This window comes from Amblyomma mixtum, chromosome 6, assembly GCF_055824585.1.
Source record: "Amblyomma mixtum isolate Tamu chromosome 6, ASM5582458v1, whole genome shotgun sequence".
Lineage (NCBI taxonomy): Eukaryota > Metazoa > Arthropoda > Arachnida > Ixodida > Ixodidae > Amblyomma > Amblyomma mixtum.
In genome coordinates, this window is record NC_143017.1 from 75,858,075 (window position 1) to 75,929,611 (window position 71,537).

The window sequence follows — 71,537 nt, forward strand, 5'->3', positions numbered from 1 at the left end:
TTCACCTCCCATCAACCCATTACGCGAAACGAAACTAAAGATCTACAACAAAAGGAGTGGGAAAAGGACGCAACTTGAGTGCGAGAAAACTGTTCATTACGTCACTCTGACATAACACGGCTCTTACATTACCCCCAGCCTTCCTTTTTTTGTTTCTATTACCCTTGTCTCCTATATTCTCCCCATGCAGTTAACGGACGAGAGAATACCAAGACTCACGCTTGGCGCGCCTATTAAAGAAGATATGAATAGAAGTGGGGGTGAGATGAACGAAGAGGGGAAGGAGGAAACGGAGGCTAGAATTTAGACGTCACGCGTAATAACGTCGTGCAGCCTTGCATTGCCTTCGAGAAGGAAAACGTGACGCCGAGGCTGCAGCGTACTGATTCCGCACAAACCCCCGAAAGCCGGATATAGCTGTGACTCGGGATTTATTTCTTTTTTTTTTTTTGCCGGTAGTCCAGTTTCTAAAGAGACCCGCAACGTTCGAATAGAGCCGTCATCATCCCTGCTTCCTCAGATACGAAACGCTCCTTCGTTTCTTACGCGCACCTTTTATGCGCTCGTCAGACGTACTACGAGCAATTATAGCGCGAGCGTGCGGCGAGTAAGTTGCACATCTCGCCAGTGGCTATTTGTTTTTCGCTTTCCACCCTAATTACACGACCCGCATGTCACGGCGAAGTGAGCGACGTAATCGGGATCGCCCAAATTGATAAAGAGCGGGGCGAATTAATAAGGCACACGAAGCGAGTGATAGTACGCACCTCCTTCCATGTATGCACGGCTATTCATAAAAGCAGAGTGGATGAAAGGGCCGTTCGTTGAGCAAGTTGGCAGCCGTTAGACAACGAGGAAACCTAGGCCCGTCATCTCGGAATGCGGCATGCGACAGCCTAGTGGCGTCATAATAATGGAGCACTCGTATCGCCGCGCGTGCCATTGTTGATGGCGACGACGAGGAGCCCTTTTCTCCGCCCTGTCTTCTCGCTGCATTCTCTTCCGTAGCGTGCAGCCCTGTAGGCCCCGCATGTAACCGTTTCTCGACGTGGCCCGTGTGCAGGCACGCAACAACAACGTGGCTGACACGCGGCGTGCGGCCCAAAATGCTTGTTCGCGCTGTCAGACCCGGTGGTTACAGGCTTGTCGACCTCGCTTTTCGAGGGGCGGGGCTTCTTTCTGTCGGGTGCTACGGAGCGCTTACGGCCTTTGGGAGAGCGGGGCTTCTCCCACGTGCCCACGTGTAAGTGCAGTCGCGCTGACCACCGCTTTTATACAACGGGCTTTGTTTCTCCACTGGCATGGCGCGTGGCGTGCCTGCAACGCTCTGATGAGTCCGGTAATTGGTTCTCTTACTTTATAGCGCGTGTCCATGCATATGCTAGTCTGAAGGGAGACCCGGCGCAGCGTTGGGCAGGGGCTGAGTAAACGTAACCTTGTTCGGAAATCTGCTCTTCGGGTTGCGTTGCGGCAGGTTTAGTTGAAGAAGAGTTTGTTGGGCGAGTTGGTTCACACTAAATGAAACAAGCTGCAGTGTGAACAGAAACATGGACGGAAGAAGGACACTACCAACTGAATTTATTTGGCGAAGTCTCCCCACTTGTATCGGCACTTCTATAGGCGCCTTGCACAACACAACAATTCAAACAATGCATGTTACTTTTATTTGAGATAGTATCCAGAATTCATCACGCTCCCAGGGCTTATCAAAGATCGGAACCGGTAAGGTGGCATTAAAAAAATCTCTATATGGTCAAAAAAAAAAAAAGGAGCGCATTTTTAACAGTTGATAGGATCAATGTGTGCGAAGTTTTCGAGGAAGGTAGATACTAATGAGTAAGTATTCCATTAATTAGCATCTACTTTGCTTTGGCGCATTCCTCAAAACAGAGGGAACGTTTCTTTTCCTTGATTGAAAACAATGGCGCAGAAAGTCGGTATCAACTTTTCTTATGGAATGCAGGCATCACGTAGTTTAGAACATCACATTACAAACATCAGCGATTACACTGCACCAGTTATTGTTCATGCACTAAAATAAATGTTGCTTGAAATTTTGGCGCTTGTAGGAGCGCCAAGAACTTTGTGTACTCCCTGCAAAAACGTAATTTATGCATCGGTGCTTCCACAGAACGACTTTTTTTGATCGGTGAACAATTGTATGAATAGAAAAGGTTGTCTATTCCATCTGCGCTCATCTCTTGGTGTCTCAAAAGCCAATTTCTCTAAAAGGTGACCAAGCAATCTGGTACAATTCATATTTCTTTAAAATGGCATCCGCATACTGACCCCAACGTCGTGGGATCGAACCCCGGCAGTACTGGCCGCACTTCGACGCTGGCGAAGTGCAAAATGCCGGAGCCCTCCACTATGATGGACCCTCCATAACCCATCTAACACTTTGCAACGTTAAACACCACATGCCAACTTACCTATTTCTTGGCTACCCCGGCGCAGGCGAGAAGGAAAAGAAATAGAGGAAGAGTAAAGGAAGACACGGAACGCTATAGAGATCGGGTAGTTTCACTGCAAATAGTTTCGCCGGTTCTGAGGCGTTACATTCTATTACGCGCTGTACAAATAATTTCGAGCGCTTGCTTCAGCGACACATAAGGGCAAACACTTAATGCCGCTCTTTACTTTTACCGTTCTCGGTGAAAATACACCACTTACACTAAGATAAAGAATTCTGCGGATCCCACCCCGTAATGCGAAAACGCCGGAGCCCTCCACTATGACGGACCCTCGATAACCCATTTAACGCTTCGGAACGTGAAACCCCACGTGCCTACCTACCTACCTCTTGACGACGCCGGCGCAGGTGAGAAGGAAAGAAATAGAGAGAGAGTAGAGGAAGACACGGAAAGCGATAGAGGTCGAGTAATTTCACTGCAAATAGGTGCGCCGGTTCTGAGGCGCTACATTCTATTATGCGCTGTATAAATAATTTCAAACGCTTGATTCATCAACACGTAAGAAAGCAAAGGAAGCTAAAACCACTCTTTATTATTTAACTTTCTCGGTGCGAAAACATCACTTACACTAAGATAAAGAATTCTGCACATTATGCTTGTTCCGAAACTTATGCTTGTTCCTCGAGAGATTATATACTCGCGTGTCCATCCACCGAAATTCCTAGCGGCTCGCTCCAAGTTTTCCTCGGCGAGGGCGAACTTTCCAAACTGTTCAACTCAGAAAGAAGAGAATCTCCAACTGGCGTGGACTTTCCTGTTGTGTAGCCCGCGGGTATTTGTTGCTTCAAGCGGCGTCGAAAAACAGCAACGCCAGAGCTCGCGTGAGTTACGCTGGCCTAGAAAAGCCGCGCTCAGTCGCCATTACACGCTCGTCGCCCTTTAAGTCCGCGCCGCAGAAGGTCAGAGCCGGCAACGGGTACTGTCCAGGCGCGGCGGCGAATACCGCGCGATGCTTGCGAAGAAGCGTGCGTTCTACTACGCTGCCTCTACGCCGAGTTGAACGGCCGAGGTGCCCGTTTTAGCGTGCTCGTTGTCGGTCTGCCACGAACAGCCGTGTACACCGGCGTGGCTGTTGTTTCGATTCAGGCCGTTATTTTTAAATCCGAACGCCACCACGGCGTTGGTATAATCGCGTGGAGGTCGTAATCGGTGCGGACACAGCGGTGGTGCTCGATGGAACCGTTGGAAAATACTTCTCTACGTTGCAATACTATACGTGCAGAGGGACGAACACGTCGCGCCAATCTTAGCCCCGAAGTCGGTACGACCTGGCCTCACGAGGGTACGACCTGGACACTTTTTCTCGCTGATTGACGTGAAAAGCCTGCGGGAGAACCGTGCAAGAAAGCTGTAATGCTAGAAGTTTTCGTCAATTCGAATCTTGCTCCCGTTGAGAGGGAGCGAGATACGCAAGGCGCCCACGAGGTCGGAAACTAAAGCGCGCCAAAAGTGGGAATGCGCTCATGATAAGTTCTATTACGCTATCTTGTGTGATATATTTCTGTTATTGGGAAAACTGTGGTTACATCTTACATATTGATACATGCATTCGAAGAAGAGACAGAAGTAGCGCATGCGCTAGAAGAGGAAGAAGTTAGTTGGCTCTCTCGCGCGCGCGACAGAGCCAACTAACTTCTTCCTCTTCTAGCGCATGCGCTACTTCTGTCTCTTCTTCGAATGCATGTATCACTGCCCCCCTCTTCTACCCCCCGAGAAATGCCATTTTGGCTTTGAGGAACTTCGCTTTCTTGGTCACGTTGTCAGCGCACAAGGTGTTCGCCCGGACCCTGACAAGACTGCTGCCGTCTCAGGTTTTCCACGCCCAACTGACAAGAAGGCCGTTCGCCGGTTTTTAGGCCTGTGCTCCTATTATAGGCGCTTTATTCAAGATTTCTCGAAAATCGCGGAACCGCTGAACGCACTGACCCGGGACGACACGCCCTTCCTCTGGGGGACCGACGAAGAGGCTGCATTTGTCGAGCTTCGCAGCCGTCTGCAAAGCACTCCGATACTCGGCCATTTCGACGAGCATGCTGCCACGGACATCCACACTGACGCCAGCAATGTTGGCCTTGGTGCAGTACTGATCCAGTGGCAAGACGGTGCAGAACGGGTCATCAGTTATGCTAGTCGGACACTTACGCGCTCCGAGACCAATTATTCAACGACGGAGAAAGAATGTCTTGCAGTGATATGGGCCATCTGCAAGTTCCGACCGTACCTCTACGGACGACCCTTCCGTGTGGTAAGCGACCACCACTCCTTATGCTGGCTGGCGAGCCTCAAAGACCCCTCAGGACGCTTGGCTAGATGGAGCTTACGCTTGCAAGAATACGACTTAACAGTAGTTTACAAGTCTGGCCGCAAGCATCAGGATGCGGATTGTCTGTCGCGCGCGCCTATCCCAATCAATACCGAAGAAACCACCGATGATTTTCCTTTCCTGGGCTCTGTTAGTACCACCCAAATGGCGCAGCTTCAGAGGGCGGACACGGAGTTGGCGCCGCTCATCGATTACCTCGAAGGCAGTGAAGCTCCCATTCCGCGTGTTTTTCTTCGAGGGCTTCACACCTTCACTTTACGGTCTGGTGTTCTCTACAAACGCAACTTTGCCAACAGCGAAGAAGTGTTCCTACTCGTCGTACCATCACAGCTGCGGTCTGAGATCTTGAGTGCCTGTCATGATGCACCATCCGCCGGCCACCTTGGAGTCAGCCGTACACTCGCGCGGATTAGACAAAAGTATTATTGGCCCAGGTTACTCCCATCGGTGCGGGCCTACGTCAAAACATGCCGTGAATGCCAACGTCGGAAGACTCCTCCATTGAAACCGGCCGGATTTCTTCACCCCGTCGATCCACCGAAGACCCCTTTCCATCAAGTGGGCATGGACCTCCTTGGCCCATTTCCGAAGTCTTCGTCTGGAAAGCGTTGGATAGTCGTTGCGACTGACTACCTCACACGGTACGCTGAGACCACGTCTCTTGCCAAGGGCACTGCTGCTGAAGTGGCGCAGTTCTTCGTCCACAACATTGTCTTGCGTCATGGAGCACCCGCCGTTGTTATTACTGACCGGGGAACTGCTTTCACGACCCGCTTAACCCAGTCCGTGATGACTCTGACGCACACGAGCCACCGACGTGCTACGGCGTATCACCCGCAGACAAACGGGTTGGTAGAGCGACTCAACCGCACACTAGCCGACATGCTATCAATGTACGTTGACGTCGAGCATCGAACTTGGGACGCCATTCTGCCGTACGTAACGTTTGCGTACAACACCGCCCTGCAGGAAACAACCCGACTGACCCCCTTTCAGCTTGTCTTCGGTCGCCAGGTGACCACTCCGTTGGATGCTATGTTGCCCGTCGACCCTTACTGCGACTCTGACGCTGACATCGACGTAGATACCTTCGTTCAGCGTGCTGAGGAAGCGCGTCAACTGGCCCGCCTGCGCATCCACCGTCAACAGGAGGCTGACGCCACTAAGTACAACTGTGGACGCCGTTTCGTCAGTTATGCTCCCGGCGACCTTGTGTGGATTTGGATACCTGTTCGTCGCCGCGGGCTCTCTGAAAAGCTGCTGCGCCGATACTTCGGCCCTTATGAAGTAGTGCGCCGTATCAGTGATGTGACTTATGCAGTAGCTCCCGCCCCGACAGCTTGTTCATCGCGCCGGTCGCACCGAACTGAAGTCGTACACGTTGTTCGCATGAAGCCTTACCACGACCGGCTACCTGACTGAACTGCGGTCCACTGCAGCTGTGTTCTACCCTTTCGCTGACTTTTCACTCCCAGCCGCATCGTGTCGATGCTGCAGAAGAGGGGGGCAGTGACACATGCATCCGAAGAAGAGACAGAAGTAGCGCATGCGCTAGAAGAGGAAGAAGTTAGTTGGCTCTCTCGCGCGCGCTCGAACCACTAGGGGACCGCCGCAGGTTTCTCGTCTCTGCGCGGGTGTTCTTTTTGGCGTTGCACGCTACAATATTATAGGTTACACATTATATAGACACTGCCTTGTAGTGGTTTTCTGGGACATGTCAAGCTGTAATTTACAATTTTTAGCCCAGAAGCACATCCAGACCACTCGAAAAATAAAAATGACAACTTTTCGCATGATAGATCGTTTTTGGGCCACAGAACTTGTGTAAGCGAACTTTTTGTGCAATATAAGCGCGGCAAAACACGAGTGAAACAAAAATTTGAGCAGCAATGTGTATTAGACAAATTAGAGAACAAAGATTTCTTGTGGTTTGGTTTCATGAACAGTGGACTTCACATGTAAAGCTTGTAAGTCTAAAGGTGGCCAGCAGAGTTAAATTTTGACAAGATAATTCAGTTCATGCTGTCTCGCTGAGGTAGAATATTTGGTGTCTTTCTTTTTATTGGATATTAACCTGCACTTTGGGGATTGAGCGAACTGGTAAAGAACCTAATAATACTGAGCATTATATTTTGAAGAAGACAATCCTGCGGGTTTTTTTTTCTCAATGTTTTCATGAAAAATTAGAGGACCAAGAACAGCTTTTTTCATTTAAATAGCGGATTTTCTTAAGGGGAGGCCAGTTATCCTAAGTACTGTTAGCAATCCCCAAAATAACTTTGCAATGGGCTTGACTCAAAAATTTTTTATATTATTTTAGACACCGGAAACACCCACCGCTAAAATTAAGAGCCAGACACAGAAAACAAACAGTGACATATCAAATGCCTGGCATTTTAAACAATTTTGAATCAAAATAGGTTTTGATTGTTAGTGCATTTAAGCCTGCACAATAGGCGAGACTTTCGTTTGAGCTAGTTGGTTGTAGCATGACATAATTTGTGCAAAAGCGTACTGGCGCGAAAAGACGGAGACAAACACACACAAGACAGGACGGGCGCCAACTTCCGACTGGAGTTGGAAGTCATGCTGCATGGTAGGGACTTATTAAGGTCCTTGTGCTGAGATATAATCGCAATAAGATCCTTGAGTTGAGATATAATCACAAACACTCGTCTAGAACAAACCATAGTAAAACACTTCGTCAACCAGTCAGCCGTGTAAATATCCACAAGTACTCCCTGTTTCCAGATGCTATATCATATTGGAATAAATTGCCTGAAGATGCGGTGAAGTGTACGTCCGTGGAACTATTTCGTAACTATATCGAAAAAATTGACTTTTCTGTTTAATTCTCTCCTAATCTTTTTGTGTTTGGGTCAGAGAACATCTCTGTATTTTTGAATTTTTGTTTTTACTCTGTTTGATCAATGATGCATTGTAAACACTCCTGCATGGGCCCGAAAAGGGCCTGCAGTATGTTCAAATAAATAATAAAATAAAATAAGAAATAAATTTCCACACCTGTTCTGTTTCTCAACTCCTTTCACTTTTCATGTTTTCGTTATTCCTTAAACAAGTGTCAGTAAAGAATGTGCTTATGCAAAACTGTTTTCATTATGCAAGTTTTCTTTATTCAATAGCGTCTAACGTGCATCATTTTAAATATTTTATGAGGTATCGTAAAACAGCTAGGAATTAATCACAGGCTTTAATAATATGATCGGTATTTTAAATTTCCCTTTTGTTTGAAATTGTGCATGAAACTTCGTTTCCCTTTTGCACGTGTGATTTTCATAAACGCATACATTTCTGCTTGTGAATGCAACAGTACTGTCGCGAACCACGCAGTGTCAAGGATCTCTTCATGAGTACTAAACCTCTGTCCCTGCTGCAGGCTTTGCACATAGTTTGGTTTTGAAATAATTAAGTTCTTCAAAAGCTCCCGGAACGGCCAACTTTAGTGTGCAGCGTGCATTGTCATTTATGTACCATCCATTCCAACCATTACCAGGTCGAGACGTTGGCCATTGTAGTGAGTACGTGGCCGTTGCTGCTCCCCAATTTTTCTATTAAGGATGTCGACGGGGAAGTCCGTAATTGTCCCAAGAGGTTGCTCGAACGATTAACGCTATGACCCACATGCACGACTTTCATTTGTCATCACGCTGGACATACTGGGCTAAACGTATTTTTCATTTACGAAATGCAGACTCAAGAGCTGAGAAATTTTTTTGCTGGTATTTGCACGTATGCCACTGCGTATAAACAGCACTGCAAGACTCTATAGGCTCTTTCAATGAATTTGATCTGTCCTGGATTTCTCTTTGAATGCGGAATTTCCGCGCGTAATGAATGACTAGCAGGGCCAGAGAGCAACAGTTATTGCATACGGTCCGAGAGAATGACAGCAGATCGCATAATACACTGACAATGCAAGACAAATTGATTCATGTCGTGCGAGACGAAATAATGAATTCACACCATGCACGCGCCGCTGTATACGCAACAGAGCCTATGATTTCCGAGGGGGTAGTGCGAAGCATCGTGACAGCCATTCACGTCACTCATCATTTAATTCGACCCACTCATCCAGTCCTTCTTCCGACAGCCGCCTCTGATAGGCGGGCCTGGCTATAATTGAACAAAGTGCGCTTTCGTTCTTCCCAAGCATGCGCGTGCAAGCGAAGAGAGCGTGCTCTCATCCAACGCGCTTAGACGTCAAAGTGTCAGACAAGGGCCAGTTCATAACTCGCGTAGGAAGGACGTCTAAGATGCTGCCTGTCTCGAAGCCGCTTAATGTGCAAATCAGGTTTGCTTTCGCCTCTTTCGCTTACTGTCACCGCGTGCCGCGTTTCTCCGATCGCAGCAGGCAACAATTCGTGACCGAGGCTGCTTTCTTGTTTCGTTATCGTATATAGCCTATGCGAGAAAGCATTTCCGGGGGCAGCGCGGAGCGCAGTCATTTACAGCTGTGTTGAAATTTTCCATTCCTTTTTTTTTTTAGTCTCGAGACTTGTACAGTGGAAGGTACAAAGCAAATGTAATGAAGAGGAGCAAGAGCACGAGAAAAAGAAAGAGTTTGGAGCGTTGCATTATGCTGCCATTGTCCCCAACATATGCAAATGTTCGTGTACGAACCGGCTCACATGCCTGTGACTGTTTATTCTTCTATTTATTTTCACGAACAATGTCATCAGAATTACCGCTCACAAACGATACTTCAACGCGTTTTGTCGGTGAAGCTTCAACAAAACCTACGAAATCTCATTCTAGCGACATAAACTGGTTTGGTTTATGGGGGTTTAACGTCCCAAAGCGACACAGGCTATGAGGGACGCCGTAGTGAAGGTCTGCGGAAATTTCGACCACCTGGGGTTCTTTAACGTGCACTGGCATCGCGCAGTAGACGGTACTCTATAGCATTTTGCCTCCAACGAAATTCGCCCGCCGCGGCCGGGATCGAACCCGCGTCTTTCGGGTCAGCAGCCGAGCGCCGTAACCACTGAGCCACCGCGGCGGCGACAAACACTACCAACACTTCTGCGGGCATTAACGGATATGATGGTTGCATTGTTTTGTACAAAAACAGAGGAAACAATAATGTGGCATGCGGTATTGTAAGTTCAAAGTTCTGAAGCTGCACATAGGATTGGCTAGCAGATGTGGCGTAGTGAATGGCTCCGGATTCATTTTGACCAAACAGAGTCCTTTATATAGTGTCTGTTCGCATCGCAAAGCACACAGGTGTCTTTATATTTCACCTCCATCGAAATGCGGCTGCCGCGGCTGAAACTCAAATCCGCGATTAGCCTGGGCTCAAAAGCTGTATCCCAAGCCACTGAGTGACAGAGGTGAATAAAGAAACATGAAACTTTGAAGGATTTAGCGCTGCACGCTTGCAGGGCGTGACACCATCCATAGCAGCGCAATTTACGAATGTATGCCTGCAGAGAGGCTCTGCCTGCAGAGATTTGTAAGATGGGCCCCTTCTTACTGGCTGTCCGCAGTCAGCGGCCGACGCCCCGGACCGCCACACGACCCAAATATCAAAGCATCCTCGACGACTGCGAGAGCTTGGATGCGATGATCCCCGGTGCAGTACACAGCCCAACTCGCCTGCCGTGCATACGACACAACGCCCGGGCAGCACTCGGACGACAGCTTCAGCGTTTCTCTGACAGGAGGAAGAGAGATTCATTCCCTTCTCCTTCGCGGGCGTCGGCCGGTGATCTAAGCGCTTCCCAGCAGCGCTTGATCAACTGTCAGCTGAGCGCCGCTAACGTCAAGGCAGACTCGGGTGGAGAAAGCCTAAGGCGCCGTGACGAGGTCGTTTGACGGTGACGTGAAACACCACCGCGGAATCGGGACTGGCACAAAAAAAAGAGCAAAAAAAAATGGGGGAAGGCTTATTACAGCCATGACGCGCCGGGCGGAAAATGCGGAAGGTTAAGGAAGAAAAGAAGAAAAAAATAAAGAAAACAAGCAGCGTGGCGCAAAGGTTCAACCGCATTCAGGAGCTGGGTCAGCCGGAAGAAACAGCGGGCGAGAGTGGGCGCGTGCGTGAGCTGCGGTTGATTGTTCGCCGCGTAAAATATGAAATCGCCGCCCGAACGAGCGCGCAGGATTACGTCCAAAAAAAAAAAAAATGCCCACCCGGTGAAACGCACATACAAAAAAGAAGCTTCTTCACCTAACACGAGCGAGGTACTCCGGCGCCAGGAACAGGCGCTGACACGTATATGAAATCTGACGTGGCATACATGTGGCAAGACTGAAGATTAACTTTTGAGCAGGAAAGTCAAAGGCGGAGAGGGAGGTGCACTCTGAAAAGCGTCAGCTATATTTGTACGGGGAGGCTTGTGTCTTTTCACCCGTCGCTCTTTCTACGACGAGAAAAAAAAAAAGAATGCGCAGGACACCAGAATGACTGCTAAGAACGGCCGTCCCTTGTTTGGGGAAAACAACCCACTTCCGGAAACTCACACAGCACGTTGCTGATCGTTTCCCGCGTTGTACACCGTGGCGTGACCCAGTACGTCGTTGCGTAAACGTTGTGACAAATCACTTGCTCGTTTTGAAATGTCGCTTCCTTGTTCGAATGCGCGCGCGGTAAAAAATAATTTTTTACGGTCAAAACACGGTCGCTGTTCACGGTACGAGTATGCCACCATTGCGTCGAAATCGTGGAGGGGGTCTGTGGTGACAGTTCCAGAGAAATGGGGCCGCTGTAGGCTTCAAGGAGCCTTGGGCATTCTCGCAAAGTCCCGGACCAGTCACGGAACGGAAGCAGTCTTTTCAGCATGTTTCCCTCTCTCTCATTACACGCCCACCGACGGAGCGTATCGGCTGTGAATATATCACCTCCTGAAGCCAATGTACGAGCCTGCGGTAAAAAAAAAAATAAAAAGAGAAAGGTGCAAATGTGCAAAACAACACTACTTCTTTATCTCCGCCTTTATCCGGTGTAAGTAATAACGCAACCTTAAAACGTGTTTGCCACGTAAGGAATGTTTTAATCAAGCCAAACAGTTTTGAAATAATAATGACAGACAGCACTCTTATGTAAGCATTCATTGCTAAATGGAGAACACATTCTACCTGTTTGGCGCGAATATTTACACACTCTATTATTTTCTTCCAGGGTCATAAAAGGATGACAGAAGTGGCCAGGTATGGATAGACGTCGCAAATGTCGTGAGTACCTTCACACACTTTTTACTTTTCTTTTTGCTTTCTAGAGTGCTAGCTCTGGTGCATCTGTAAAATTCCAAAATCAGCACCTCAGCCTTAGTTTAGGTTACGAAGAGCGCACGAACGGAAACAGAGAAGAGCGCTTTTATTCCGACGAGTTTTCGACGCAATACAAAGTGTTCACCTTCGTTTGATTACGTTGCTCTGAACAGGATGGCAGCATGCAACAACTGAAAGGTTTACTAGTGCAATGGCTCGCCAGAAAAAAATTATAGTACATAGAAAAAGTCGACGTAGTAAACAAATTCGTTATAGCGAATTTTCTCACAAGATTCGTTATATCCAACCGTCCGCACTCTACTACCTGACAGAGCGCGTTGTTTCTTTTCTTTTCTCACTGATGCAAGGCAGCGTTGTCGGCACGTGCGCCAGTCACACTACAATGCTAGTGGCGTACGACCTAGTGAGTAACGCACGCTCCAGGGGAAACAATAACGCTTCGCTCTCATACTGGACACAGAGCAGGTCGTTTCAAAGGCGCTTTCATGCATTCCTTGAACCAATTGGTTAACTCACGCAACCGTCAGAAATAGCAGCCGAAGAAAGGCGGGAGACCGCAAGAAAGCGCCCGCCTCGAGCTCAGAGAGAAAGAAGAAATTTTTTTATGACGTAACGCATAACAACAAGCGAGCGAGCATAAGCCGAAACGCGACCAAAACCGGCGGTTGTGTAGTGCCCCCTCGTCCGCTCCGCCGCCGGAGAGAAAACAGAACGAATGTTACGCGCCCCTTACGGCTGTCTTCTCGTTCCAAGTGCGGGAGCGCACTCCGGGCACCGAGGAGAGGCGACGTTTCGGGTGCATGTTCAGCAAGCAGAAGAAGAAGGGGGGCGGTGTCACGCTTGAGATGAACGACCTTGTTTCAGCGACAGAAAAAGCCCGCCCCCGACCGCCTCTTCCCCCCCACCCCGTTGTGGATGCACACGTTTCCGTCTTTCTGCATCACAGACCACAATGGCTTGCTTAACTTCGCGTGCGTGAGAAACAAACAAAAAATAATAATTTTTAAAAAAAAAGTGCGGCTCTGCTCCCTTGCAGAACGCGGCCGGACGAGCTACGGACTGACTCGGGGCAGACTTGCGTTGTGTCGAGCGTAGCATTTTTAAATTTCTATCCTCCCCCCCCCCCCTTCCCCCCCGAACGCACACACACGCAAAAATTAAGTAGTCAGCTTGCCGCAAACAAAGACAGATGAAAGTGTAGGAGTCTGCGCTGTTATTGCGATATTGCGAGGGTGATTGAAAGAATTCACTGTCCGTTACCTGATGTGTCCTTTCTGGCAGTTTCCTCTGGGATTGTCTTTATCCCTGAGTAAACCCAGCCATCAGGGCTTATGATAAAGGAACTGGTCTTCCACACTTTTGGACATCCCAGTAGGAATTATATTTCTCGTTTCCTTCATGATGATGTCCTGGGCTCGTATCAGATGGTATAGAGCGGTAACGACCCTATTCTAATGATTATGAAGCACCTGCGCGCGCAAGCAATGTGAGCATCAGGCGGATGAAAGTAGTTTACATTCAGAGCTTTAAACTTTTGCCTGTCTTTAACCTATCATGTGCCTTGGGATGTCCTTGGGACGTGCCTTGAGACGTCTAGTGCAGGTAAAGTCAGCAGCAAACGGAACAATGTTCTGCGATCAGAATGCGCAGAAGCGGAAGCGTGCAAGATTTGAGGTGACACTCATCTTGTTTGTCAACGTTTCCGAACTATGTTTGCGCTCCAGCGTATTACTAGCAAGAATTTCCAGTGCCCTCGAAGCTAGCACCATTAGATCACTACGCTCTGTTTCCCTTACTTTTCATTGCACCGGTACTTGCCACATGAAATGTTTTGTTCTTATCTAGTGGAATGTAATCAGTACCGAATGTAGTCAGTAACTTTCCCTATACCAATCTTCATTCGCGCTCAATTTTTGCGCAGCAATAGAATGTTATCTGCACAATAGAAAGAAGGAGGTGGAAGTAATGGCACGTGGCAAGAGCAAATATCTTTTCCGAAAACGTCCGAATCCGCAGCAGCGGCTTAAAGTTGCGAATATGATAGAAAGGGAACACAAGGATGCTGTACAGCCGTTGGCTGATGACCAGGCGGGGAACAAAACAGGTTTGGTCTGCTCATGTGCTAATGTAATTTCGAACTATCCAGACGGTAATGATGGCTTTCTACCATTACCTGATCTGACAGCGCTTAAGCGTGCATTTGCCGGCACCACTGCTCCACTTCGTGGACGGCTTTTTGAGTCGGTTTTCTCACAGTGCACTTTGCTCAGCCAGTACTATCATCGGCCTTCAAGTCGAACTGGCATAATAGAAATTTGAAAGTCCGCGCTGTACCACCACAGGAACCGCGTCGACAGCTATTAGGTGAACGCATGAACTAAGCTGGTGTTTCCTGCTTTAAAATTTGGCTGTTCTGCCATTAGGCTGGTCCCCCCCTGGACAAGAGGCGCTGACTCAGTGTGACTTGCCTCTCATCCTCGCCTTTCTATATCTATTTTACTGCTCTGAAAGTCATTTTAGATCTCTGCATGATGTGATCTGCGCAATAATGAGCGAACTCAGGCTGATGCAAAATGAAAGGCTCCTGCTCTTTCAATGCGTCAAAACTGAGAGGTGCTTTAGAAATCAGCACACTTCCTTAACCACATGTCTGTCGTTGATGGTGGACATAACTGAAAATTAACTGGCATAATTTCCGGTTTCCCAATTCATCATGTCAAATATATTTTTTTTTTAATGAAAGGAAGATACACCAGCTTTAAACCTGTCTATTCCCGTGAATTAAAGCCGTTACTCTGAGCTTTTCATTTGTTAATATTGCAAGATTAATATTGCAAGAAAAATGAAACCATGCGAACTTCCTGAAGCCTGTCGTGCAGCAGTGTCACGAGCTGGAACATCGTTCAGGGGCAAAAAGCCAAAGCAGTTCGAAGTTCTGTTCGCAGCTCAGCGTCCGACAGACCGTGAAAAAGAAGTGGTTCCCACCTACGTCAAAGAAAAGAAAAGATGAAAAATTCGCCTGACGACAAAGAAACACATTGTGTTAAGTGTGCGGCAGATGGTGCGATACGAGCTTTGTGCGGGCAGCGTGAAAAGCGCTCGAGAAGTACGCTTTTCAGAAAAAAAAAAAAAAACGTACTTCTCTAGAGTCTCTTTCGGTTGCGGGTCAGGCGTCCAAGTAGGTGACAAAAAAAAGTCAAATGGTCATTTAGACAAACAAAAGGAGTAAGGAGAATAGCCATTCCTTACGCTTGAGAGCACACTTAAGCGAAGTCAAGCATCTTGGCGTACAGGTAAACTAAGCTTCAAAGTTCCAGATGCTTCCAAATGGTGTCTGCTTCAGTAGACACCATTTAGAAGCATGCAGCCGACATTTTTAATGTTCTTGCTTTTATGAAACTCGTTATCTACGCTTCAATTTTACGAAAGCTGTCTGTCTATACCCACAGCTCCATAATAGATCGGCAGTGAAGGTAGGGTTTTGAGAAAGATAGGCGGAAAAGAAGGGGGGGGGGGGGGGGGGGGGGTATCAATTGCAATTTCCTAATCGCGCCGCGCTCGCCATCAAGATTTCATCCGTAGTGTCACTTCAATTGCTATTCGGAGCCCAACGCCTCTATAGTATAATGACTTTATTAGGTAACCCTGTGCGCGATGCATTCTGCAATGTTGCGAATGAAGAGCAGTTGCCTGATCACCCTCTGCGAATGCCGCACCCCACAGCTACTCACTTCTTTTTAACATTCGCCGTGTGTGTGGCGGCTTCCACCACGGGAAAACTGCGCAGTCCGTTAAAGCTCCGTAAACCGTTAAAGGTTACATTTGTCCAGGCGACATTCTACGGTTGCTCGGTGAGCATCGTGCACGACTCTAGATTAACGGCAAACGTGGCACAAACTGAACCTTCACTTCCAACGTTTCTGCGCAACGAAAGCGTTTATTGTTTTATCGCTCCCACTCCAGCGGAACGTTTAGCGAACCCTGGGATAACGTTTAGCAGCGCATGCGCACAACAGGGCAGCCAGAAGTATGAAGTCACGTGAACGCGTGAAGAACCCGGACACAGATAGCGGCGCGTCCGGAGGAGGCAGCGTCAAAAAAATCTGAACCACCGCCCCCTTCAGTTCGCTGGGCGGCTGTCAGTAGCGGCTTCGATGTCGGTGTAGTGCAGAACGGTGCGGGGCTTAAGGCTGCGACGCGAGAACGAATGCCTGGTCCCCTGGCTATTACGAGTGCGCAAGGTGAGTCCCTCTAATTCGCGTTGGTCCTTGTTGCCAGTCTGCCGCTGTTGAGTTGGTCATGTAATAAAGCGTGTAGAATGGCCAGCTGGGTGAAATTCGTTGCAGAGGGCGAATCAAATATTCACAGCGTCGCACATTAGCCTCATTGCGAAACTGTGGCCAGTGCGAATAGCACAGGTGCGGCAAAAAAAAAAAAATCGTGAGAATTTAGCGACGTTCGAACTTTTCTCATGTCTTCCGTAGAAAGAATGCGAAGACTACTTGGGATTACATGTGAGCGTGATATCCCTATTTGCTAGAGTATGTTATTAAGCACCTCCTAATCTTTGGTAGACAAGGCGTGAGAGGAGTTTGACCCCGAAAGCGTGCTCCGCGTTAACGCTACGACTGGGCGTGCTGGGCGAAGCCAGGAAATATTGTAGCACGCTGTGGAAAGCTAGTTGGGAGCAAAGCATTTATGCACGCTTGTGGACGATGCAGCGGTTTGTAAAATAACTTTAGCAGGCTTTTTGAGTTCCCCATTTCAATCTTAATTACGTGGACTGCGAACAGAGCATATGCTCTATACGGTGTACTACAAGTGCCAGCAAAAATAAATGCCAGAACTCGGACAGTAGTGTGAGTGCCAGCGTTGCTGCAGCAAGCAAGCTTTATCTTTGGCGAAGCGTGTGCAATCCTTATTCAGCATAAACGGAGCAATGACGAATTAAAGCTACTGTCGGCGTTTCTGACAACCGCACGCCTTGAGAAGACTGCGTCCGAAAATCGGTCCACAGCACTCTTCAATTTACTGGGCCGTGAAGGCTCATATCTAGATATGCAAGAAGGAATAACTTATTTCGCTCGGCAGCGACTGCAGATTTAGGTGAAACCAGCTCTATTTAAAAGCAAGCTAAGCTTATGGTCGCTCTTTTGTATTTTCCCATCGACAGCGTGAATTTTTGCGGAAGCTTTCGCATCGCATAGCACAATCAAGAGCACGTTTAACATGTCAGTTTTCCTAACTATAAACGTTTGCGTACGTCTAAAAATTTCTGACGTTATTTTCGCGAAGCTACGCAGCTTTAAAAATATCCACAATGCTGCGATTCTCAAGTTTTCAGCATTTTTCACGAATTTAACATATTTTTTTTTTCGAAATTCTGCTTCTCAACTGTCACAAGACACTGCCGTTCGTTTTTTTCACCGCTACAAGTCTCAAAACGCTGCAGCGGTTGCCAGTGAGATTGTTCTTCGTTTGCTCATGCATATACATAAACCGGAATTGTACCATAATTGTATTCTTATCAGTCATACCCGCCTTGTGTGACATTTCCTTGCTTTCAATATTGGCTCTTCACACCTTCCCGCCGGCGTAACTCAGCGTTCCTTTCACCTTGCTCGAAGACGATGCTATCGCTCTTTTTCTGCTTTCGTAGCAATTAAACGTGTGTAATTAGCGGGGTACAACACCAGCCTTAATTAGCCTTCTGTAGTGAAGCTCCTATGTGAGGCTGTGCTCTCAGCGCTGAGAATATAGCGAAAGTAATGAGTTGCTGCGACGGTCGACCGTCGGCCTTTGTTTCATCAGCGTGATGGAACGGCATTATTCTGAGCCCATACAGCGGCGGCTCGTCCATTTGTCTCGAGCGACCCGCTAATCCCCGACCGCACGGACGCCTCTCCGTAGAGCACGAGCGTCGCATCGATGCGTTGGCACCCCACTTCCTCGTCGCCATTGAGTGAACGAGAACTGGCGCTGATTACCAGCGTCCGAAAAGAAATAAAATACTCGCCCTCAAATATTTATCGCCTCCCGGGTAGCAGCATAGCGCACGCCAGGAAAACACAGCCACTTACTCGAGGAAGTGTGTGATGCACCGTACAGCCAGGGAGGCGGTGGCTCATCCGAGTAGTCGAGCGGGGAATTCGCCGGGGCCGGCCGGTGTCCCGTTAAAGCGCCCGGTGGCTCCGGAGTAACCTTGTCTAAAAACGGCATCACACGCGCAACCTCGGCGACCTTCTTTCCAGGTAAAGTTTGTAGGAAGAAGGGCGCAGCGATGACTCTCGAGAGGGCTTCCCGCCCGATGACGCTCCGTTCCCGATCCGATGCGTGATAGAGGTGCCTATGAACTGCGACGTTCACTCTTCACGTCCGCCTCTATTCAAGCGTGACCGTTCACTTTTCTTTTCTTTTTCTTTTTACTGAACCAACGCCAGTCGTCTAAGTCCTGCGCTGACGAACCAAGAAGAAATTCTTTTCATAACTCAGGAATACATGACAGGCAGTTTTCCTGCCAGATTCTCGCCAGTTTTCCTTCCTTTTTTTTTATTTCCTTGGTGTATAAGGGGTCGAAAAGGCATGTCACTGAGCGCCGGCGGCAGATTCGCGGGTGCGGAACTGATTCCGCCTGTCGTGCAGGAACATCCCCGCGCGTTGCTGAGCGGGAGAAAAAAATGGTACTAAAAACTTGTCCGGGTCCTGTAGAGAACGGGCACGCTCAGCGCGCTGTGGTTCCGCGTGCTCTCCCTGAAAGTGACAGTCAACGACCCGGCAGCGTCCGCGGGCTCAAACAAGCGTGCCGCTTTCGGAACTCACCGCCACGTCCTTACCACACGCACACAAAGCGGAGCCGTTGAAACGGTTCACCGAGTTACTAGATCGCGTGCCCCTCGCCGGGGGGATACGCGTCTATTGAAAGCGACTCCTTTCAAATCCGCCGCAGCGGGTAATTGGCGCTGTTTAGAGGTTACTGCGGGGGCTGACAGTCTATGTGCACACACACATACTGTCACGCTCTGTCCGCATAGCTGGCCACGAAAATATGTAAGAAAGAAAAAGAAAGGAAGGAAGCTGAGCATGGTTGAGTGCGTGGGCGGTGCCTCTGCGTTGGTGTATGTACGGATGTTCCCGTACCCGCGCGAGTGCGTACTTGTGTTGTCGATGCTGGTCGGCGTCTGATGCGATGATGGCTGGGGAGCTGTGTGCGCCGATGGGTCTCGTTTGTAGCTCATGACGATTCGTCCCAGGACTGCTGTTGCCCGGCCACTGGTTGCACGATGAACCTCCGAGCATTATGTTTGACCACGATTGTCCACGCTGCCTCCTTAGCCGGGGGTTACACCATCAACATCACCATCAACGCAGTTGACAGCACGCCAAGTGAGTACGAGCATTTACATGCCCAACAATTCTGGACGAAAGAATTTTTGAACGGAAATTGAGATTTCATGAGCGTAATTTTTCATATATTAAGCTATCAGTATAGCAGTCAATATAACCGCAGATCTTCCATAGGCATGCTTGAATATTTTGCTATTACCGTTTTTGCTATCGTCAAAAGAATTCCGCGTTGGTTTTCTATGGCAGTCTTCACTGCTCGATGCGAGCGACGGAAACACTAAAGATTTTGCTACATATCAGAAGGATGGGTCATTACATTCAATATTTATATGCTAGTACCTTCGTTTTCCAATATTCAAAATTTTTGCTCAAGAATATTGGACATGCGCATTCGCTGGTTCTTGGTCTAAGTACCTCAAGTATAGAGCTATGTAATTTTTGCCGCTAGTACAGGAGTTGTAGTCCACACTAGGATCTATGTCAAGGAAGAGGTTCAGGGTCAGCGAAAGCTCGACAGTCATTGACGGTCGCTTCCTCCTTCGAGCTGAAACTGTCGATGACGTCACTGCTCGCAGAGTAACGAATGTGTCCGCACTATGCTCTCCAATAGTTCTACGAGATGATGCAAATTTGCAGTGATGATATCGCGAGCGCAAGGAAAAGTTGATGATTGCAAATAGATTCCAGTGTCCGGTTGAGTCACCGGGAAAGGTATTGCATTCGTTTGGAAAAAGAGGGAGTCGACGAAGGCGTCGGCTTGCCTCAGGCAGTGATTACAGCGCTAGAAGAAACGCTAATAGCAATAGCACTGCTGAATTATAAAGCCTCTGTCTCTTGTGCTATTTTGCCTAGGCTGACGCTTGAACGTGAGAACTGTCCGCGCGCTGAAGAATTTCTTGCATGTGCTCACGCTTACCAAAGAAGTCGTTCGGACTTGATTCGCAGGTAACTTTTTAAAAGGGCATTCTGAATAAGTTTATTCCACGAGGTTTAGTAGGTGTGCCTTCAAGTAAGTTGGGTGTTTAATCTATTTGACTACATTACGTTTTCCATTGCTGGTCGGCTACGTGTGGACGAGCAAATCGAAATGGGTTATATGTACAGTTGAACCCCATCAAAAGAAAGTTGCAGGGGCCGGCGATTATTTCGTTATGGCCATAGCTTCGTTATAACCCGTGTTTAGATTACAAGGCGAATTGTCTTTCCTTCGTTATATCCATTATTTCGTTATAAACCGTTTCGTTATAGCGAGGTTCGACAGTAGTATGCTTTGTCAAAAACACGACAGATTGCTGGGACAACTTTGCTTTATGCGTGTACAGTGACCCTCGCGGCTGACCGCTTTGGTGTGGGTTCACGTGTGACGTTCCTCTACTCTTTCCAGGGTACATAGACTCGTATAACTCAGCGCCATTCGCCTATCGCCCCATGCTGTCCATCTGGCGGCCAAAGCCTCCTCCGCGGCCATACCACCACCATCGATCCTATCATCGCCCAAGGAGCCCTTACTCCTACAACTCGTATCGGCCTCGGCCAAAGACTCCTTACTATTACAAGCCACGCTACCCATCGCCGCCGCTTCGGTTGATACCGCGACCGTACCGGAGGCCCTACAGGCCGCCAGCATACAGGTGGGTCCTCCTCCAGCTTGTGAAGTGAAATTGAAACGAATAATGAACACTTTACCCTCTTTCTTATTGCTTTGAATGGGTGACTATTCATGGTGGTAATAATGAGCGACGTCTCTTTAAAAAAAGTCCACAACGCACAATTTTTTTTTTACTAAATATATTCTGTAGCTTTTTCTGGGTAGTAATGTTATTCCGGTAGCAATAGACGGTATTGCTGAGAAAATTCCATTAAGTTTTCCCGCTATACAACTCAAACTGTAGACATCCACACTGAAAAGGACTCCGTGATCAGACTTGAAGTAAATGGTGGTGTAGCCTGGACTCTGGGATCCGCACTTCATATTTGTGTAGACGCACCACAGCCTTTGCTTGATAAATCAGCCAGCAATGGAGCAGCTATTAGTCGGCCGTTGCTGGCTTCTGCGTTGTTGGCGCAACCAGTTGTCCACGTAGTTAAGCGAAACGCCACTTGGAAGGTGAGAGGTGGCACGGGAAGATTGCGGAATGTGGCTAGCAGCGCGACATACCACCTTCCACTACGCGTCTGCGTAGTCGGCGTGAACGCCACCTGGCGGGTCACATGTAGCAGGTGGTAGCACAGCGAAACGCCACCTGCTACGGCGAAAGCGGAGGTATGGACAGCTGAAAGGTGGCTGCCACGGGAAGATCCCGAATGGTGGCAAAACTCAAATACATGAAGAGCTGCGCTCAAAGTTCGCATTATACCGACTATCGCAATTGTTTGCAAATTTTTTGGCCTTTTCTAGTTCATCAGAGTGATCGGCAGATGCGAACTACCAAACTGAATCTTAAAATCTAGCGCCCTGATCTAGGCCCGTGCTAGTTTCTATTCTTTTCTTTAAACCAAAAAGTTCTCTTTTGAAACTGTTTTCTTCTAAGATCATTGGCTAGGTTCAAGTGGAAAACAGCTTTTTCTGGATTAGGTTTTCCAACTTAGGAATCGAATCCTTCCTGAAACCATTTCACTCGCGCATATTTTCGGCGCTCTTAGTCGTTAACCAACACCTCCAGCATAACGTTGGTCGGAAATATTAAAGCTTCCCCCTAAACGGAGATTTCTGATTCTCGCTGCATAAGAAAGTTTTCCCGCTTCATAGCTCTTCGCTCGATGCACCTCCATTTCGTGTAAGCGTCGCTTCCTCGGAGCCTAGAGGGATTGAGGTCTGCGTGTGAAATCACGCGTGCGATGGATTCTCCATCCGTGTTCTGCACGGCGCAGGCCACCGTACGAGACCCCACCCTTCGCGGCAAAGCCGGCTCCTCACCTGGAAGCAGCAGCGGCGGCGGCTGCCCATCCGAGACCACCACCACCACCACCACCACCACCACCCCCGGAGTCATCCCCGCCGGGGTCTCCCCCGTTGACGCACGAGACGACCGATGTGGTCGAGAGCGGCGGCGCTGCGGAGTCCTCCAGGCCCGCCTCCTACCAGCCGGCGGCCTCCTCGGGCGGCCTCACCAAGTTCCTCCGGCGGCCGCCCTTCGGTCGCCCCGGAAGAACGGGCAGCGGCGCGGACGCCTGCTTCGGCGGCTCCCGGTGCACGTTCTTCCTGCACTGCTGGATGGGCGGCGGGTCGCTGGGCTCCTCGTGCGGGCCGCTGCTCTCGTGCTGCATCACGCCGTCGGACGCGGTCATCAAGCCGCGCTACTACGGCCCCGTCAAGAACGACCCCTGTGAGAGGCTATATACGCATGCGTCACGTTCGCGCGCGCCACACTTGATGGTATAAGTTTGTGCTTCTTGGTGAAACACCAATGTGAAGACTTAATAGCTAGCTGAGGGTATCGCAGCGGCCCTCAAAAGCAAGAATTGATGGTAGTAAAGTTAGCAAAAACGAAAGTAGACGAGCATGGATTAGATAACAAGTGTGTGTTGGTGCTGCTTCACATAAACTGAGGAATAAGTGGAATCATATACCCGCGACAGGTAAACGAGCATCTCATTGAGCAAGACTGGAATGGCCTTCTCCACGACGTTGATGCCATCACCTGCCAATCAAGTTTTATTAACAATTTAAATATGCACTTCATAAATACCATGTAGGCAATCATATTCAATCTATATTTGTACTCCCACCCCTTATGTAATACCCCCAAAGTGGGGTCTTTAAGGTAATAAAGTGAAGTGAAGCGTGCATTTAAAGGCAACGAAAGCGTTGTTGCAGGAGACAGAGAATGGGGTAATTAGGTGAAATGGTGGTTGAGGATTTGCATATATGAAAGGCGACTGCGGCTGGCATAAAACATGAGCAAGTGTAGACGGATCGGAGAAGCCATGGTTTTGCAGGAGACTGCACTAGACTTTACTGGTGGTGATAACCAAAATGAATATAGTCTTTGGCTAGAAATAGTGCTACTGTTTCTACAGCTCGCGCTTTCCTTCTGCATCTGCTTCTTAGACGCCAGGAAACGCAGAAGGTATGAGACACGTGCACCTCAGAACCGTGGAACTGAGCGTCTTTGTCTGTAAGGGGTCAGGCAGGTTCATTGTATGGGCTCTAAACAAGTCCAATTTAGTGTAATTTGTCTGCTATCTCCTTGTAGCACAGCCCCACCGCAGCTATGGCAGAGACCTGTTTCCACATGGCCAGTGGGAAGGCGTTGAATACAGCTGCTGCAGACACTACTGCGTGTAACGCACGCGGGCCTCCAAAGTTTATCAGTTGGCGGTTTTTGAATGTCAGTCGCGAATGTCAAGGACATTGAAAATAACGCCTGTGAAAACATGAGGGAACGTAAGACTGCTGCGTCAATAGCCATTGGCAGAGACGACTGCTTGGTTCCAGTGTCCATGTATTCGGATGAGGCTTGAGAGAGAAGGCGCCTGAAAAGTGGGCGAACGAACATGTTTCTAAGCACATCCTTTCTTGAGTGATAAGCGTCCCATGAATTTAAATGTGAACGCCGGAAAGGCAATGCGAAAATAAGGTTTTGAATGCACGCCTTTCTGCAACCTGTCGTCTTGTGGCTTTTGTAGCCGTTCCTCTCACGTTGGCCTATTAAAAGTGACAGATGTATATAGCCGCCAAAAAAATCCCCCTGAATTTTCTGTACATCACCTATAAGAAGGACTTGTGCATTTCGCTTTGCCATTTGTCATTGTAGAATGCGCAATGCAATTGGTTACGTTGCTAATGTGAAGTATTGAAATCGTCTTTGCGATAGTTCTGGTGCCGTTTGAGGGTTGCAAGTGCATGGTACAACGGTCAGCGGCGGCAGGGAAAGCCAGAGCAGACAAAAACATTCCACTTTTTCTGTTTGCTTTTAAACTGCATTGCGCACGATAAGCGATTTAAAAAAGTCAAATACCCTAGAGATGCTGCTCTGCTGTGCTGATAAGCGCACAGGAGAAAACACCTCGCAATACAGGTGCGTTATTTACGTTGCGGCTTATCTCGCTGCTGCAATTGTCCAAAGCAGAGCTCGAAATGGGGCTGTTATTTCGTTGCTCCCTCCAGCTGTTCTGGGGTTGCAATTCGTTGATGTTCCGTGACAATGGGATGCGTTCAGTGGCACTCTGATATTAGAGCAGAAATTCAGACACCAGACTTCTACGAATTGGTGCAAGAAAATTATGTCTGCGTGAAGACTTTGTTAATTGTTTGTAAATGCTTATTGCACGACTTTTTTTTGTAATGTTATGCCCCGCCGCGGTGGCTCAATAGTGGGTGCGCTCGACTATCGATCCCGAGGACGCGGGTTCGATCCCCAACTCGCGGCAGCGGCTTGATGGAGGCGAAACGCAAGGCGCCCGTGTATTGTGCGGTGCGACCGTAGGCGTGCACAGAATGAAGAAAGTGGGACAGTAGTCCCCCTAATAGATATAGAGAATAGGGGCACAAATTCTGCATCTTATTGTTCCCTGCTACCCAGAAGACATGAACTGAACAGGCCGCCGCGGTGGCTCAGTGGTTATGGCACTCGTCTGCTGACCCGAAAGACTCGGGTTCGATCCCGGCCGTGGGGGTCGAATTTCGATTAAGGCGAAATTCTGGAGGCCCATGCACTGTGCGATGTCAGTGCACGTTAAAGAACCCCAGGTGGTCGAAATTTCTGGAGCTCTTCACTACGGCGTCCCTCGTAGCCTGAGTGCTACTGAAGCGGTTTTAGAATTCGATGAGTTTAAGGTTGCCAAATGTTCGAAACGTGCAGGTAAAGCCTGCGAAATCCTTTTGCTCTAGCATTTGAAATGGTGGCGTAATCGCCGAATAAGGTAATCGTCGGCGTTCAGGCTTCTCTGAAGTGCACAGCGACGGGCAGAGGCCCCGATAATGACGTCACGTATGACGGCACTTCGTTTCCAGCGAAGAAACGGTTATTCCATAGAAGGAAACCGACGCCATCGAAGGTGAAGCTCACGGTGCATTGTTTGGCACCATCTGACGACACACAGCAGCTTGCAGGCGTAAGCAGCGAACATCTGAAATTTCGGCAACAATGACGTCACTGCCGAGTTTCTCCGCACTCGTCCAACGTAGTGAGAAGCCTAAACATCGTCGTGGTTTTAATCGATGATTACGACACCATTTTAAATGCTACTGCAAAAATACTTTTCATGATTTATCTAGAAGCTTAATAGATTCGAATTCGTTAATAACCTCGAATTCTCAAAAAACCGTTTCAGCTTCCCTTTTGGGAAGTTAAACCCGAATAAACTAAACCTAAACCAGAAGACGCGAACAGGCACGACAGTGTACTTTGTCCCCACATTATGGAGAGACCTGCGCACGCCTATGTCATGTCAGTGCGCGTTAGATATCCCCAGAGCGTCGAAATTATTCCGGAGTCCTCCACTGCGGCGTCCCTTACAAGCCGTGCCACTCTGGGATGTTAAACTTGGTGTAGCATACCACATGCCAAACCCTTTCACTATTGTGGTTTCCGTGTCTAATACGCACGTGTCTCTTGCGTGGCTTGTTTCCGCGCGCAGACTGCGGTCGCAGTGGCGGTCGCATCAGCCGCATCGTGGGCGGAAAAGAGGCAGAGTTCGGCCAGTTTCCCTGGCAGGCGTTCATCCAGGTGGCCGGCAGCCGCTGCGGGGGCACCCTCGTCTCCCGGCAGCACGTCGTCACCGCCGGCCATTGCGTCGCCAAGTGAGCCTCAGAGCTGTTGCTTTCCTTTTCCTTCATTTTCTTTTTTTTTGTACTGCCGACACTGGCGTTGGCCTCCTGCTCCTTTCCTGTCAACGAGCTGGAGTAACCGTTCCTGCATCACAGTTACATGGATGTGAAACTACCACGTTTTGTTAGGCCGCCGCGAAAGCAGCCTTACTTTGTACACAGTGGTGCATCGCAGAGAAGTCGCCACAAGCGAATATTTCAAAACGATGTCTTACCTGTGCACTAGCATAGATTTGATAGAACGCAAAGGTGAAGGAAGGGTTAGATGCGAAGAACCTCGTGGTTGTTAAACTGGTATGCGAAGTCGTTTTCGGCAGGGAAAGCTTGCTCAGGAACGACATGTGTGTAGTGAAACAATGCTTGTAATACACGAGTTTATTTTTATTCAGTGCAGAAGAATGACACGAAATTCAGTTCACTACGCCTCTTGAACAACATTCACAAATACGCTACCGGGCGTACCGTCTTTGCTGAAAGCAACAAGACTGCATGCTTTGTTTCTCACTTGTGTAGAGTAGTATTACTGCCTTCCTAAAGATCAAAAGGCCTTCAGCGTTGAGGATAAGATTTAGCTTAGAGATTTACCTTACCTTAAAGAGACTTAGAGCTTTTTACTCACTACGCGATTTAGAAGTAAGCTAGGCTTTCTGACTTAATTCTTTCTGCAAAGACGGTGCGTACCTGACCAGGTACGTTTTGTTCAATGCGGATGAGCTGAATCGTGTTATTTAGAAAATTACAGCACGTTCAAGTGTTCAAGTAATTAATAAGTTCGTGTTCAGAAATGTTTGAGAGACATTCACAAGATCGTATCATTTTACCTCAGACCGCTGTTCTGTAGCTATTGTAGCTGTGTACGGTACAGCGGCAGCGACGAATGTTATTGCGTATTCAATGTGCCTTGCTTAGTAGTAACCGAACTGCGAGCCTAATATGAGAATCACCGCAGTTGCTGGTCTCGCAACTGCGCATGAGCAGAACGAGAAGTTGCGTAGCGAAGCATGCGTTCAGGGCAAGGGGCGAGGTAAGGAGGCACGAAGGCAGCGGTGGTTTACCTTGGGGGGAAAAAATGTCGAGTGTAACGCTCAGTTCAAAAGTTACCGCGGGCCTAATTAGCAACAGATATCGTACGGATGCATTGGTACACATATCACCAGAACCGCTGGAAAAAGATGCCTGTCCGCAGCGATGCGTTTTTAATCAGGGCCTCTTAAGACAGGGGGCATGCACGGTAACACGTATTATTCTCTCTTCAGTATGAGCCTTCTCACTGGTTCCTGAGCAAAAGCTTACACCGCAAAGTTAGCTATCGCGACTCAAGAAGTAAATGCATTGAGGAACATATTTCTATAAATGGCTGCCAGAGGAGACATCCATGCGGAAACACGCGAGGTGTAAGCGCTTCTGTCAACTGTTGTAGGACCATCGTTGCACAGTATCTGCAGAGCACGGACAAGCTTGTTCGCCACCTCCGCAGGTACCAGTACAACCCATCGAGCATTCGCGTGACGCTGGGCGACTACGTGCTCAACTCTGACGTGGAAAGCCTGCCGAGCGAGACCTTCGGCGTGCGGCAGATCCGCGTGCACCCGGACTTCCGGTTCACCCCGCAGGCGGACCGCTACGACGTGGCCGTGCTGGTCCTGGACCGGCCGGTCACGTACCGGGCCAACGTGCTGCCCATCTGCCTGCCGCCCAAGGACACCCAATACGTGGCCCGCGTCGCGGAGGCCGCCGGGTGGGGCGCCCTCGAGCCTGGCACGTACACCTTCCCTAGTGCCGTGCTCAGCTTTCTTGTGACGGTTTTTTTTTCTTTGACACAGCCTTTGAGAAATCTTCCAGGACGACGGCAGCGAAAGCTACATCTAAGCTAATGGCTCTTAATGTGGAGTTCGTGGGCCTTCTGGGGTCCCTGACATTTTAGGGTCCCCGAAGGCTGGAAGAGTATAGTTGGAGGCTCAGGAACTTTTTGAAGCAAATAAACTTATTCAATACGATAAAAGAGCTGCATTTCGCGGTTGAATTGCAATGGAACTACTTGGTGCAGTGATTTTACCAACTTTCTTTCTGCATCAGTAACAGATAACCCATATCTGAATCGGCCTTTCCTTCAGCACATTAAAGCTGCGCCACAGAGCCGCCCAGTACGCGCCACAGATGCTCAAATGATTGTGGATGCTATCCTGCTTGGAAGCTAGTGAGCTAAGCCATCGTACAGTCTCGACCGAAAGGCGATCCTCCAATGGACATCAGGTGCTAACGTAAAAAGACCACTCTTCGATGTTGAGAACGCAGTGTTACGCCTCAAGAAGACAGCATACTGGACATACTGGTACAACCTAGTCTGTCTTCCCATTATTTAGATGCTGTCCGAAAACACAAAGGAATAAGCTTTGGTCACGCATGAAAAATAAGCAGCAGGAAGAGATAATACTCCCACTACCGGACCTTCTCCTTTGGGGTGAAGTGAGTGATACTGTTCAGTTTCGTCACGTTCTGCCTCCTGGCTTTGAGCATGGCACAGAAAAGAACTCTGCTGTCACACCCTTTGAAACCTTGCGCCTTTCTAAGCTCAGTGGATTCCAACTGTAGGCAAGGTTGGACGTTTTTGATAGTAGGCAAACTGTTTTACCGTGTAACACTCTCGTCCAAGATCAGCGCAGACAGCTCGACGTTCCGCGCCCTGTTCACAGGTTCGAAGGTCCGGCCACGTGTCCTGCAGCACGTGCACGTTCCCGTGCTGCCTAACGAGGTGTGCGAGAACTGGCACCGGCGACAGGGCATCAACATCCGCATCCACGACGAAATGCTCTGCGCGGGCTACGAGCGCGGGGGCAAGGACTCCTGCCAGGTAAGGAGCCTTTCTCCCAATCTCAGATTCCTTCTCGCTCGACGTGGCTCTCAACGGCATACTTCTCCATTTCCCGTCTGCCGGGTCCACGCGTAACGCCTGTCGTGAACCACCGCGTTACGCTCGGCTGGGCGCCAGAAACGAGCGTTCGCTATCGCGCTGCAGCATCGATGACGGCGTCGAAAGAGCTATCCTTACCACCGTGTCATGTCGCCCCCTCCCGCACTACTGTTCTGCGGGAGTAGTCGTTACCGCTTATGGGGGTCACCGGGCGTGGGTGACTACTACAACGGAGGCCAGCGGACGCTATTCTTTCGTTGTACGAGGACTTTCTGCGCGCCCACGAAAGAAAAATGACTGCCTGAGGCGAGAAACGACGCGATGAAAATAACTGCTTGCGAGAAAAGGCACGCGACCCGGTTATATAAGCGCCTCTTTTCTTTTCGCGTAACAAAGGCGCCTGGTGTGAATGACTGGGCTGCAAGGGTCGCTTTCGGCAGCGCGTTCTCCCCGCATGCTTGGCGGTATGCGGCGCTCTCACTGCGGGTCGTGTGATAGCCGCCCTTCGGCTGCCTCTCGGCTGATGGAATCAGCCGTGCTGCCCATGTCTCACGAAACTATTTGAGCGGCTCTGACGTCAGTTCATGTTTTCCTTTTTTTATTTTCGGTTTGAACTTCTGTCAGTGTCCAGAATGATTTTTTTTTTTTCGTGGCCTGGTTTCAGGAAAAAAAGTATAGTGGACTAGCCGATAGGTCGGCTAGCGTACGCCAAACTGTATGCTCTCACTCCCACGTGCAACCTAACTGGTGGTCACAAGGCTAGAAGCACACACCAGTCGTTTCTGCTCAACGGTCGTGCACGAGATGTAGGTGACACCCACCTGTAGATGGTAACGCTACCTGTAGGTGACAGGTAGCGTAGTGACAGGTCGCTCGGCTCGCGCTTTTTATTCGTCGGAACGAAGATAGAGCGAAAAACTGGCTCCGCTATTTATTATGCTTTAAGCAAAATGGCCACTGTGGCCAAATATGAGTTCTACGAAGCCTCGAGCGAATAGCACATGAGCGAAGTTATTTAGCATTTTGCTAGATGCGCTATGTCAAGCAATATATCAGCGTTTCAGCCTTCAACCATGATCGGACATTTTTATGCATATTTCTCAAATATATGGGGGGACTTCATGTGAGGTAAATCTAGGACTGGTTAGTAATGCTATGTTCTTATTTAAGTCGTCGAAATTAATCCAGAGTCCTCCATCACGGAGTTCTTACAAATCCCATGTGCAACTACAGGACGTTGAGCTCCAAGCATGAAATACACGCACAAAAAAACTGCTATACCGCACACAAAATCAATGGCCACTTTCAGTAGGGTTCATCCTGTCCTTCAATACGCCACAAACAACTAAATGAAACTGAACGCATCTGACCAGTCTTAGTTGTTTGTCTTCAGGCTGTTCAGTGTCTCCCGAATAGTAACCGAGTTCCGTATGAGGGCAGCAGGAGAGAGCGTACATTTCAAAGCGAAAACACAAGCCTGGTTTAAGCCATCGTCTTCTTTTTCTTGCTCGTATCGCCATTTGTTTGCCCTTCATCGAAAAAAGCAACCTGTCTAAACTATCTGGCCCTAACAAGTAACTGTGCACATTTTTTCCCGCTGGAACCACTCTTCGCAGGGCGATTCTGGCGGCCCGCTGATGCTTAACGACTACGGCGTGTACTACCTTATCGGCATCGTTTCGGCGGGCTACTCCTGCGCCAAGAACTACCAGCCCGGCATCTACCACAGGGTCAGCAGCTCGTCCGATTGGATATCGTCCAACATCTACTGAGCGAGCGAGAGGACCCCCCTCAAGTCAATACTGAAGACGCTGGCTTCCCAACGGCGGCACGTGTCGGGTCGCAAGCGAAGGCTGCTGCTGTGCGTGCAGCTTCGATGAGGACGACCGACCGGTCTGTTCGTTGCTGAACAGCCGCCTGTGTTTCAGCGTGTCGCGAACGTGAAGACAGTTCCCATGCCCGGTGCCCGTGTTTTTTTGCGCGAAAACATTCCATGTGCGGCGCTGGTGAGCCGATAGGCGCTTCTGCCCCCATCGCGCGTGTGATCTTCGTAGGACTTCCTTGTGTGGAGTGCGCGCGGTGTTCGAGGAAAGTTGGCGTTGTTGTTTTCTTTTTAACTGTTTTAAGTGTTTTTCCCCGTTTCTAATGTTGTTCGCATTTTTAGGCTTTAAGCTGCGGATTTATTCAGAGCGTGTGTTGCCGTTTCTTTTCCCGCTTGTTTTTCTTTTATTACTGAAACGATCCGTGAGCTGCTCCTGTTCAAAGCCGCTTTTCCTCGGCACAAGGATGTGTAAAGGTCACTCTTCCAGGATACGGCGCCCCCTCCGCTTTTTTAGCCCCGAAATTTCTCCGCGCGCTCAGAAATCGAGACGCTGTTTCAATTGCTGGCCAAGCAGCGTCTTCGCATCGCTCCCGCCGCTCGACTGTCTTTGCAAAAGAAGGAAGAGTGGGCGATTTTACACGAACGTTGCATGCTTTTCATGCATTTGTGAAATAAAACGTTTAGATACCAGCGTCTTCTTGTCACGTCTTTTCACGGTGCACAATGCCATGCTTTGGATGTGATTGAGATTAGTGGAGAGTTGTAGGGAGGAGGAATATACATCTCTATGACGGCGTGTTAGAGGATGAGGGGGACCCCTACTCCACGGTCCCATTGGCAGAGGTTACAGTTGTAGTGTGGCGGACCATCCTTTACTGGTGCTTCGTGTGGGGGTCCTGCTGGGGCCTCCGATTCCTCTGTGCGGGGAGAGGGGAGAGGAGGCAAAGGAGTGACCTGGCAGGCCCATGCCACGGGGTAGCGTAGCACTTTCCCCGCAGCGAGGGAAATTAGGGTAGGGTCCCAAAGATTGAGGGGAGTTGTGGTACGAAGGGTGTTGGTTTGAAGGTGGCGGTATACTCATTCCTCCCGGATAGAGGCTGACAGATGGAGGTGGCAGGGTGCTGCGAGATAGTGTTCGAGAACTTCAGTGCAGGTAATTAAGAAGCGGGAAGTTGTAGGGGCCCCAGCAATTCCCTGTACTACCAGTTTCTAGGGGAGTATACCTGAAGATGACTAGGTCTTCAAGGAGGAATTGTCGGAAAACGTGTGCAGACGGTATGTCCATCTGGGAATCCTGTTGGTGGGCTTGTAAACTGGTGACCAATCTGACCTTTCCGAAGAGGGCTCCAAGCCCGTCACCAGATCGCTCGGTAGGCTGTTGTGTGCACCTGAACACAGCGGAAGCAGAACCGGATTGTGACAACCCAGAAAGTAGCTTCGGCATCTCCCTCTCCTGACGGAAATGTGTCTACCCCCTCTGCCGGTGGCTGTAGCTCCTATTCCTAAAGCTAGAAAAAGGTCCGGAAATTGCTTATTCTAAATTTTGCATTCACAAGTCTACAAGAGTATGGAGGAAGGGTAGACGAAATTTCGGCATTCCACATCGTAGGACGCTCGCATACATCCCACTATGTTGTCGTATTCAAATCCGCACGTTAACGCACAGGTGCATGCATAGGGCACATAAATGAGGTCATACATGGTTTAGTTCTCGTAGTGGATGCAAAGTTTAATGACAAGTTACAAACAAGCGAGATCATATTCGAAGATCAAGAAAAAAAGCCCTACCGGCATGGCGTGCTCACTGGGACGGAGGGGACCCATCCACGTGGTTTTAAACAGTGCATTGCACATCGTCGTCTTCGTGAACTAATATTACTACGGAAATAATTTCGCCTCCAGACGTGCCGACGACCAAGCAAAACAATGAGCCTACAGAGGCTGAGAGCAGCAGGCTATAACTATAAAGTTAAGCCGCTTTTAATGTCAGGCAGACAGGGCTGCTAGAACTCAAGCAGAGAGCAGCCTGTGCTGTATCATTACTATTATCCAGCAGCTGCTTCGTGCCCAGATGCAGTTTGTGGCTCGTGTACCTAACCATTCACTCGCAGAGTACTACACCGAGGAAGTTATGACATTCTCTCATCACAGTACCAGGGCCCTGTTACAACCTCCTCCCCTCCGTGGAGGTACGCAGCATGGCAATTCAAGACCACAGTCCCTGGCATTGAAAGAAAAATGAACACCCTAGTCCTGCACATAAATATTTTGCTCTTGAGCACATTTATGGTTGCTACAGTGCGCACCGCCACATCTCCACTTATGGCTCTGTCAAATCGTTCTCATCAGGGATTGGCGTCTGGACTTCGTCAATGCGCACCACGATTTCAACGACACTCGGTCACCGCACCTCGACTACTGCTACCGAGCTGGCTGCTCTGCGAGCAGCATTTACTTACACAACAACCGCCAACCGCGTGAGTTGTTTTCAGTGACTCTCGCGCTGCACTACAATCGCTAAAGTCATCAGGAAGCCTTCAGGAGTAGATCGTCGACGAATTGAACAGGTTACACACCGAGGCCTGTGAGGCATACGTAGCCGTGTTGTACTGCAGTGGTTACCCGCTCACAGCGGCATTGCAGCCAGCGTCCGTGCTGACGGTGCCGCGAGGTCGGTGCATGACAACACCTCCTTGCTCCCACCCATACCCTTTTCTCGCAGTGATGGCGCGAGATTTATGGCTACTAAATCCTGGCAGACGCAACGCTCTTTATGGTGTGACCCGCAGCGCCAATATAGTCCCCTTCTTCGTATCGACCCCACTTGTGACTCCCGCATGCCACGCAGTTTATATAGACGTAATAATAATTGCCAGCACCGAATTCGCCTGGACGTTGCCTTCACTAAATTCTATCTTCATAAAATTTGTGCATCAAGTAGCCCTCTGTGCCCGACATGCGGTGCGCGCGAGGATCTTCAAAACTTGATCTGCCGCTGCCAAATCTTTACCCATCGCAAGGCACTGTTAAGGGCATTAGGACTCCGTCAGGACGGCCCCGTGCACCTGGAACATTTCCTTGGACCCTGGAGTGATGCGACTTCGGCTGCGCGAGGGAAAAAAGTATTATTAGTTTTTCTAAGGGGCACGAGTTTGGTGGACAACCTGTGATAATCATGTCTGTCTGTGCGTGCGTGAGTGTTGTATGCTTGATGTCATCCTTTATTTTTTTTTTCCTCTTCCTCTCTTTTTCACCCTCTTCATTCACCCTCATCTGGAGTATCATGCTAGGTTAATAACCAGACCTCTCCTTTATTCATTAAAGTCTCTCTCCTCCCTCCCTCTCTCCCTCTCTCCCTCTCTAGGCTAGGAGAACACTATCCCGCATCCATGAGGTCAGGCAAGGAGTGAGAAGGGCGAAGCCCCTCTTGAGCCAGCACCCTTTCCCCTTGATCTCGAGCGACGCGATGGCTTGTTCTTGGACGTTATGCGGCCGGACTTATGCCTGGCAGGAAGAACGTCCTCCGACTTTTCAGAAGGTCCTGATGTCAGCGACGCCCACCGCTTTACAGCCAAATTTTCACAGCATGAGTCTGCATTTGAGCATTCGCCAGACTGCTGAACACAGAGCTTTTTTTTTAGGCTCTTCCATGGTGCAACTACTAACGCCACCCGGTTCCAGTGCAGAGCACACATTAGGCGATGTCGCAGCAGGCCCAACTTTACTACTCGGGAACTCAACGGCGAACAGCGGTGAACCCAGTGTATGCGTTGTCTTACGACTGTGGGCTAATGGACAGATATGTTGTTAGAAAGGAAGAAAACAATTAAAAAATGGAAATGAACCAAAGCATAAAAATGGCTGAGGCTTAACTTCGTTAAGCCTGGAGAATGCGAAGCATCATCGTGTCGCGTAATTTGGAGGCGCACAACCACAGCGATGGCGCGAGGTGGGCCCCCGTTTCTCCACTGTCGTGACGTCATCGTGTCACGTGGTGTGACGTCATGTATCACGTGATTTGGAGGCGCACAACCACCGCGACGGCGCAGGTGGGCCCCCGTTTCTCCACTGTCGTGACGTCATCGTGTCACGTGGTGTGACGTCATGCATCACGTGATTTGGAGGCGCACAATCACAGCGACGGCGCGAGGTGGGCCCCCGTTTCTCTACTGTCGTGACGTCATCGTGTCACGTGGTGTGACGTCATGTATCACGTGATTTGGAGGCGCATAACCACGGTGAAGGGCTGAAGTGGTAGCTAAAGTAGTATGCTTCGCATAAAAGCAATGCTTTCGTATTCAGAGCACGCAAGCAGTCTTAAGAGCCCTCCGTAACATTTCTTTAAAGCTTCGTGGCAATAATTCGAAAAGTAATGGAAAACTTCAGAACGCATTCGATTCGGTCGAATTAATTTTGAATATGCATTATTTGATTCAATCGACGAATCCAGCAAGACGATATTCGATTCACTATTAGAAAATTTTGAATATTAGCACAGTGCTACTGGATACGAATCCGGGACAGAAGAGAACATGGTGACTATCGAGTGCATCGATCGAACTAAAAATTCTACTGCAGAGTGTACTATGAAAATGCATCTTCTGCGTTACAGAAGACCACGTTTTTCATGGTCATAAAGAGTCGTAAATGCATCACGTGATGCCGTAACCTAGCCTAAACATTACAGAAATTTGCAATCGCTGAGACCCGCAAGACATACCATCATCATCATCATCAGTCTGACTGCGCCCACTGCAGGGCAAAGGCCTCTCCCATGTCTCTCCAAATTAACCCTGTCCTTTGCCAGTTGCGTACACCGTATGCCCGCAAACTTCTTAACCTCATCCGCCGAGCTAACTCTCGCCGCCCCCTGCTAAGCTTCCCTTCCTTTGGAATCCAGTATGTTACCCTTAAGGACCCACGGTTATCTTGCATTCGCATTACATGCCCTGCCCAAGCCCATTTCTTTCGTCTGATTTCAACTATAATATCATTAACCCGTGTTCGCTCCCTCACCAGCTCTGCCCTCTTCCGATCTCTTAACGTTACACCTATCATTTTTCTTTCCACAGCTCGCTGCGTTGTCTTTAACTTAAGCTGAACCCTTTTTGTTAGCCTCCAGGTTTCTGCCCCGCAGGTGAGTGCGACAGGTGACCTATTGTTGTACTCAATGTAGAATTCCGTAAAGCGCTGCAGTTGCATTGTCTAGATCAACAGTGATGTTATTTTCTGCGTGGAACTCTGGCCAGTCTTTCAAACGCCGCCTCAGGGCATTGGACCCTGGACTGCGCCTTTGTCTTGTCCATAATATACCGCGTCGCAATGCAACATCATTAAGCCGTCTAGGGCTCGATGTTGCATTCGCAAAGGAATATACGTTCCGGGTTGGGAAGGCCTACAGCCCTGCTTGTGAAAGATGCGGCTGCGAAGAGACAATTGTACATCTCCTGTATGGTGCCCTGCTTTGGCGACCGAAAGACGTACGCTGCGTTGTGCCTTGTACTGTCGCGATCACAATATTGCGGGACGTTTGAAAGCGTGGCAGAATTGCGTTCCGCGCCATCTAACGGCGCAGCCTCGCTCCTTCTCCCCCTTTCAGGCATCTCTGTCCTGCCACTCCTAACACGCATGCAGTACATAGATCGCCTCTAGCGCCAGGTGCTGCTTCGGAATCTAGCCAGCATCTGGCTCAGCCGCTGATGAATGAAGCAGATAGCGTGTCGCTATCGCGGTGCAGCAACTCCAGATAAAGGTAAGGGAGCGTGCAATTATGTTTTCTCTGTTTTTGTTGTGCGAGTGTATGCGCGCTGAACGAACAGGCCTCAAGGCTGAATGCCTGGATGACCAGCTTCTTGTCGAGAAGAATTTCGGTATACCAAGCACTCCCCAGAAAATGCGGTTACGCAAACATACAGGCGAAAAGGAAAAGCCACATTTATTTTGCGCATGAAAGAGAAAACCATAATACTCGGCAATAATTCTCTCAGATGTGTTTCCCGTGTCCAGCGCTCTGCGAAGCTCATGTGCCGTTGACTTGCGCCATTGACCCTTTTCTGTTTCCGTCTCTGACATGCCCATTTCCGTACGGACTCAGACTCGATGTGTCTGGCGCACTCCGGTTGACGCCATATTATGTGCAATCAATGAATGCCGTTGACGTCGCATTAGTGTCGCTTAGTGCTAGACTCTCGTACACATCTGAGAGAATTGTTTCCGAGTGTTAATTCACTTTCCAGGACGGTGTTTTTACTTCCTTGTGGCAAAAATTAATCACACATTTCCTTGCTTTTTTGTTTACTGTAGCTGTATTAGGCCTTGGGATTCCATCGTTCATGTCCAGGAGCAGTTGTTTATCCTAGCATTCGGGGTTTTGTTCCCACTTAAGCGTGTTCGTGCTGGAAACAGAGGGCTACGCCTGTGAAGACCATGCGCACGAATAAAAAAATATATGAGGGCCATCTTACGTTATGACTCGGCAAATTTGCGCACTAAAGCAAGTGACTCGTCATTGCAAGTCCCCTCACCTTTCCCCAGAGTCGATCCTCCGCGAAAGCGGCAACTATCTGCTTCACCCATCGCAGCCGTGTAGGCAGACCTGGATATCGAAGCGGCACCTGGCGCTCGTTCCGATCTTCATGCGCCGCGCGTAAGGTAGTAGTGAGGCTACAGACGTGCGTGAGAAGAAAGAACGAGCGGGAGTGCGCCCTTAGATGGCACAGAACGCAGTTATGCCACGCTTTCCGACGTCCCGCAATATTGTGATCGCGACAGTACCACCTCGATCCTTGCCCTTTAACAGAGGACATGATCCTGGGACCGTGACCACAGCAGTCGACTGCCCTCAATGCCTACAAGGCACTGTTTTGCTTTCTGAGAGCGCCTGTCTTAAAGGCCCATTTGTGACTGTGCCCCTCGCCGCTTCTCTCTTTCCTTTCTCAATCCCATCATCCCTCCTCCCCAGTGCAGGGTAGCCAACCAGAGCCCCCTCCTGCATGGTTAACATCCCTGCCTTCTCTCTTCCTCTTTACCTCCCTCTCAATACAGCGATGTTCGGGGAAGTCTGCTTGCGAAATTTCACACTAACACGATCAAAAGTTTACGTGATGCGTGTCCTCGAAAAAAAGTTTATTGCAGCTCTGCCTCGCGATCCAGTCCTGTGCTATTGTTACCAGCGCATAGAACATGCATGTCCTCTCATACCTGGACGCAATTCAGCTGGGACATGGATTAAGTGACTGCGCAAGAATATATTTTTTTTTCGCGCAATCAATCCCATCCTGTAAATTCTTGACCGCGATTCCGCATTAGGCGCATTTTTCGCAAAGTTCTAGCAAAAATTTTTCCCAGCTTGCATTATTTTGCAGCGGCAATACCTAAAGGATATGTATGGCGGAACTATCGACCTGTGTCTTCCAAACTTTTTCATAACTAATGACAGAAAAAAAAAACATTTATAAACACCCCTCGAGCATGTGCGGGGCTACAAATTTTGGCTACACCGTGCCAAAATACATACATCCACATAAATAAAAATACATGTGCATTAGGAAAGCATGCAGGCAAAGAACGCCCTCCAGTACAGTAACTAGCCGAAGTGACCTAATTTTGTCCAGCCACAGCGCCGAGGGTAATCGAGTTTTCGAAACTCTAAAAACTGATATGGCTATTACTAACGACCGGCTACAAATCTCCAATTGCAACTAGGCACCTAACTTTAATGGTAAAAAAAGGTAATCACTAAAATTAGTCAAACATAGTTAAGATAATTCATCGGCTTTCTGGCCTCCGCAAAAGCCATATTTTCCTCAAAAATCCTCTTTTTGATAACTTAAAAGTCTGCCCTGAAACTCCTGGTATACTGCCTTGCAGAACACCGGCGATGGCGTTGAGTATGCTGCGGCCGCAATTCTGCTGCATGGAAATGCCCTTTCGCAGTCGTAGTTGTGAGCGCTAAGCTCCACTGACCCTGTAGTTTTTCGGCGAATATGTTTTATATTACGCGTACCAAGCTTAACCGTTCTTAGTGGCCAGTCCGGCATTCTTGTCACGCCAAAATAGTCAATGAATCGGCTTATAACACGCGAGATGCTTACTACTTTTTCACGTTACAATGTATCTTTCTGGCTTCTGTATTCACCCTGTTTCTGCAAAAACATAAGTATTGAAAGTTGATCGTTTGCGTTCGACTAAGTAAGGCAAACAGTGGCAGAAACGAGAAAACTTTCTCCCATCTTTCCGCTAAAAATACGGTGCAATATTTTCCGGAATTCATATTGAAAAATAATGCATATGAAAAGCAAATGAGCCAGAGTCTGAACAAATTGTTCAAAGCTACTAAGTATTCTGAATCGCTCGCACAGAAATGTGCTGCTGGCCGTACGGGATCATGGCATGCAGAAGCGGCGACAAGTAAAAGGTCGTGATGGCAGTATAATAAACTGCCTTCAAAACATGTTCTCGCGTATTCATGACGCGCATATGGTGGGCAAGCAAGCCGGCTAGACAAGGTGGTGAAGAACACGCCGGGGCAGCCAAGCGGACACCGCAAATGAACGTGAAGACGTATACCTGCCTACTACAGTTGCGTGCAAAATACAGCAGTTTAAGCAGCTGGCATAAGCCGCAGTGTATCCACAGGCCGGTCAGAATCACAAGCAACACGCATATTACAATGCATCCTAATAAGCTGCCTAAAAATATTCGTCGCGTTTTCTAACGCGCGCACAGCAGTGCACCTGATCGCCTCATAAGGCTCTACTTCCATGAAGAACCGGTAAGGATAACTCCACGCGCGCCATTAGTCTGATGTGAACTTTGGTAAAACCTAGAGACAATGACGTAAGCGGCGTCAGTTTCTCGGCAGTGGTGTACATCACGCCGTCACGATAAACTAACATTTTCAGTCAACTCTTAATGTATCTAAAGCGAAACAATCAGCGCTAATAATGAAAAACTAACTTCCGTCTCACACAAAGCTGAAGCTATGATGCACAAAAAGTCACAAAAGAGGTCCATAAGGGAAAGAGAAGCCTACATAAAAGTCAACGATAAGTTTCTCAAACACATCGAGTAGGCGCCACAACGTTGGGCTATTTTTGTTTCGTTTTTGGAGCCGTCAGTCGAATACACGGCACTTTTTTGCAGGATTCATCTTAGCGCCGGACGAACAGTTGAAGGTGCTTGCGAAGGCAGCGGAATTTCGAACTATCTTATTGCAGTCTGCAGTGAAGGAGCTTTTGAAGCCAGATATTGAGCAGGCCATGTAGCAGATGGTCATGAAGAAAACCTTGGCCGGTGGAAGATCTTTTTGAATAGAGCGATTCAGAACACCACTTTTGTCTGTGGCTCCCAGTGCAGAGTAGGCGATCTCTAAGGCCGGCAGCTCAGGAAACACGCTTTCCGTCCCGTCGTCTTTGAGGCAGTTGTCTTTCTCCGCGAAGACTCTTGTCGCTTCCTCGGGAAAAATAGAATCTACGCGAGTGCCGTTTGGGAGCCACCGAATGCCTACTTTGTCTAAAGCCTTAACCAAACTCAGCGCCAGCAAGTATCCCAAACCCCCGAGAAACATGGCAGTTGTTCCTCCACTGTAGTACAGCGGCTGCTCCAGCATGTATATAGGCACAGCCAGGCTGCCCGAAACATAGTCGTATATTGGGTAAGAAGGCGCGATGTTCATTGGGAGCATTAACGCGTCGTGGTATGCGTGCGAGTCGTTGATGTGTCGTACTCTCTCGTTGTAAGAGCGCATACTCCGGCGTGCTTCCATCCAGTATTCGGCGAAAGAGTCTTCCACGCTCGGGTAGGACTTGTACGTTTTCTCGAGCTCCTCGTTGCTCATCAGCTGTTGATCGGGCCACACACGCATTCTGACCGACTTTAGCTTGTCGCCGGCTACGCGCTTGCTGTGTCCGTCTAACCACTTCGAGCTGTTCACCTTCTCGACCGCCGTCGAAACAAGCCTCTCGAATCCGGCGTGAATCGAGTCCACCTCTTCTTTCTTGATGCGGCTGGCGATGTTCAGCGAGAGGACGAGCACTCTGTAGACAGACTCAACGAGGAAGCCGCAGAATATGGCCCGGTAGGCGTTCACCTTGTGCATGTCGCCGAATAGACGCAACAGCATCCGAGGTTCAGCGAGAGGCGCGTACAACTGGACGAAATTCCAAGAGTAGTGGCTGAGAATCTGTGTCTCGGTGTAATTTTGAAAGAAGCTTCCAACGGTCTTCAGAAGGTTCTCATCGCTCAGGACCATCTCGTCGTCAGCCCTTAATCGGGGACTCAATGCAACGTTCCTTTCAAGAACGGTCATCCAGGTAGCTGAGGTGATTGGTTGGGAGTGATTACCAACGCTTCCGAGAGGGAAAACAGCTGGCGTTTTCACATTAGCGAATACCAATCTATTCAGGTTGGTCAGTACGGTGCCTTCTATATCGAGGGTCTCCTTGACGGCAGCTTCGATCGTCGACTCGTTCATCAGTTCCGTGGTGTTAAGGCTCAAGTCTTTGTAGTAGCCCACCCAGTACGCAGTATAGCTGCTGCTTTCCTTTACGGATTCATACTGGTTCAATAACATGGGCAGTTCTGACGCGGGCTTGAGAGCGAGGCGCCATTTTCTTGAACCTGGTAGTGGCAACGCGCGTACTTCGAGCCACAAGTGCACTTGCCACTTGTACGACAGAGCCACCAAGACGTCGAGGGCGCCCCTGCTCTCTTGGGGCGGCTCCGGCCAGCTGAGGCCCATCTCGAGCATCAGCGCACGGAACTGCTGCAGGTGCAGACCGCCGTGGTCATCTGCGCTCAAGCAGGACTCGTGCATGACCAGCGCCTTGACTCCAGCGGGGAGCTTCAGCGTGCCCTGGACGAGCAAGGTGCCCATTCCTGCCATACGGGACATGGCTACGCCGTCGACGGGCGTCTTGATGTGCTCCCTGTAGTCACCCGAAGGCGTCCATGCGCTGCAGACATACGCGCTGAAATCCTCGCATGGGTCGATCTTCTCGTTCAGCCGGGCCGTCAGCAGTGTGGCGTGCATGCGGCAGTGGATAGTGTCGCACAACTTGCTCCCTTCTGCAGGCGGCACGTAGACCCTGAAGGCTACCACGAGGGTAGTGATGGCGGCCGCAATCAGCAACAGTATCGAGGTGATGGTGATCCCAGCTAAGACCGCGTTCCGCTCGGGTGTACCAGGCACCATCTGGAAGAAAATGGAGAGCCAATGCCCATCACTGAGGAGATATTTCACTTTCTCTGAGCGTCGTTAGATGGCGCAGAGGAACGGTAAATAGCTACATATACTCTTCCATCCCGATCGATTGCAGAAAGGTACTGACATGACCCCGATTTTAGAACGTCCCAGTGGCCCATAAGTTCAACAACCATGGCCGTCAGGGAGCTTCAGCTGAGCAGGAATGGAATGAGGAAGTTTTTACGATACGCATATCAAAGGATCCAAGTCACTGAAACCAAGGAAAGCATAGAGGAATTTTTTTTTACGGTTATGATGTGCAAAGGGCGAAATTAATACCGAAATTGTTTTCGGTATGAAAGATAATTCAATACAAAGCAGAAAAAAAAGCGTTTTGACAAAAAAATCTACAATGGCGAGAAGTTGCAAAGTTGGTTGGTAGGCTTATTGGTTTATTGGGGTTTAACGTCTCAAAGCAACTCAGGCTATGAGGGACGCAGTAGAGAAGGGCTCCGGAAATTTCGACCACCGAAAAATAAGATAAGGCAGCTAGTCACTCAGAACGTTTTGTGCATCCTCAAACATGACGAGCCTTTTTGGCAGTTATTACGACCCTGTTTCTTTCAAGTGCTATAAATCCCAATGCGGCAGGAAAACATTTTCTTTACTTCATTTGAACGCACAAGGTTTAAGATGTAAAAAGGATACTGTTGATATGTTTATGGATACGCTAGATCATTCTTTCGATATCCTGGCGTTTACCGAGACCTGGTTCACTGAAGAAAATGAAGCTGTACAGTTCACAGGATACAGGTGTGTACCGTTATGTAGAAGAAATATGAGAGGAGGAGGAGTCGCTTTTTACACAAGAAGTAATCTAAATTATGGTCTGTCTCGCAATACTGCCTGGTTACTGACCACTGTGAGTCCCTCATGATTAAGTGTCGTAACACCTTAATTGTAGCTGTTTATAGGCCCGCTTCTAGTGCAGTTAGTATTTTTCTTGATTTACTAGAGAATGTTTTGGAATACTGCACACAGTTTCATATGCCTGTCATTATCTGCGGTGATTATAATATTGATTCATTGTCACCGAGCCCCACCAAGCAACAACTTTTTGACCTCTTTGTATCACTTGGCTATGAAAATGTGATACTTTCGCCGACTAGAATAACAAATACATGTCAGTCCTTAACTGACTTGGGTTTTACAAACTACTATGTTGAAAATGTACGAGCCGGTGTTTTATTATCTTCTATAAGTGACCATCTACCTATCTTTTGTGTTTTTCACATCCCACAAATCGCGAAATACATCATCTGCTGCCGCCGCCATCAAGTATAGGAAAATTGATACAAATAACATAGCCATTTTTTAAGAGCTAGTTGCTGCAGGTGATTGCAATTTGGTGTTGCAAACAAATGACTCTGACACTGCATGTGATGTGTCCACACGCAAATTCACCCAACTGTATGCCTAAGCGTTCCCTGTCACGGAACGGAGAAAAAGCACGAAATCTAGAAAATCGTGGATTGATAATGCGCTCCTGCAAAGAATCAGGCATTAACTTTTCGCGCTGTTCATAAAAACTAGGAACATGGAACATTTGGAAAAATTCAAGAAATTTAGAAATTGGCTCGGCACTGATCTTAAACCAGCTCGCGCAATCTAATATGAGCAAAAACTTGCTAAACATGCTCATGATTCTAAAAAGGTATGGCAAGTATTTAATGGCATAACGTCAAGAAATGAAAAAAACTATAGCTTCTGAGCTCACAATAGAAGGTATGTCATACGAAGGAAGCAACCTCGTCAATAAATTCAATCACTATTTTTTAAACTGTGGAGGATCGAGTGCATCCCTTATAAGCGATTCATACTGCAATTCCTATGCCGCTAAAAGCATCAAGAATTTAATATTGTTTTTTTCCACAACCGAGTAAGAAATTTGTGCCCTAATCCAGCACGTACAGAACCATAGCGCATGCGGCGATGACGAGATAAAAGCAACACCTGTTAAAGCAGTCGCCGATATGTTTGCAAACCTGTTACTCATATATGCAATCTAATCTTGTCTACAGGGGCTTTTCCGGATTAGTTAAAAATTGCGAGGGTTTCGGTATTTTATAAAAAAGGAGATCCGAATGATCTAAACAATCACAGGCCGATTTCAGTATTACCGATTTTTTCTAAAATTTTCGAACAAGTTATAAACATCAGACTGCTAAGCTTCTGTAATGGGAAAAAATTATAGCTGTGCAACAAAGCGGTTTCTAAAAGCACAAGTCTTCAGAAAAAGCATTGTTAAAAATTAAAGATAAAATAATCGATAATTTTGAGCAGGAACTATACACACTAGGGGTATTTCTTGACTTTGCAAAAGCGTTCGACACTATCAAACACGATATACTATTGGATAAGTTGTGCTATGTTGGCCTTAGAGGCATCTGTCTTGAACTTTTAAAAAGTTACCTAACTAACCGGTCACAATACACAAATATAAACCACGTTAAATCGGAAATAGGGTGCATCAAGTTCGGCGTTCCGCAGGGTTCGATTCTTGGCCCACTACTCTTTGTAGTGTACATCAATGATATAGTCAACGTACCAGACACACCATGCATTATTCTATACGCAGATGAAACAAATATATATTTTTTTCTGGCACAGACCTGCTCCCACTAGAAAGGGAAACAAATAGCTGGCTTCTGAATCTTTCGTTATGGCTAAAAAAAAAACAAAACAAAACTAGATGGAATTGAACACGAAAAAGACCAAATATAATATCTTTCATCCGCGGAACAAACCCATTCACCACTTGCCGTCAATTAGGTTTCACGACGACATCATGGAGCGAGTCTCTACACATAGCTTCCTCGGTGTTGTGTGTCAGGAAAATCTGAACTGGTCACCTCATGTACAAAAAATCCGATGCGAAATATCAAGATCTATTGGAATTGTATGCAAATTTAGGGATTTATTACCCAGCTGGTTATAGAAGCAATTACACTGTCGTCCATTCACGGCTTTATTACTGCTTGATCATTTGGGGAACCACTACATAGAGCAGTATGGTTAGTTTGCTTACTCTCCAAAAAAAAGAATTGTACGCCTCATTGCAAATGTTCCACTCAAGAGTCACACTGCACTTCTTTTCAAGGAACATCAAATACTAACCATGACTACCGTAATGAGGAAAAAGTTAGGTATCGTTATCTACGAAAATTTAATATGCGATCCGCATACTTTCACTCAACAATATCTCTCCAGGCAGCACAATTATGACTTCCGCCACACAATATACCAAAAAGAAAATATGCGCACGGACTATGGTTCACAGAAACTAACCAACCAAACTGAAGATCTCTTAAATTGCCATCCCATAATTATATCTATTATAAATGAAAGCAAATCTGTAGGTACATTCAAAAAGAGTCTTCACAACTATGTATTGTCTCTGAATGAAACATCTTGTAATGTCCCAAGTGCTTGTATTTAAAAGTTTTGTGTGCAATTCATATGTTTACGGTAAGGTGAACTGTACGTCCTTTATGTAGCGAATATGTGTGCTACATTGTATTCTTTGTATTCAATGACTGCCCTTGTTGCCATGCTCTGTATGATGTGTCACACGTTGCAGGAGGTTGACGCCTAGTAAGGCATGCTGTTGCCTTTTTGTCAACCCCCTTGGACAACTGTATCGTTGTCAAAAAAATGAAAACGATCGATGCTTCAGCGCTCATTTGGGTGCCTTGATAACAACGAAATGAAGGTCGGGAGGGTGCAAAATATAGGGTCGATTTTTGTAAACGAGCGGGTAGTGGTGTAACCGAAAACCTTGACGGAATTTACTCCGACTACGACGTTTCAGTGGACGACACGGATTCAGTGGTCGAAGATTAGCTGTGCTTTAATCACTCGGCTTTTTTTTCATATATTTTAATAAACAGTTAAAATTCTTCTCGCATTTGCTGTGTTTAAGCAAAAGCAAAAAGCCGGGCACCGAACCTCAAAGGGGAACTGAAGAGGTTTTAGAATTCGATTACTTTAAAGGCGCCGAATGTGTGAAACTTGCAGGTAAATCATGCGAAATCTTTTTTGCGCTAGCACTTGAAATGGTGACGCAATCGCCGACTAAAGTGGCGTCGGCGTTCAGGCTTCTCTGCAGTGCACAACGGCGGGCAGAAACCGCAGTGACGGCGTCACGCACTGCGGCGCTATGTTTCCAGCGAAGAAACGGTTGCTTTAAGGGAGAAAACGAATGCCGTCGAAGTTGAAGCTCACGAAGCATTGTTTGGCAGCACCTGAAGGCGCACGGCAGCATGTAGGCGAAGGCAGACGACGCCTGAAATTTCAGCAACAATGACGTTACTACGAGTTTCCCCGCACTACTTTAACGCAGTGAGAAGAAGCCTGAACATCGTCGCTGTTTTCATCAGTGATTACATCACCATTTTAATTGTTAGCGCAAAACTATTTACCATGCTTTACTTTGAAGGGTCACAGATTTAATTCTCGAAAAATTCTTGAAAAGTTGTTTCACGTTCCCAAAGCTTCAAACCGCTACACTGCTCAAGCAGTCACGAGTGCTGTCATACTCCATGCACATCTTCCTGCATTAAAGGGATGGTCACCTCTCGTATTAAAACCGGCCTTTTGATTCCACAAGCGCTTTCATCTCGATCCCTTTCAATTAATCTATCCAAAAACGTACATTAAATTACTGACTTCTTGGGGAGCCAAGAATCACTCAATAAAAATTTCAGTCTATGAGTTCAGTCGTTAAAGGTTCAACACGTTCAACACAAGGCGTCAACACAGGGTTCAACACAGGGCGTCAATTGTCTGTAAGTGAATTGAATCTTGGTTGAATTTAACTTGCGAATTAAGTTCTCTGCGGCTAAATTTCTTGTAAAAACGATCAGAACAAAGCTGCTCATTAATGTTGAAGTACCGACGTTTGGGCAGTATTCAGGGAGACATTGACTATCACCATTGACACCTAACTACGACACAAAAAAAGGTACACTTGCACAGATTTCGAACACTGCTCCGACATTCTCTGCAGTGTTCACCCAGTAATGATCCACTTTATGTTAACAAAACTTTGCAATTAAGTCTTTTTGTCTGTGCTTGTAACAGGAGCCCACTAGCGTCCAAACACTTTCAGAAAACTGCACTTATTCAACACTTTCTACTAAAACTTATTGGGGCACCTTAAATGGCTGTAATATGACCAAGACGCTGGTTATAAGTTTTAAATCAGATCAGCTGAGTCAGATTAGCTTAATGACATGGCATGCATTTGGGCTGTGTTGTAGTGCCCTATTCTCAGCCATGTTACCTGTTTAATTCAGAGTCGTTGGAAGCTGTTTGCTATCGCACTCTGTGGGTCAGACCCTGCAGTGTCACTTCACATTAACTTAAAGTGGCAAAGCAGGAATGTTTCACGGGAAGTTGCATACATTGTAAGCACAACATGCGACCTTCGTCTTCATCTGTACATATCCATCATCATCGCTCATCTTCTTCTTCGAAGGGTTGGTCACCGTATTTCCGGGTGCCATTAAAGCTCGCTCCATCCTGCGTTCTGTCTCCCGTCTCACAAGTGGTGGAGTGTGCTCTCGATCCCTGCGTCCTCTCCGCCGCCAGACTGCAGCTACGTTCCGGTCGCCACCTGCTCGTACCATCCGCACCGATGGATACCGTCAGCGACAACACCACTCGTACTCCCGATGGGCCTCCCGTTCTTCTTCCTCTCGATTCGAACCGTCTGGAGCCAGCAATGATTACTCAACCCGGTCCATCCCAATCTTCTAGACACCCAACTTGGACCATCACCACACTCCAGCGCGAGCCTCCTATTTTTGCTGGTCTTCGTGGGGACGATGTAGAGGACTGGCTCGACCAATATAACAAGGTCAGTGCCTATAATCGTTGGGACTCAGCAATGAAACTTGTAAACGTGTCCTTCTACCTCACTGCCGTGGCCAAGACTTGGTTCGTGAACCACAAAGATGCCATCCCGGACTGGGCTCATTTCTCGTCACAGATACGACAAATTTTTGGCACATCTGGTGCAAGCCCCGCTGTCTACCAAACAAAGCTAAATACGCGCGTTCAGCTACCCGGTGAGTCCTACACATCCTACATTGAAGACGTACTTGCCCTGTGTCGACGTGTCAACAGCGCTATATCAGAGTACGATCGGGTACGCCATCTTCTGAAAGGGCTTGGGTCATTTGCTTTCAATACGCTTGCTGCTCAGAATCCAACGTCAGTCCAAGACATCCGAACAACTTGCCATCGTCTTGACGACCTTCAGTCACTTCGCTTAAAAAACACCTGGGACACCCCAATTTCACCCGACGTGGACTTCCGCTCCCTCATTCGCTCCATTATCCGGGAGGAACTGCACGGCTCCACCTTACCGCCAGGCGACTCCCACCCGCACCCAGCCCCGTCGTCCTCGCCTTTGCGTGATCTCATCAAAGACGAGCTCGCTTAGGTCACTCGTCCCTTGGCGGCAGAACCACCTGTACCGCGTTTTGTACCTACGTATGCCCAGGTTGCTAAGACGCCTCCTTCTGCTGTTTATCCGTCCCATCCACAGCCCGTCCAGCAAACTCCGGTCTCTGTGTCCCCGAGCCCCGCTATGTGTCCTGTTTGGAGTCCGCCTGCACTTCGGCCGGTGTGTCACTACTGCGGAATTCGCGGACATGTTGCCCGTGTATGTCGTCGGTGTCAGCGCGACGAGCGCGAGTGGTACCCAGACTTTCGCAACGGAGCTACGTACTCGTTACCTGCTTACCGCCCGACGTTTGCCACCAGTCCTCCTCGTCGCCCATCGTACGGGGACTTCTCCCAAGACGCTACGCACTCGTCGTACGCTTACCGCCCACCGTTTGCCGACCATGCTAATTATCGTCCCTCATCTCCCTCTACCTCTCCGGACCGCTCCTCGAACGTCAGGTCGTCGCACCGCCGCTCCTCATCGCCTTTCCGACGCTCCTCGTCGCCTCTACGTCCACCATCCTCTCAGATCACTCGCCACACGGAAAACTAAATTGTGAAGTTTCCGGAGGTAAAACTGCACCGCACGCCGACCTCTCAATTCCTCCTGCACAGCCATCGAACATGTTAACCGTTGATATTGAAGGCAATGTAGTAGAAGCATTGATCGATACGGGCGGCGCCATTTCTGTCATTAGTTCTGCTTTATGTTCTCGTCTTCGCAAGGTGCGTATCCCTTACAGTGGTCCTTCTCTCCGTGCTGCCAATGATGAATCAATGCGTCCTTCCGGATTGTGTGCAGCACGCGTCACTATCGACGGCATCCTGCACTCATAGTATTTGCTGTGCTTCCCTCCTGTGCTTATCCCCTCATCCTCGGCTGGGACTTCCTCCACTCTGCGCAAGCTGTAATTACCTCCTCTCCCCCTACTCTACAAACTACTGAATCCGACCTTTCTGCCGTTTCTGTCCTGCTTTCTCATCATTTGGTTACCACCGCTGATCATGTACTTTACCCCGGCTGCGAAGATGTCCTCTCTGTTGCTTCTGCCCACGTCAACGCTGGGGACGTTTTCGTCACACCAAGCCCCCGTCTTTTCTCAAGGGGCATCTTTCTCGTCGCGTCCCTGCTCCGCTTCACCAATGGGTCTTCACTACTGACTGCCTTCAACACTACGCCGGAACCCATTCTTCTGCGTCAAGGCACAGCCATCGCTTCTGTGGATACCACTCAACCTGTAACCGTTCTTTTCTACCCCTGCTTCTGCCTCTGCATCTATTTCAGCTGCTATCAGCCCCGGTCTCACCCCGGCTCAAAAAGATGAATTGCTTGCGGTCTTGACCAAGCATGCCGCTTCCTTCGATACCCAGACAACAACCTTGAGCCAAACCACCGCACCTAAGCATCGCATCTACACTGATGGTTCGAGCATCATTCGCCGTCGCCCGTATCGTGTGTCTTCTAGTGAGCGCAAGTTATGTTATTCAATATAAAATAGCCGACATGCTCAAGCGCCACATCATACGCCCTCCTTCGAGTCCTTGGTCTTCGCCTGTTGTGCTGGTTCAAAAGAAGGATGGCTCAGTACGCTTTTGTATTGACTATCGCGCCCTTAACATGATCACTAGAAAAGATGTTTATCCGCTGCCTCGGATTGATGACACCCTCGACTGTCTCCAAGGTGCACAATTTTTCTCTAGTTTCGACCTAAGATCCGGATACTGGCAAATACCGATGCATGAGTCCGACAAGGAAAAAACTGGCTTTCACCACTCCCGATGGATTATACGAATTCAACGTTATGCCGTTCGGCCTATGCAATGCTCCGGCCACGTTCGAGCGCATGATCGACACCGTTCTCCGAGGCCTGAAGTGGAAAACGTGCCTATGCTACCTCGACGACGTAGTCATTTTTTCTTCGACTTTTTCTGAACACCTTGTTCGTCTCGATGAAGTATTAAGCGCACTTTCTGAGGCCGGCCTTCAGTTAAACACCAAGAAATGTTGCTTTGCTTCCACTTCTATCAAGGTCATCGGTCACGTCGTTAGCCAGAAGGGTGTAAAGCCTGATCTCGACAAAGTGGCTGCAGTTTTGCATTTTCCCCGCCCATCGCGCGTCAAAGACCTGCGCAGTTTTCTGGGGCTAGCGTCATACTTCCGGCGCTTCATACGGTGAACTATCGCGTTGCCCCTGTTCTTCCTGTTAATGATCGTCGTTGCCGAGGTGCCGAGATTGTTCATGTTTCCCGCCTAAAACCCTTCGCCCGTCGCCCTACTGCGTTGTAACCTCCGCCCGGGCCGGTCGCTTTCGTACGCGAGGGGAGAAAGTGTAAGCACAACATGCGACCTTCGTCTTCATCTGTACATATCCGTCATCATCGCTCATCTTCTTCTTCGAAGGGTTGGTCGCCAAATTGGCGGGTGCCATTAAAGCTCGCTCCATCCCGCGCTGTCTCCCGTCTCACAATATTTGTTTCGTTAATGTTTAAAAAATCATTACCTTGGTGTTTATGTGCGATGGTTTGAAGCTCCAGGAAAATAAAATTCAGAACATTTTGGTTTAATTTTCATCTCAAATAATAACGGTATCACAAGTTTTTGGCCATGCATGGGAAGGTAGTACCAACCCTGCAAAATAGGTCTTGGTTATATTGAAGCATAATATGCGTGTTTCCTTGGTTGTGTTTTGAGAGGTAAATATTCATAGATTCACAGCAAAACATACAGCATAGCTAGACGCGTTTGATTGCACCTAATCAAAAATCTAATAATTATAAATCATTAATTGCATGCAGATAGTTCGATTAATAAGCTATAAAATGCAACCCTAAATAAAAGTGCAAATAAAGCTCGGCGGCCGACTTGTAATGGAAACTGAAAAATTCACTGGCTGCAAGACGAAAGCCTTTCCTGGCGCACTATTTGGCATTGACTGCGAGACTGTTTGTGCTGTACTAGTGCTTTATTTGACTACAGATTACAGCTACACTTTGACTGCCGACTTTGACTGCTTCTTTAGCACGACTCTCTCTCTGCTTCGATGAGTTCGGTTGTATCCATGACCCTCCTCGCAGTAATGAGGTATGTAATGTGGTCACCCATGGACGCCTTACGCCCACTGTAGGAATGGACAATAACTATTTTATTAGTTGTCGTGTGCTCCAAAAGGAGGCGTCAAGCATCCGTGGGTGATCTCATTACTTCGAATCCGCGAATTCTGACGTCATAACCATTCGACCAACCGAAAAGCGTGACACCTATGCTGACAACCTTCTGTCGACAATGAAGAGGCGTGTATTGAAATTATTCAATTTGGTCCGGATGTACTGCGCAAACTCAAAGGGCTTTTGATATCAACTCAATGCCTATTTCCAACCAGTCGGAATCATGGCCGCTCTGCGCCCATGCACGGGAAAAGGTAATCAAACGGAACATGCTGCTCCCCAACTCACCGGTGACTTGGAGGCAGCAGTCGAGGGCGAAGGGGGCGCTAGAGGACGCCACAGGAACCCTCTAGACCCGGTTGACGGGCCCGTCGTCTTTTTGGTGGAAACCCAGCTCGTCTCGCTGATCGACCGGAGCAAAGAAGGAGCGGCAGACACACCCCGCTTGTCCAGAGGACGCGCAGGCCTCGCTAGGCGCGAAGCAGCCGGATCCCTCAGACCTCGCACTGACGACAGTCCCGATGACGGTGACCGCTGGGAGGGGCTGCTCGAAGACAGCGACAAGTCGCGAACGTCCGTAGTGCTTGGGCGCTTCTCCGCGAGCGACGGCAACGCATTGCCAAGGTCAGGATGAGGACTTGGCACAGGGCTGCGTCGAGGGGAGCGGGCGTTGACGGCACGACTTGACAGCGACTGCCCCTGCGTTGGCGACGCTGCTGCGAAGGAAGGGAGAAGATGGCGTCAAAGGCTCAAAGCGCCGAGGGTTTGGACTGGCGATGATAATGGATGAACTGAGCCACAGGCCTAGCTCGCATCTATGCTCACATTAGTCGGTTCGGTACTTGTGTAGATTATAGGAAGCTTAAAGTGTTATGTGGAGAAATGACGGTTATCTGCGGCCATACCATTTATATATACAGGTTCCATGAGAACAAGTTTCAGTGGCGTTTAAGAAATATATTTACTTGTTAATGTAGCCCTTGAGTATGTGTTTAATGGAGTATAAACGCAACATTATGATTGCATGCTGTGGTCTTTGCAACGATCTGTAAAGCAGTAATATACACGGATCACCACGGTGTATAGGCCCAGCGCCCAAGCTACAAAGCGCTGTGCTTCAAGCATACAACCATCTAAAAGCATCACATACTGTGCTCGTTCGTCTGATTCCACGGTAAGTGAGCAACGCACAATAAGAGGGTCAGAAGACCAGACGCTGCACGTACAGCTGCCTGCACCCTACACTATCTACATTCCCACAGATTTGTTGTATTTGTGTGTAGATAAGCGCGATTTTTTCAATAAATTGTAGTTGTAAGCGCAAAAAGAAATAGAAGACGTAATTGCATACGCAACATGTGTGCATCTTCGTCTGTATTGTGCCGCTCTTATTGTGGGCTGCTCGCTTCATAATGCGTCGCTGTTGTCTGTGGTCGCAATGCTTAGTGCAGCCTTCCACATGGAGTTTCCATCAGCCAGTTACATCATTGGGGCAGCATCAAAGTTGGTGGGGTTGTAAGCATTCAGTAATCTTGTAAGGTATTTAAGGCAGAAAGCTGGGCTAGTTGGTGTTTAGATGGAGAGGACATAGTAGTAACGCTAAAAAACGGACGACAGGATAGGAGAAGACAGCACATCTTCTATTTTGTAGTCCCTGTTTTTATCTCTGTACTACTATGTCCTCTCAGTAATCTTGGATATAAAAGTATCCTCTCTTTTCAATATTGAAGAAGCGTGCCTTGTTGGGCCAGTTGGTGCATGGTAAGTAGAAAACCAGTGAAAAGGACGCGTTCACAAAGAGGAGAAGTACACAGGACAACGCTGGTCTTTTCAGTGGTTGCGACAAATGGTCAGAATTGATATCCGCATCTCCCCAAGAAAGAAAAAACGTCATACCATGCCAACTTACGCATTTTGATTGTTCGTGTACTAAAAGAAGAAATTGTATTGAGTAAGCACCTGTTACTCTGCGGCTGTTGCTGTCCCTAGCTTCGTTGGCTGCCTTCGCGGCTGCGGGCTTCGCCACGGTTCTGGCCGCCTCCCTGGGGCGCCGCTGTTTCGGAGACGTCGACGCGGTTGCTTTGCGGCTCTTGTTGCTTTCGTTTACGGCTGCCTCTGCGGGCTTCGCTTCGGTTCCGTCCTTGGCTGCATGCACCTGCTCTTTCGAAGAGATCGGCACCAGAGCGCGCTCCTGAGGCAGCTCTTTGTCGGAGCCGTCATTGCGCATACTCCGCGCAGTACTCGCCGCCCCGCGGGAGTCAGCGGGAGCTTCTTTGTCTTCTGCCATACAGTCCACTGCACAACGATAAGGTGCAAACACGTGCTCTCGTTACGCATTGCAGTATGTCTGGCCCGACTGACCAACAAATGATCAGTAAGCAACTTCAAACAGCCCACCTATCAAAACTCAATCAAAACTATCAATAAAGCACACCTATCAAAACTCGACTCGGAAAAAAAGTTTCAGTGGACTCTGGATCCCAGTCGCAAAAAGAAAGTAAAGAAAAATAACGGAAGGTGGCTCCCTAATGGGTTCTGAAAAAAAAAACGGCGCCAAGGGTAGAAGATCTGAGTACAGGACAGCGAATGACGACGTCGACCGGCAGGCTACCTCCAATAGAGGATATAGTGTAGTCACGGCTGAGTTGTACATTCCATGAAAGTCAGTAAATGTTGTAGGAGCTGAATAACACGTACTATCAGCAACGAATGAAACGCGAACAAGAAAACTGAGGTGGCAACACAAAACCACCAACCTATTAGCTCTTTGAGTGGAAACAGAAGCAAAGTTGCATAACACTTCTGAAGAAGAGTCTTTCGACCTTCAAATTTCTGATAACAGTAGCTAGAATTGCGCTTCCACTGGCTAGCAACTGCGCATTTTGCTGTCCGTGGTTCAATTGTCCTGTTCGCGTTTCATTTCTTGCTGATAGTACATCGACAATCATTCCGCGGGCTATACGAGACAAGCCAAGAGTAGTTACAGGGAAACTATGCAATTTGCAAAAGCCTAAGTTTGCATAAGCATCGGAAAGGTCGACTCAGTGATGTGACGAAGCTGAATAATTTTTTTTTCTGTCATTGAGATTTTTCTCTTGCGTTTACGATGACAGCGATGACCCCGTTAGCTCCAATGGTTCGCCATATTCCATCTTCGATACGACTGCAAGATTAGGAGAGCGATTCGAGTCTTACTCGTGCGGAATGTTATAGTAGTAGTAAGAGACCTTTATTCGGCCATAATTTACAGGCCGAGCATGTCTACCGCCTGGGCGACCAGAAGTCGCTGTTCTTCCTCCCCTTCAGCGCCAAGCCAGTCGAGCCAGGTGGTGATGGATAAAGAAGGTGGGGGGTAGGAACCCGACTGCTGAGCAGCCGGGCAATAAAAGAGGCAATGGGCCAGGTCCGCACAGATACCGGGGCAGTTGGGACAGGAAGGGTCTGATCGATAGCGATAGAGAAAGAGGCGAGACGGGGTTATAACTGCATTCATTTGGATGTGCCGAAGAAGGCGAGCCACAGGCACCGTGAGCGATGGATGAGGGGGAGGGTAAAGGCGTTTGTCTAGGCGGAGCTCGAGGTAGACCTCTTTTATGGTGCGGCGAAAGGTGAGTCTCCCACCGTCCTCCGAGGGCTTGGGCCAGGGGATCAACGGTGCCCGGAAAAGTGTGTCTCGGTCGAGCTGATGGGCCAGCTCATTGCCGTCAATCCCTGAATGCCCAGGGACCCAGCGGAGGAAAACGATGGAAGGCTGCAATGCGGAGACCGCTCGTTCGACCTCCTGTTGGAAAGAAGGGGTTAGGGTGCATTTCTGTATGTGGTGTATAGCGGCTTGTGAGTCTGAATAGACTGTGTACTCTTGAAGAGAGGGAAGGAGAGCAAATGACTGAAGGGCATGTGCAATGGCGAGGACCTCGAGGAACAGTGCATCCGGAGGGTGTAGATACGGCCCGCTGGTGTGGGTTTCAGGAGCGGGGAGGTGGGGATGGTACAGGGCGTAGCCGCAGGAACCTCGAGGAGCCACGAAGGAGGCATCCGTGTAGGCTACACCTTGGGTATCAAAGAGAGGGGAATGGTGCTGCGCGGCCGCATGACGACGGCCGGCGTGCAGGACGGGGGACATGTTGGTCGGGAGGGGGAGGATACGAAGATTGGGAGCAGGGGTTGGAATAGGAGAGGTCAAAGGGGCGATGGGAATGGGCGAGATACCCGCTTGAGTCACTAACCACTGACCCTGACGGGTAAGGGAAAGGCGGGCAAGCTGCGAGTCACGATGGAGAGAGAGAAGAGAACGGATAGTATGAAAGAGGCCTGTGGCAAAGATCTTAGCAGTAGAGGTAGTGATAGGGAGGTTGAGAGCTGCCTTGTATAGGCCCACAAGGGCAGTCTCGATAGTGTTAAGTTGAGTCTGATCGAAGGAAATGTAGGGTGCAAAGTATAAGACCTTGTTGAGGGCCAGCGCGTGGGCAACTCGGCACGCGTGAGCCTCGTGGAGACCTGAGCGCCGAGTGACCACGCGCCGCAGTAGGTGAGTTACGGAGTGGCAGGTGGTGACAGCGTGGTGGAGGGCTTGCACGTTCTTGGCCGCATGCAAAGGAAAGCCAAGAACTTTGCACTGCGTGACGACAGGAATGGGAGAGCCAGAAAGGTGGAGAGAGACGAAGTGGTTGTGTTATATATTCTTGACAACTCTTCCTACAGTCTTGTCAAAGTTGGCTCATTTGCCTTTCATAGCTCATTGAGAACTTTAAATAAAAACTAGTTCAGAGAACATAGCGACAGTATGCGATGGAAGCTACATATCTCGCGGCTACAAGTTTTCCTAGTACCTCATGGTCAAGCCTGTTTTTACCTCGCTACAGATTCAACAAAACAAAAATTCAGGGGGCCCTTTGTTGACCTAAAGTGCGGTGAGGCAAAAGCCTTAAGCGCGCTGTTGCTGCTTGTGTCACTGATGTGTGGTTAAGATGTTAAGCTTCGCCTCTAAGAGTGGAACGCGACAGCGTCTTGCAACGCTGCGAGGGAGTCCACGGAACGCCATCGCCCGTTCGGCTCTACGCCTTGCTCGTCGGTAAATTGGTTTTTGAGGAAAGGAAATGTATCTCTCTCGCATATCTCGGTGGACACTTGAACCTCGCCGTAAGGGAAGGGAGGAAGATGGGAGTGAACGAAGACACCGTAATCGCTAAACGCGCCTTTATTAATTTCAAACCATCGAGATGGCATGGCGGAGTGGTCAGCGTGCTCGTCCTGCACTCCGGAGACCTTCGTTCGATTCCCCAACTCGACCAATCTCCTACTCGGTTTTATTTATTTATCTGATCTGACTGGAAAGGTTCTAATTCGTTAATTAAGCATTTAACTAAACTCATTCCCACTTACATGGAGCATCACTATACGATCCCTTTAATTGGTTGCATGGTTACTAGCCAAAGTACAATTGGCCCCGTTTGAAATTCGCGCACTGCGATGTCACGACCATTTCGACCAATGGAAACAAGGTCAGCGTAGCTACGGCGGCCACCTGAGGCTTCGCTTTGGCTGTCGGCGTGTTGCTTTCGCAATAAAAAGAATGACAGATGATTTAGCGTGGTGAGGCCAAATACGAATTAGGTGCTCTTACATTCCGCTTTTCACTTCGATTTCGCTTTCGGGTCGAGGCTCCGTTCTTAAAGTAAAGCGGGCTTCAAACAAAGATCGGCGAAACAGGCGAGTGGGGGCTTTAGTGCTAGCGCATTAAAACTTCAGTGTACACTTAAGGTCCGCCTTAAGGACATGACGCGATACCGTTAATGGGTTATTGCCCATATTTGCGGAATTCGTCATTCTCTACTACAGATTAATAGATCCCTGGGAGTCCACATACCACTCCTAGAGCAGTGGTGCAGCCGTTAAGAGACGCGCCACTGCTCTGCGATGGCAGGTGCTGCCACTGTTGTGGCTTGTGAGACCCAAGCTGCTCTTTCAACAACCTCTCGCAACCACTCATTACTTGCACTGCTCACAATCCGGTAGGCAGGTTGTCATGACGTCACAAGGTCAAGTGACATAGGTGGCCTACCTATGGCAAGTTGTCCATGACCTGGTGGGCACACAAAGGGACCTCACATACAAGGGCTAAGCGACTGAGTGAAAGCTCTAAACGCACTAAAACGTCAAGAAACTCGCGGTCCCTCGAGAGGAGAGGAGAGCTGCTTGTCTATCCTAGTGAGAATTACATCGCCGTAAATGGCGCTCGGCTCATTAGCTTCGCAGTTCTTCGCCTGTATCCTAGTCCCTCTGCGTAGCCACCCAACGACTTGTCGCGTATGAGAGGACTACGTTCAAGGGCTACATTGCTGCAGTCAGACTGCCCTGGACGCTTTCTGGCCGTACAAGCGAGCCGCTCACCTCCGGTGTGCACCGTGCGAGAAGGGACGATGGCGGACCACAGGGGGAAAAGGCAGGGCGTCGTATCAGCGAGGACTAGGGGTCGACGTGACTGCACCGTGGGACGGAATTCTTCTTCTGCCTGGTCACGAGATCGCGCCCGCTCATGCCTGTGGCGCGTGATCATCCCGAAGCCCAGATCGCGCTAGGCTGCTGCTTTTTTTTCTCTCCGGCTCACTCGAAAAAGGATAAAGAAGTAGCTTGGGCAAGTTAGTATCGCATCTTCAGGTAGAGCGCAGGCACTAAGACAAGAGACGGGAAAAATAAACGCAGTATTTGCAGGCCTTACACGACATTTAAAACCAGCTTCTTATACATCAATAAAGCATCTTTTTTTACGCGATGTTTATACTGCTCGAAAGGGCGAAGACAAAGAAGGGCACACTTAAATTTCCCATGGAAAGTTCGTTTATATGCTTCAAGGCAGTGGGAGGTTTCCATGACGCTGTATCGCTGCAGGATTCCTCGTTGCAATGTTTATTTATGCTGTTCCGTGTTGACGCCGTCGAATCTATGTGCGTCATGCGGGGACGTTGAATCCTTAGACCATTTCTTCCTCTCCTGCCAGCGGTTTGCATGACAGAGAATTAAGTATTTGCAGATTCCTCTCACTCAATTAGGGCTGCCGTTTACTCTTCCTGTCCTCCTCTCCGTCGATGAAACCGTCAAGGGCATGCCCTTAAGCTGGTGTGTTAGCTTCTTCACATGTATGTTATCGAGACCGGGAGGTTTTTGTGTTAGTTTTCCTTTCCTTGTACTTTTCTCTCAAATTTTATTCATTCATGATGTTTAATTTTAAATCCTCTCTTTTTTGCTCAATTTTCATTCCAATCTTCTCAAACTTCTTTATTCGCTTTTCCAGATTCCTCAATTTTTATTCTTGAGCCGCTTGAGACAAGCCTGGATGAATTTTTCTCCTGCTCGGATCTGCACCAAATCTTGGCCAATCCTCCACCATGGGTACGTGCAATCGATTCCGAGGCAACAACATCAACAACAACGACATGCACAAGCGCAGACATTCCACTTTATTTGACGAAGAAATGCAACGCATGTATACATGTTCTCACCTACAATCTAAACAAAGTCACCGTCGCGGTGGCTCTGTGGTTATGGCGCTCGGCTGCTGTCCCGAAAGACACGGGTTCGATCCCAGCCGCGGCGGTCGAATTTCGATGGAGGCGAAATTCTAGAGGCTCCTGTACTGTGCGATGTCAGTGCACGTGAAAGAGCCCCAGCTGGTCGAAATTTCCGGAGCCCTTCACTACGGCATCCCTCATAGCCTGAGTAGCTTTGGGACGTTAAACCCCAATAAACGAAGTCATACCCCATGGTCAAGTGCTTAGGAGTGGCAAGCGTCCGAACAAGGATAAGTATAGAAAAATAAGGAGAGTGGCGTGGAAGGTTTTACTGGGCCGAACCGTACTAGAAAAAAAAAAGCATATTATCGGACCAAACTATTGCCCTGCGGAACGAAACACGAAAGTGACTCATGTGCTCAACAATGTAACAACCCTCATTGTGACAAGAAAATATTTCGAAACTATGAAAAACCTCAAGTTCTGGTAACAAGGAAGGGCGCGAACCAAGTCCTAGAGTAACAGAGACGCTCAAATCCATGTAAGCTCAAGAAATCTACATCAAGAGGACATAACACAATTAAAAAGGGCACTAAGTCATAGCTAAAACAGGTCAAGAAGATTGTGAAGCACAAAAAGGGTATAAAACAATCAAAGAAGCCGAGTCCACCCTAAAAAAGAAGAAATCAATAAGCGGGAAGTTTTTCTGTGAATTTTCTAGGCTTAATACCAGTTCATATAGGTGGCATAGTTGGTAATTATGCATTCATATAATCTTAATGATGCTGTGCCATTTATGTAAATCTACATTGTCGCAACGATATGGGACTCTTCAGGCGAGGCGTACAACTCTTTGTTGCAAGACAGTAGGTTTGTTGATATTTCCAGCTGTTTTTGGTTTGGTTTATGGGGTATAACGTCCCAAAGCGACTAAGGCTTTGAGAGACGCCGTAGTGGAGGGCTCCGGAAATTTCGACCACCTGGGGTTCTTTAACGTGCATTGACATCGCACAGTTGAATAAAGAAGAAAATACAGAATTGTATAAGAGCATATTATAAAGGATGGGGAAATAATAGCAATGGCTGCGCATAATGTCGGTTGTCCTACATTGTTTATTAATAATGAAGCCCATGCGGTCATCCCATGCATTGTTTTCTGAGGTATGCACTCCGAATGTCTTGTATGTTTTTACTATTTCGATTTTGGTGTTAACAACGCGCGCGCGTGCGCACTCACACTCACACACGCGCGCGTACACACACGACAAACACGCACACACACACTCACACATACGCGCGCACACGCACACGCACACACAAGCACACATACACCCACGCACACGCACGTACACACACACACAAACACACACGCACACGCACACACAAACACACACACACACACACGGGTTTTCGCTCAATGGGGCAGTAAGGCTTGCGCTTTAAAATAAAAGACGAGTTTGGGCCTGAAGAGAAATTAAGCCACTGAAATGCTAGAGCAACACACGCATGATCAAACACGCCGCTGTGTGCGACTCCATGACCCATCCTCGGTTTCAGTAATGAGCCCTGAAGTCCCTATAGTGCAACGGCTCATTTGCATATCACTTGCACCGATATCCGGTGACCGTGGGCTGATAACGAACCGGTGATCTCGTTTTCCTCAGAAGAAATGCTTAGGTTTTGAGCCGCTGTGGTGTTACACTGGAAAAGATGTGGATCAAGACGGAATGCCTGAACTCTCGTCATTCGCTCATATAGGCAAGGATACTGCTACCGGAGGTGGTGAGGCGTGTTCTGGTCTCAGAACTGCCACTTCAAGGGCTCTGCCTTACGGGCTGCGCTGAGTGACGGGAAACTATGAGGAGCCATTACCAGTATCGGAAGCCCATCAATCGCGCGCTTTCTCGCTGATCCCGAGCCAAGAACGAAGCATCTGGTTTGCTTTGGTTTGGTTTGGTTTATGGGGTTTAACGTCCCAAAGCGACTAAGGCTATGAGAAAATCATCTATCTATCTATCGGAAGCATCTGAACGGGCACTGTGGCAACCGCGCCGTGTGGCTCAGGTTCGCTACAATAAAACTTGGGTTGGGCCTAGTTGGTACATGATGTTGTGAAGGTGTAGGTTGCGCAACCACGGGACAAACCACGAAGAAAGACACAGAGACACACACAAGCGCACTGACAACTGTTTACTTCTTCCTGGGAACGCATACTTATACACCTGGCCACGCATGCTCAAATGCAATCTTTAACAACAATAGTCATGCCAAGGGCTGTTAACGCAGACGCGAATGCAAAAAAATGATTTCGGCTACGTACAGAGCCACGGACGTGTCACTGATACAGTCTGCATCGTTTTCCTTGTTAGTGCGCTTGTTAGTGCGCTGTTAGTGTTAGTGCGCTTGTGTGTGTCTCTGTGTCTTTCTTCGTGGTTTGTCCCGTGGTTGCGCAACCTACACCTTCACAACATCAGGTTCACTAGAAACCGAAAAAAACACTACTGTGGGCGGCTTTGTCGGAATATTAGGGCACCTTAATGAGAGCCCGTAACAGTGATAGAATATTCGTTTCTGTCATTCGTAATAACGAGATGAAATGAGTGAAGGGGACAGAGGAACACGAAAGAGGAAAACAGTGTAGTAAAAGCCGAAGGCGGAGGCCAACGAAAGGAGCCGTATTCTGTAATCATTCCTTTCGTTTTCATCTCGGAAGTTTCATCCCTGAATTTCACACGCGCACCGTTCATGTAATGTCCCACCCTTTCGTTCAGTCTATTGCAACAACTCGGCAATAAAATTGCAACCGACTTTTTAGGAATGAAATTCCATATATGCTTCCGTCAACGAAACTTCATTTAACTTCAGATACATGCTTTTACTGGCGATAGCCCATATACTCCTGCAAGGACGCAATAAGTGGTTTACCAGGTATTAACGAGCATATTTGGTTCATTGCTGGTAAATCGAATGTTCAGGTGGACGAAAAAGCGAGATAAACTCTAAGTGACTTTTCTGTACTGAAATAGCATATAATATCACCCCCCCCCCCCCCCCCAAAAAAAAAAAAAAAACGGTAATTCATGCGTACGAAATAATAATAATAGCCGAAAAAAATCTGTGTTCGGATATAAAAACCAAAAAGCCCAACCCCTTGGCTATGTCACCTTGACAGCATGCGGCGTGTCATCATCGTTAGCTGGAGAGCATAGTTCATGTTCAGGCGAGTGTTCATATAGTGCAATTGGGACGTAGACTTTACGTATGCTTTCAGGTAGCCAGCTTCTGCAGAAACCCTGGCTACATCGATAAACTCGTTTCAGCAACCTTCCAAACTTAACCGTACAAGAACTTTCCTGAATGGTCATCATGGAACAAATTGCGAGAAATGGAGATGGTGAGATGAAGTCCAGTACAGCATATAACAGCTTCATATGCCATATGGCAGCATATGCCAGCTTCTGCAGAAACCCTGGCTACATCGATAAACTCGTTTCAGCAACCTTCCAAACTTAACCGTACAAGAACTTTCCTGAATGGTCATCATGGAACAAATTGCGAGAAATGGAGATGGTGAGATGAAGTCCAGTACAGCATATAACACGAGGGCGGGGCATACAAGCTTAAAAGGAGTCTCGATCCTACGTTCCGCAAGCTTCGGGTTCCTCGATGGGCCAGCGCCGCTTTCCAAGCGGAGGTGGTAGCATCGAGACACCTTACACTAGCTGCATTCGATTCAGCCGTGGTTCTCTGCACCGCCGGAACCGGTTCACGGTGCGCTGCACCAAAGCGCTCGATTCACAGCGCCACTTGCACCACCGTCCGCGATTGATTTTGGTGCAGTCGTGGTGCCGCTTCGGTGCAAAGAACCGCGGCACCGTCAGAGACGGAGGTGCAGGATAGTGGTGCACGTGTTTGAAGGCGTAAGCAGACGACGCGCGCAGCCGACGTTTTGTTTGTTAACATCAATGGCCAACTAAAGGAAGTTTTTCCGTTTCTCGCGACAGCCTGAACAGCCTCTTGAATTCGAAGCTGAAATACCTAGCTACTACGCTTTCGTAGTAGTTGGGGATTCTGTTGCGGTCTGTCCGAACTGTGCTGCTGCAAAAGAAAGCACCACGTCGGCTTCCTCATCTTCGCTGTCTGACGACTAAGAAAATTCCATAAAAGTGGATTCGGCGATGTCGTAGTCCATGACTCCACGAGGCACGAAAAACAGACGCGACGCACCGCAACACAACACACCACGACGGACGAGAACCGGATAGCAGACGACAAGGCCTGTGCGTGCACGCGCTCGATTGAAAATCTCCGCACCAGTGATTTGTGACGCTGCTGACGCGCTGCACCTGCACCAAGAAACTGGAATTGCACCGCGCCGGCACCAACGGATTTTTTTCAGAATTAGTGCAGAGAACCAGTTCTGAATCGAACAGATCTACTAACTCACGCAAGCATAGTTTCTAAATACCACACTACGCACACAAGCTACGTTTTGGGCGCCATCTGATGGTCAAAGAACGAGGACACGCCGCTTCCGTGTTCAACTTTTACTCAAATGCGCTCCGAGATGGAGCCACATGTCTAGAGGCATTTCTGCCGTCAGTAAGGCAGGTACGAAATGCGTAGCACACTGCGCGGGGAATTTCCCCGTCGGAGTTTCTCTCCTTGGACGGCAATGCAGGCAAGCATGGATTTTGGTGGCTTTTGAGCGCAATATGTTTGGCGGTGGCGTCATTTAAGCGCCAGCGAAGCTTTCTCAGTTCCGTAGAGCCATGAGAAAGGTTCTCTGAAATGACAGATAAGCACGGTCACTGCTCTTCACAAAGAGGACGCCAACCCAGGAAGCGGTAAATTTATTTTGGCTGTTAGATCTTGTCGTGCTTTATTTATTCTTGCAGAACCCACAAAAGTGCAACGGTTCTGTTGCTGCTCATAATCAAGCACTTGATTTTTTTTTCATCAAAGCAGACCCGGAAAAAATAATTGGCAGTTTCACATCGCAGATTGCACAGCTGTTTCACTCAGATGCGAACAGCAACCGAAATCCCCCCCCCCCCCAAAAAAAAAAAAGAAGACTCCGCTCAAGCTATACTGTGTCAATCACGGTGCTTAGCGACAACACCTGTTGCTTAATCTCTTCTTAGAGGGTACAGTCTGGACGTCGGCACGCTGCTACCACGCCCTTACTTGTTGTAACCAATAACATCCTACACCGGCGGGCGAACAGCGTACTAAAGGCGAAGCGCAAGAAGGCGCCTGTGCGAAAAATCGCCTGGTTTTAACGTGACAGCGTTATCGGTCCCATTGAACGGAAAATCCGGCGTATGTCGGCGTTTTGACAGGGAGATCCTGATTGGTTAAGAGTGTCGTGACGTCATAACCATGTAATTTCGCTTAAAAGAAAAATTAGTTGGTCAAGCGCTTCATTTCATTTCATTTTATTACTCTCAAGGCCGGTCAGGCGTTACAGTTCAATCAAACCTTTGTGACCCTTGGGTCACGAGGCAAGCAGGCAACTTTTCGCCGTGAGGAAATGTAGGAAGGAAGGTGGAAGAAAGCGAAAAAAATACAGAGACGCTGAGCACCCGGCCCGCCGCAGATAAAGCTGGCATAAAATACACGCGAACAGTAATTTAATTTTTGCTTTAAATCTGCCGCCCTTTTGTGCGAATTGCTCCATGCTTGCGAGATGGCGCTTCCAAACCACCTTTTAAATCTTCCGCCGTTTTGTGTAATTTGCTGCATCCTCGCGAGATGGCGCTTACAAGCGCCCACAGAAAGAGCGTTGACTCACAGTGGCGGAAAAGAACTAACCAGCAAGTATGCCGGTCATGAGGACGGAGAAAGAAAGAGCATTAAACGACAGGTTAAAAACGCGGAAGTTAAAAATTGGATGAATTCAATGGAAAAGAAACATAGTGTAGAACTATATCGATACTGGAAAAGAAAAGAATTTTTCTGTGATAATTCAAGAGGCAGTGCCCTACTTTTTGAAGCTAGGTCAGGGTGTCTTAGAACGCGCAGCTACAAAAAGAAATTTAACGAAGAAGATGACACATGTGCAGTGTGTGGTAGATCTGTGGAAACAATTGAACACCTCATGATCAAATGTGATGGTATCCATCCGGATGTCGATGCAGGCACAGTCACTCTTCCTGAGGCCCTAGGGTTTAAAGATAACAATGGTCATGTAAATAAATCTGCAGTGGAAGTTAGAAAAAAGCGATTGGAGGATTGGTGGCTGAAAAGCAGAGATGTGGCGTAAGGTTAGAATTGTAGGAAACCGTAGGTAAACATGATGGCGAATCTTAATGAGAATTGCCAACACAGTAAACAAAAAAATAGTACAGAAATAAAAACTGAGCCTGGTGGCAGTTGCCATTACCCCGTTTCAAAGGGGGCGCTCCTATCCATCCATCCATCCATCCATCCATCCATCCATCCATCCATCCATCCATCCATCCATCCATCCATCCATCCATCCATCCATCCATCCATCCATCCATCCATCCATCCATCCATCCATCCATCCATCCATCCATCCATCCATCCATCCATCCATCCATCCATCCATCCATCCATCCATCCATCCATCCATCCATCCATCCATCCATCCATCCATCCATCCATCCATCCATCCATCCATCCATCCATCCATCCATCCATCCATCCATCCATCCATCCATCCATCCATCCATCCATCCATCCATCCATCCATCCATCCATCCATCCATCCATCCATCCATCCATCCATCCATCCATCCATCCATCCATCCATCCATCCATCCATCCATCCATCCATCCATCCATCCATCCATCCATCCATCCATCCATCCATCCATCCATCCATCCATCCATCCATCCATCCATCCATCCATCCATCCATCGTTTTCTTAACATTTCTGCTTGCTCTTTTTGCAATAGCTTGCAGCAAGATAATGATGACGGCGACATCCAAAGAGCAATGGGAGAGACTGAGTTTAAAACGCGGAATTGTAGGCATATGTTCGTATATCCTTGGACCAATGGCTGGTGCTAGTTGCCACTAGCAGTTCAGTGCTAGATCGCATGCAGATTCGAATTCAATTAGTGCCGCACTTGTGCGACAATGTGGGGCTTCACAATATTTGCCCCTAAAACCACCGCCTCACGGAGTGTGACACAGACACAACACCGGGAAACGCCTCAAAGGTTATCGTATGAACTTCAGGGGGAAACTTAAATCACTGATTAATTGTGACGATGAGATAACATAGAGCAGGGGTTCTCAAACTTCTTTGCTTGGAGGAACCCCAAAAGCCTTCAATAAGTTCCAGGAACCCCCCCCCCCCCCCCCCCCGCTTTCACTTACCAGCAATGTTGTCGAGTACATTTTTGCAAAGGGAAAGTTGCAGAGGTTAAATGTTTATTGCACAGATTGATACAAATACTAATGTGATAGGTGGTACTGCTTCCCTTTTAAGAGCAAGTCAAAGCGTGGCTCAGTAGCACTCAGAGCCAGTCTCATATCAGCTGCCGGGTCAAGGCCGGTGAGGGTTCTCGCGGAACACAAGAAGACAGCCCGCGGAACCCCTGTGTTCCGCGAAACCCAATTTGAGAACCCCTGACATAGAGCCTCATTTTGCGCCTTCGGGTACACCACATTGCATTGAGTCTTTGCCTACTTTTCCTTTCTTAGACGCCCATACATGTGGTGGCTAACGTTTTTACTCCCGATTGATGGCTGTTTTAAGTTTAGGCTAGCAATTCTGCGGCAGCCCTCACGCAGATTCGGACTCGAGGAATCCCTCATTTTGTGCGAAAATTTGGGGGCCCACAATCTCTGAGCCAGAACGCCTCACCAGACAAGATGGTACGTACTTTCTCGGTATAGGTATCTACACGAGCACACAAAGTACAATCAGAGGACTTGTTGATGAAACCAATGAACTACGCTTTCCAATTCCATTCCAATTATATTGTGATTCCAATTCAATTTCCTTTTATTCGTAAATCTTCTAAGGTGTGACCACGCCGGCGGACGGCAGGTTTTCTTTGCAACAAGGCTTGTGTGTTACTGCCTAATAATTTCGACCACCCGGGGATCATAAGCGTGCATCGAAATCTCACAGCACATGCAGGCCTTGTGCATTTCGCCTCAATCGAAGCGGATGGGTTCGAACCCAGGACCCGGGTACAAAGGCTCAGTAGATGAGCGCGCTGATCACTGAGCCACCGCAGAGGGCACCCATGTGCTGTGCGACAGAAGGCGCAGTAACTGTCCAACTTATCGGTGGACACCTCGAACAGGCCATGAAGGAAGGGATGAAGAAAGGAGTGAAAGAAGAAATAGAAAGAGAGAGGCCGCCAAACTGTCCTGTACTGGTCGCGTTCGAACCTGCGTGTGATCTAGAACCGAAGTGCTGGTCGCAACTTGCGTCAGGCATCGGTCAGGAGTCGAACTGTCAACCAACAGATGCATGGGCGTCTATGGATGCCGGCTGGCCCTGTCAGTCGGGGCCCTTTCGCAGGCAGGTTCAGGCATGGAGGTGCCCAAGATGCACTTGCCGGTCTAATGTTATCGCATTCTGTAAATAGAATGTAATTAAGTCGGGGTTGCCTGCCTGCTAGAAGATATATGATGAACGAAAGAATGACAGCAAAGGGAGTTTTTGACAGTTCCGCTAAAACACAATTTCGAGCACTACCTTCATCTATACGGCGGCTTGAATTGGAATTGTGCTGCAAATGTTTTCGGGGACTGCCCATTTTTGTTAGAATTGAAGTATACTTCGGACGAATTAATTTCATATTTGTGAAACTGCATTTTTATTCATTGCCAGCATGCTAAAGCAGGAGATATAATTTTTCACGCATTGGAAACGTGCTCGAAGAATGTTTTCTGGTGATGTATTTTTGACAAATTTTAAGAATATATTTGGAATACCTGGCAAGAAATTTGGCCAACCTATTTCCCATATATTTCTTGCGCATTCATGAATACAAAATATGTTTAAAATACGATCTAAGTACCTCGCCGTATACTCCAAACGTATTAAATTTCGCTAAGGTTTGGTTTGGTTTATCGGGGCTTAGCGTCCCATGAGGGATGAGGGCTATGAGGGATGCCGTAGTGAAGGGCTCCGGAAATTTCGACCACCTGGGGTTCTTTAACGTGCACTGACATCTCACAGCACACGGGCCTCCAGAATTTCACCTTCATCGAGGGCAATATTGCTAAGGGGATTGATGAGTTCATTGCTGAACTTGAGCACCAAGTATCAAGGGGCGACTTCGACCATGGCCATCTTCTCGTTGACAGGATCATCGTTGGCATTCGCGACGCAGCACTACCAGGAAGGCTGTTCCAAGAGAGAGAGAGAGAGAGAGACCAAAGCGTTGGCTCCCACCAAGAATTCTTCCTGGGAGGCCTCAGTGTAAACATCCTAGAAAGCTCATCATCAGAGTGGCTCGAAAACGTCGAAGTGAACGGCCAGCCATGATGTGAACTTCAGTTTGGGCATGGGCTGCAACGCGAACGTTCTGCGTGAGCAGCTTGCGCTGGAATGGAAGCCTGCAGCCAACTTTGACGACAGTGAAAGCACAGGCCACAGAGTAGACCTCGGTTAGCGACTCAACATTGAAAATGGACTTGAATACGCGTCAGTGAAAAGCAAGCAAAGCTTTCTAAAATGTTAAGTATTAAAAGAAATCCGCGGGCCTATAGTTGGAGCAGTTGTATTCGCAACGTTGAGCTTGGTACACCGAGTCAGGAAAGCAAAGCAATGGAAGAGACCCCCCTCCTTTCAGCTTCTCAACGGCTTGAAAATAAGCAGACACCATGAAAATAAGCAAAGACAAGCGTTGAACAGACAAGGGTACGGAAATGGGGGCATCGTTCTGACATTCGCGGTCACAAAGTGTTTTTGAAAGCTGATAAAGACACCATACTGATTAGTATCTCCAGTTTACCATACACAAAGTGCCTGAGCTAAAGCCTGCAAGTTTTAGAAAATAACTGGTGAAGATTGTGGGAACCAAGTAGTAACATTTTGGTAACCATCGTCGAAACAAAACGGGCAAATTTTGCTTGGCACCGATCGAATTTATACTCTCAAAAGAGAGACATACGAAAACAAAATAAAAGCTTTCGTTGATAAGTTTTATACCGCCAAGAGGGTCCACAGATACAGTTGAGCCCACTTATAACGAAATTGATCGTCACGCGGCATTTGTTCGTTGTATCCAAAGTTCGTAGTAAGTGGACCACCTATAATACGGGCAAAAAGAGCAAGCGAGACAAAAGTTAACTTTATTTTTGAAAAAAGTCCGTGATGCATGTCTGCTTCTTCAAACCTGATCGCATCACTGTCGTTTCTAATTTTTCCAGCGCGGTAACATGTTCATCGCCAAGGGCTGTGCTGGACACGAGTTCCTTAAGCGACGCGATGTAACCGATCTTGGTTGAAGCGTTCACAGCAACCGACGGTAGAGCAGCATCCTCGTCATCATCCTCGTCGGTGTTCTGGGCAGTCAGGAAGGGCTCGCACTTCACGCAGAATAGCTTCGTTAGTGCATGGCTCCGCAATGTCGGCGTCGTCATCAGCAGAAACGAAATCGTCCCAGGCAACGTCAGGTCCGGCCAGCTGCGTGTCAACGACGCGTTGCCACAAGTCCTCGCGCGACCGGCCTTCCGGTGGGTGATCTATGGCGTCCTCGGTGCCTGGGCCCATAAAACCCGCCTTGCGGAAGCAATTTGCTATGCACTCCGCGGTGAGTTCCATCCACGCCGCTTTCAACATCTCCACGGCGGCAAGCAAGCTGATGCGAACTGGCATGGCAGCATCAATCGCTATCAACAAGTGTTGGATGACGCGCCGCCGGTAGCACACCTTGAACGCATGAATGATGCCCATATCCAGCGGCTGAATTTTGCAGTTTGCATTGGGAAGCAAGAACAGCACTGTCACCGCACTCAAGGAAGGCTGCACATGGTGCGCCGCACAGTCATCCAGCACAAGCAGGACCTTCCTGTTTTTTCGTGCCATGTCGCGGTTGAACTCGACAAGCCACTCGGCAAATAAGCAACTACTCATCCAGGCTTTTGTATTGTTCCTGTAGCGTACGGGCACGTAGCTTCCAAAGCATCGCGGCTTACGTGACTTGCCAATGACAAAAGGCAGCCGCCGGTCACTGCCGTCCATATTGACACACAGAAGAACGGTTATGCGCAACTTGCTGTTCTTCCCTCCTGCGCACTTTTCGCCTTTCAAGGCATGCATGTTTTAGATGGCAACATCTGGTAAAACAACGCAGTCTCGTCGGCATTGTAAACGTCCCGTGGAGCATAGCTCGTGATTGTTGGGAGGTTGTCGGAAAGCCACGCATCGACGTCCTCGTTCACAGATGCGGCCTCGCTGCCGACCGCCTTGAAAACAATTCCGTGGCGAGCCTTAAACCGGTGGAGCCATCCATTGCCTGGGCTGAAATCGGGAAAGTCCAAAAGGGAGGCGAAGTCTTTAGCCTTGGAGAGCATCAGCGGTCCACTGATCGGAACGTTGCGAGACCGGGCGTCAGCGAACCACTTCAGCAGTGCGTCCTCAACATCCGCGTAGGTCACCTTCCGAAGGCGCTTTCTAGTCGTCGGGTCGGCATTCACGGTAGCAACAAGCATCTTTTCCTTGCCCTTAGCAATGGTTGAAATGGTCGATTTCGACAGTCCGTACTTCTTGACCAGTTCGCAGTTTTTTGCACCTTGAGCAAGTTCATTAACAATGGCCATCTTCATTGAGATGTCGACAGCTTTCCTTTTAGCACCTGAAGAGGTCGGCGTACAGTCCTCCATCGCACCAGGCACAAGTCAAGCCCTTGGGCTCGCGCGTTGAGGCAGCCTTCAACTCCCCGATCTGGGAAAGGCACGGATGCGGCAACGATGTCAACGCAGTGCCATCGCACAGAAAGAATCGACGGCGCAATGCCCTCATCGCGGGGTGGCAACGGAGCAACAAATCAAGTGGATGCATCACAGCGACGCGGGCGGCGCCACTTTCTCTTTCGTCACCGCGCGCGCTTTTTCGTCTTTATTTTTCCACGCGCGCTTTTTCTTTTTTTACTTTATTTTACCCGCAAAGGAGCGCGAAATTCGCCTGCCGCGGGTTCGCAGTCGAGCGAAACCGCGCCAAACACCGCCCGCTCGGTCAACTACGGGGGCCCGACAGCTTCACGTTCGCTCTAACCGAGTGGTGAGGCCACAACAGTTCGTTCTATGTGAGGCACTGTGCCATTGC

At 48.5% G+C, this 71,537-nt stretch overlaps 2 protein-coding genes across 3 annotated transcripts; one reads left to right on the forward strand and one right to left on the reverse strand.

Moving 5' to 3' along the window:
• The first annotated feature begins 11,940 nt into the window (after nt 1–11,940).
• On the forward strand, nt 11,941–31,480 carry LOC149339417 (brain-specific serine protease 4-like). Of its 2 annotated transcripts, none has more exons than XM_089550470.1 (8): nt 11,941–11,994; nt 19,302–19,434; nt 20,780–21,026; nt 22,267–22,721; nt 25,978–26,140; nt 27,645–27,925; nt 28,861–29,018; nt 30,695–31,480. In XM_089550470.1, the coding sequence occupies exons 2-8, from the start codon at nt 19,332–19,334 to the stop codon at nt 30,848–30,850; spliced, it is 1,563 nt and encodes a 520-aa protein (XP_089406596.1). In that variant the 5' UTR covers nt 11,941–11,994; nt 19,302–19,331; the 3' UTR covers nt 30,851–31,480. The 2 variants fall into 2 exon arrangements, with proteins under 2 accessions (XP_089406596.1, XP_089406595.1); XM_089550469.1 differs by lacking the exon at nt 11,941–11,994 and adding an exon at nt 16,160–16,292.
• Nucleotides 31,481–40,015: 8,535 nt separating this feature from the next.
• On the reverse strand, nt 40,016–54,050 carry LOC149339418 (endothelin-converting enzyme 1-like). Its single transcript, XM_089550471.1, has 3 exons — nt 53,723–54,050; nt 52,052–52,479; nt 40,016–42,094 (listed from the first exon to the last, which is right to left on the reverse strand). The coding sequence occupies exons 1-3, from the start codon at nt 54,048–54,050 to the stop codon at nt 40,016–40,018; spliced, it is 2,835 nt and encodes a 944-aa protein (XP_089406597.1).
• Nucleotides 54,051–71,537: the final 17,487 nt, after the last annotated feature.

Coding starts and splice junctions, on each gene's coding strand:
- LOC149339417 (XM_089550470.1), top strand. CDS start 19,332: ATGAACCTCCGAGCATTATGTTTGACCACGATTGTCCACGCTGCCTCC. Junction 22,722..25,977: donor CCCCGTCAAGAACGACCCCT/GTGAGAGGCTAT, acceptor TTCCGCGCGCAG/ACTGCGGTCGCAGTGGCGGT. Junction 29,019..30,694: donor GGGGCAAGGACTCCTGCCAG/GTAAGGAGCCTT, acceptor CACTCTTCGCAG/GGCGATTCTGGCGGCCCGCT.
- LOC149339418 (XM_089550471.1), bottom strand. CDS start 54,050: ATGGCAGAAGACAAAGAAGCTCCCGCTGACTCCCGCGGGGCGGCGAGT. Junction 52,480..53,722: donor CAACAGCCGCAGAGTAACAG/GTGCTTACTCAA, acceptor CTTCCTTCGCAG/CAGCGTCGCCAACGCAGGGG. Junction 42,095..52,051: donor CTGCTGCCTCCAAGTCACCG/GTGAGTTGGGGA, acceptor ATTTTCTTCCAG/ATGGTGCCTGGTACACCCGA.